The sequence below is a fragment of the Ictidomys tridecemlineatus genome, chromosome 2, assembly GCF_052094955.1.
Source record: "Ictidomys tridecemlineatus isolate mIctTri1 chromosome 2, mIctTri1.hap1, whole genome shotgun sequence".
Classification (NCBI taxonomy): Eukaryota; Metazoa; Chordata; class Mammalia; order Rodentia; family Sciuridae; genus Ictidomys; species Ictidomys tridecemlineatus.
In genome coordinates, this window is record NC_135478.1 from 1,819,247 (window position 1) to 1,885,321 (window position 66,075).

At 62.4% G+C, this 66,075-nt stretch overlaps 3 protein-coding genes and 2 long non-coding RNA genes across 23 annotated transcripts; 2 read left to right on the forward strand and 3 right to left on the reverse strand.

Annotated features, from left to right (window-relative positions):
* The first annotated feature begins 8,080 nt into the window (after positions 1–8,080).
* Positions 8,081–10,293, forward strand: LOC144371162 (uncharacterized). Its single transcript, XR_013431298.1, has 2 exons — positions 8,081–8,218; positions 8,918–10,293. It is a non-coding gene; the product is annotated as an uncharacterized LOC144371162 (long non-coding RNA).
* On the reverse strand, positions 9,565–21,678 carry LOC101964124 (uncharacterized). Of its 3 annotated transcripts, none has more exons than XM_040290691.2 (4): positions 17,022–21,678; positions 14,431–14,557; positions 12,883–13,048; positions 9,565–12,502 (listed from the first exon to the last, which is right to left on the reverse strand). In XM_040290691.2, exons 1-4 carry the CDS (start codon positions 17,163–17,165, stop codon positions 11,134–11,136), a joined length of 1,806 nt encoding a protein of 601 aa, XP_040146625.1. In that variant the 5' UTR covers positions 17,166–21,678; the 3' UTR covers positions 9,565–11,133. The 3 variants fall into 3 exon arrangements, with proteins under 3 accessions (XP_040146625.1, XP_040146627.1, XP_013216970.1); XM_040290693.2 differs by having other exon boundaries at positions 17,163–21,677; XM_013361516.4 differs by having other exon boundaries at positions 16,327–17,165.
* A 661-nt stretch (positions 21,679–22,339) lies between these two features.
* LOC144369418 (uncharacterized) lies at positions 22,340–22,772 on the reverse strand. Its single transcript, XR_013429155.1, has 2 exons — positions 22,725–22,772; positions 22,340–22,615 (listed from the first exon to the last, which is right to left on the reverse strand). It is a non-coding gene; the product is annotated as an uncharacterized LOC144369418 (long non-coding RNA).
* A 7,071-nt stretch (positions 22,773–29,843) lies between these two features.
* On the forward strand, positions 29,844–39,832 carry Tle6 (TLE family member 6, subcortical maternal complex member). Of its 12 annotated transcripts, none has more exons than XM_078028113.1 (16): positions 29,844–29,979; positions 30,357–30,444; positions 30,939–31,024; positions 31,471–31,516; positions 32,455–32,517; positions 34,183–34,224; positions 34,308–34,599; positions 34,685–34,707; positions 34,931–35,149; positions 35,226–35,263; positions 35,633–35,891; positions 35,961–36,211; positions 37,070–37,211; positions 37,737–37,887; positions 38,022–38,098; positions 38,534–39,832. In XM_078028113.1, the coding sequence occupies exons 2-16, from the start codon at positions 30,394–30,396 to the stop codon at positions 39,140–39,142; spliced, it is 2,349 nt and encodes a 782-aa protein (XP_077884239.1). In that variant the 5' UTR covers positions 29,844–29,979; positions 30,357–30,393; the 3' UTR covers positions 39,143–39,832. The 12 variants fall into 12 exon arrangements, with proteins under 12 accessions (XP_077884239.1, XP_077884256.1, XP_077884254.1 ...); XM_078028130.1 differs by having other exon boundaries at positions 34,380–34,599; XM_078028128.1 differs by having other exon boundaries at positions 32,476–32,517.
* Positions 39,833–40,138: 306 nt separating this feature from the next.
* On the reverse strand, positions 40,139–56,454 carry Tle2 (TLE family member 2, transcriptional corepressor). Of its 6 annotated transcripts, none has more exons than XM_078028182.1 (20): positions 56,304–56,453; positions 56,130–56,227; positions 55,854–55,917; positions 55,487–55,531; positions 54,093–54,155; positions 52,126–52,200; positions 51,771–51,951; positions 51,255–51,274; positions 48,510–48,617; positions 47,554–47,598; positions 47,181–47,330; positions 45,903–46,041; positions 45,132–45,256; positions 44,579–44,655; positions 43,597–43,846; positions 43,151–43,398; positions 42,918–43,065; positions 41,762–41,912; positions 41,431–41,507; positions 40,139–40,337 (listed from the first exon to the last, which is right to left on the reverse strand). In XM_078028182.1, the coding sequence occupies exons 1-20, from the start codon at positions 56,325–56,327 to the stop codon at positions 40,230–40,232; spliced, it is 2,196 nt and encodes a 731-aa protein (XP_077884308.1). In that variant the 5' UTR covers positions 56,328–56,453; the 3' UTR covers positions 40,139–40,229. The 6 variants fall into 6 exon arrangements, with proteins under 6 accessions (XP_077884308.1, XP_077884305.1, XP_077884299.1 ...); XM_078028179.1 differs by having other exon boundaries at positions 45,096–45,256; XM_078028173.1 differs by lacking the exon at positions 40,139–40,337 and adding an exon at positions 40,344–40,835 and having other exon boundaries at positions 45,096–45,256; positions 51,771–51,948; positions 56,304–56,454.
* Positions 56,455–66,075: the final 9,621 nt, after the last annotated feature.

A 66,075-nucleotide genomic window follows, 5' to 3' on the forward strand; every position in this document is an offset into this window, starting at 1 on the left:
CTGTGGCTCTCAACATCTTGGTTCCACTGTGATATATCTAACAACTCCTCCTTAAAAAGCCATGGGCTACATTTTTGCATTGTATCAACGTATGCCCTGACTGCTCTTGATTTACTGAGATGCCTCCTTCCTCTAACAATTTACTTAACACTCTTTCAGTTTGTTTTTTACTAATTTCTGATCCCGTATTTCTACTATAATACAACCCAACAAGATGACGCCAAACCAAACCGAGACAGAGTGAAATAAAAATGGAACAACAAAAAATCATTACAGCCTTTCTCCCTATGTTCCTCAGACGCAAATAGTTTTTCCTCAGATGTGAGCGGTTTTTCTTCTGTCTCACTCATCTCCAGGGACAGGCAACTTAAAACAAAAGGGAAACAAAACAAAAGAATCTTAAAATGGCTCCCCATCCTCTCGCCCTGCCCCCAGGGGCGAGCAGTTTTCCTTATCACTTACCCTCAGTCGCTCCCCGTACGGGCCACCAAATGCCGCAGTCTGGCTGGGCACAATTCGAGAGCCACTTGTCAAAAGAAAAGAACTTTAGTTTTAGAACCACACACACCACACCACACAGCTCCTCAGGGAAACTCTCAGCCCAACTGCCACCACGGCTTCCCACCAGCCTCTCCACCTCCCACACTCCTCCTGCTCTTGAGGCCCATTGGCTGGGTCGCGTGGGCGGAGCCAAAGAAGTCCCCCAATGAGCAGCTCCGTGGTCTGAAAGGGCAGGGAAACAGCCCAATGAGCATCACCACAGAGGAGCCAATCAGCTGGCAGCTAGAAGTTTGCTGGGGCTGCTATGAGCCAATCATCAGCTGGCAGCTGGAAGTTTGCTGGGGCCCCTTCGGCTGTGGCTCTCAACAGGAATGCATGTGACTCTCAGGAGCTGTAGTCATCAGTCTACCCACAGAACACCCAGGAGCATCACCAGAAATCAGTAACTGTGGCAAATATGGGGTCACTCCATGCAAACTCATGTCCAATGCTCTAAAAACCTCACTACACGGGAGAAAAAGACCCCATGCTGTCAATACCCCATACTGCCAATACCCCATGCTGTCAGTACCCCATATTGTATCAGTACCCCATGCTGTCAATACCCCATACTGTCAGTACCCCATGCTGTCAGTACCCCATGCTGTCAGTACCCCATGCTGCCAGTACCCCATACTGCCAATACCCCATGCTGTCAATACCCCATACTGCCAATACCCCATGCAGCCAATACCCCATACTGCCAATACCCCATGCAGCCAATACCCCATGCTGTCAATACCCCATGCTGTCAGTACCACATACTGTCAGTACCCCATACTGCCAATACCCCATGCTGTCAATACCCCATGCTGCCAGTACCCCATGCTGCCAATACCCCATGCTGTCAGTACCCCATGCTGTCAATACCCCATGCTGTCAGTACCCCATACTGTCAGTACCCCATGCTGTCAGTACCCCATACTGCCAGTACCCCATACTGTCAGTACCCCATACTCTCAATACCTTATACTGTCAGTACCCCATGCTGTCAATACCCCATACTGCCAATACCCCATGCTGTCAGTACCACATACTGTCAGTACCCCATACTGCCAATACCCCATGCTGTCGGTACCCCATGCTGTCAATACCCCATGCTGCCAATACCCCATGCTGTCAGTACCACATACTATCAGTACCCCATACTGTCAGTACCCATACTGTCAGTACCCCATGCTGTCAGTACCCCATACTGCCAGTACCCCATACTGTCAGTACCCCATACTCTCAATATCTTATACTGTCAGTACCCCATGCTGTCAATACCACATGCTGTCGATATCCCATGCTGTCAATACCCCATACTGTCAGTACCCCATGCTGTCAATACCACATACTGTCGATATCCCATGCTGTCAGTACCCCATGCTGTCAGTACCCCATACTCTCAGTACCCCATGCTGTCAGTACCACATACTGTCAGTACCCCATGCTGTCAATACCACACACTGTCAATATCCCATGCTATCAGTACCCCATGCTGTCAGTACCCCATGCTGTCAGTACCCCATACTCTCAGTACCCCATGCTGTCAGTACCACATACTGTCTCAGTACCCCATACTGTCAGTACCCCATACTGTCAATACCACATGCTGTCAGTACCCCATACTGCCAATACCACATACTGTCAGTACCCCATGCTGTCAATACCCCATGCTGTCAGTACCCCATGCTGTCAATACTTATACTGTCAGTACCCCATGCTGTCAGTACCCCATACTCTCAGTACCCTATGCTGTCAATAACACACACTGTCAATATCCCATGCTGTCAGTACCCCATGCTGTCAGTACCCCATGCTCTCAGTCCCCCATGCTGTCAGTACCACATACTGTCAGTACCACATACTGTCTCAGTACCCCATACTGTCAGTACCCCATACTGTCAATACCACATGCTGTCAGTACCCCATACTGCCAATACCACATACTGTCAGTACCCCATACTGTCAGTACCCCATGCTGTCAGTACCCCATGCTGTCAGTACCCCATGCTGTCAATACCACATACTGTCTCAATACCCCATGCTGTCAGTACCCCATGCTGTCAATACTTATACTGTCAATACCCCATGCTGTCAGTACCCCATGCTGTCAGTACCTCATGCTGTCAGTACCCCATGCTGTCAATACCACATACTGTCAGTACCCCATACTGTCAGTACTCCATGCTGTCAGTACCCCATACTGTCAGTACTCCATGCTGTCAGTACCCCATGCTGTCAATACCCCATGCTGTCAGTACCCCATGCTGTCAATACTTATACTGTCAATACCCCATGCTGTCAGTACCCCATGCTGTCAGTACCTCATGCTGTCAGTACCCCATGCTGTCAATACCACATACTGTCAACCTCTAATGCTTAAAATGGACCCATGGGCAATGCGCATCCCGCTCTTGCACGGACCCAAGGAGGCAGAGGGGAGTGGTTGATGCTCTTCTTCACTGGACTCTTCTCATTTGAAGTTGCTGCGCCCACAGTGATTTCAAATGCATTTTTAATGTCACAGTAGGTTTGGTTTTATAGACTCAGTTTTTCTGTTACTTAAATATTACTAGAGTAGCACTTACACTCTTGTTGATTGTATTTATCAGTTCACACCACACAAGCCCAGGGGAGCTTCACCACTGAGCCCGACCCCCAGCCTCCCACACCCTTTATGCACAGGGTCTTGCTCAGTTGTGGAAGGCCTCGCTGTGCTGAGGCTGACCTCAAACATGCGATCCTCCTGCCTCAGCCTCCTGAGTTGCTGGGATAACAGGTGAGTGCCAGCCACCACACCTGGTTCTAAACCAAGTCATTCTTTCTCTGGTTTCTCTTTTCTTTTACTTTTTAGTGGAGAACAGACTAGTACATCATGTGTCTCTGCACGGCTGTGGGGTTTCCTGATTTTGTTTCCTAGTGCTGAGTACTAAAACCCCAAACCACCGTGTGCCAGTTGGATTTGTGTTTTACCTTTAAAAGGCAAATAGTTACCATCATTGTAAAATTAAATCCTTTTAAACTGTCAGAAAGTGAAAGCTTCATGAATACTTTAACAAGTTCCATGAGAAATGATATTTAAGGGTGCGTACTCCTGAATAAAGTGCCCACTAGCTGGGCACAGGTGCCTGCCTGTGGTCCCAGCCGCTTCGGAGATGGGGGCAGGAGGACCACGGGTTTGGGGGCCAGAGCCTGTCTCGCCAGGTTTTAGAAAGGACTGCTCAGTGGCCAGTGCCCTGGGCTTGACCTCCAGCACCTCAACAGGCAGCAGACAAAGGCAGCTCTGGCTTCTCATCAGGCCAGGTCCTTCTGGGCGTTTTGCAATTCTGTATTTCCAAAAGCATTTCTTAAAGTCACCATCAAGAGCTCCACTGGATGAACCCAGGTAAATATTTCAGATTTTATCATTCTTAGAAGCAAAATTGGGTGTTGAATCTCCAGTCTCCCCAGTGCAATGGCTCCCACAAAACCATCTTATTGGTCATCTGAAGACACCACCCAGAAGGTGTCATGTATATGACAGAGCATGGCTTCATTTTCAATTTACAGCTTGAAATCTTTCCCATGATCTTAGTCAGGCCTGTTCTCAGATGTTCCGATTCTATATCCTTTTACTTGAATGAACAGATGTGGGCAGGAACAGGGGCACGTGCCTACGGTCCCAGCATCTCAGCCAGTCCCTGTCCCGAGACAAGGAGCAGTGCTGGGCTGCGGCTCGTGGTGAGGTGGCCGTGCTCAGTCCCCAGTGGAAGGGAAAGAGCAGGGAGCCCCCTCGGGGACCGTCGTCCCCCTGGGCTGGGCCTTCCTCCTTCCCCAGCTCTCACGGTGTCTCGTGGTGGCCGCTGCTGGCCGCTGCTGGCCGCCTGGTCCTCAGCTCCTGGCCCCTGGCTGTCGGCTGGGCTAGTGCGGGACCTTGGCCGCTGGGGCCTCGGGCTCTGCTGCCGCCTCGAGGCCGGCTCCCTGGGCGTCCCCCAGGAGTCTGGGGGGCCAGCTGGACGGGTCCTCAGGCCTTTCTCCTGCCATAGGTGCCCACCTCCCACTGGCCCAAGCCACTGAGGAAGGAGCCAGAGGACCAAGGGTCCAGGACATTATGTGGCAGGGACCCTTCCAGAAGCCCAGCCCTCAGTACTTTGTCCCTTTGTCACTCTGACAGGTGGAAGCAGAGTTAGGGCAGCCGTGGCCTTCTGCGGCCATCGGTGGCCGTCCGCGTCCTTGCTTGGTGCCATCGAGCGGCAGCTGGCCCCTGCCCCGGCACCGCCTCAGCGGCCGCAGACCTAGCAGCACCCTCGGCCTACGACGTGCGCCGCCCATGGTGGCCGGACCTGAGGACCTCACGGGGCCAGGGGGAGGACGTGGCGGCCCGCGTGACTTGGTGACAGGGCGCGTGGCCCGAGGACCTCCGGCCGCAGTGCTGCGCAGGCCTCAGCCTGTGGTTGAAGTCCCTGACGGAGGGACAGACAGCGACGGCAGAAGATGAAGACGGTCGCGGCTCAGATCCGGCCAGCTGTCACCAGAGATGACCTTCTCCTGGCCCCGAATGAAAGCGTCCTGCGAGGAGCGGGGACTGCCCACGCCTGGGGACGCAGCAGTGACGCCCGTGAGGCCCTGTCCTAGGCAGCTGTTGTCCCCTCCCAGCGGGGTCGGGGAACGGGCGTCCCTATGCCTTCTCAGGCGAGGACAGGGAGCCAGCGGCCCCATCAGTGGCCCTGTCCCGGTGAGACCAGGGCGAGAGGTCCCCGCCCCTCCCAGTGAGGACAGGACAGCTGCATGCCCCTCCCCTTTCAGGGAATGGACGGAGTTGGCCCCAAGGGAAGGCTCCAGGAGGGCGGAGCGGCAGGGGTGCCCCTGACCCCAGGCAAGTCCAGACTTGGACATCTGGAAGTGGCATTTCCGGTGACTCTTACGGAGTGATCAGAGGTGTATGGATCCAGCTTGGCGCAGCGCAGCCCTGTCATCCAGGAGCTCGGAGGCTCAGGCAGGAGGACGGCAGTTCAGAGCCAGCCTCAGCAAGAGGCCAAGCACCTCGGCGAGGCCCTTCTCTAAATAAGATACAAGACAGGGCCGGGGTGTGGCTCAGGGGTCCAGGCCCGAGTTGGATCCTGTTCAAAATATATACCAGCCCTGTGCTTAGGATCACGTCTACACACACACACACGCACTCGTAGTCACGGGACGGGGAGGGGCGAGGAGGGTGCGGAACTGGCCCCCGTGGCCGCGAGAATCGGCTCACACCACACTCCCATCCGCCTGGGTTTGTTCAGTGACGGCGATGGGGCTGAGGGCGGGCTGCGAGTCACACGCTCCAGGCCTTTTTCTGGTTCGTTTTGGGAGAGGGTCTCACAGTGACTTGCCGTCCTCCTGGTCACCTTCCTTGACAGGAAAACCCTGTGGGGGGCCAGGGCACTGTGTCCCCTTCCAACAGAGGGCCCCACCAGAAGGAGTGTGTCCACAGTGGACGGCGTGATACCAAGTCACAGTTTCCCCTCCGGAAGGTCCCCAGAGTGTCACGTGGGAGGTGAGGTCGTGTTCAGCCAGGCTCAGAGGCGGGCTGTGGGGAGCACGGATGACGAGGACAGCAGCCTCACCAGGGGCTGAGCCTGAGCCTGTGGGGAGACGGTGGAGACTGGGAGTCAGGGCCTGGTGGGAGGAGGGAGGTCACTGGGACCTGCCCTAGAAGGACACATCTTGTGCCTGGCCCCTTCTCTGCTTCCCCGCATAAGGTGAGCGGCTCTGCTTCACCAAAGCCCCCCGCCATGGTGTGCATCGCTGCAGGCCCCAAACAGTGGAGCTGGCTGACCACAGACTGCAGCCTCCGGAAATGAGCCCAGTGAACCTTTACTCCTCAACCGGGTTTTCCTCAGTTAGTTTGTCACAGCCATGAGAAGCTAGCAGACACCAACTCACCAGCTATCAAAGCAGATGTTCCAGAAAGAGTGGAGCTGAAATAAATGTGTCCTTATGATGGCGATCCTGCAGATCAGGGCACCTTTAAGACGTCTCCCCTGGTTCCCAGCCTGGATGGCCTCTCCCAGCATCTCGAGGACAGAAGAGGCCCGGAACACCCAGTGTCCATTTTTGAAGATCAAGACAGATGACAAATATTCACAGTAAGCTATCACATATTAATACCTGCAGAGGGATGTCACCTAACACGTGACACTCTGAGGCTCTGTGTATCTATTCATGTTGCATTAACACCTAGCAGTTGGACGATGTGTAAAGTGCGGCAGGAGATTTCGATACACACGGAGAGTCCGTGACGGTCAGGTGGGGGTGACTGGCATATTTCTTTGCCTTAGGAACATTCAAAATCGTCCCTACTCTGCTGGAGACCGTAGAAGCCACTCCTCAGGTCCAGCTGGGCTCGGACCAAGCACATTCTGTGTGTGAAGTACAGATCACCTGGCCCAGGGCTGGGCGCAGCCACCGTTCTTCCCTCACCCCCATGCGGAGCGCACCCACTTACCAGGGAGGACTGGGCCTCTGGTTTGGGGACTGGCTAACTTCACGGACTTGGTACCCTCCGGCTCCGTCCACTGACCTGCACACCCACGACTGTCCTCTAAAGGCCGAGTCATGTTCCGTGTGTGCCACGGTTCCCTGTCCACTCGTCCACTGAGGGGCATCTGGGCTGGCCCCACAGCTACCTGTTGGGAACGGAGCTGCTAGGGACATCGATGTGGCGGCATCGTATTCCTTCTTCTTTTTAAAAGAATTAAAAAATAACTCGGGAAGTAACGTGTCAACTTTTTTTTTTTCAAGAGTGAGAGAGAATGAGAGAGAGAGAGAGAGAGAGAGAGAGTTTTTTTAATATTTATTTTTTAGTTCTGGGTGGACACACCATCTGTGTTGGTGTGTGGTGCTGAGGATGGAACCCGGGCCGCACGCGTGCCAGGCGTGCGCGCCACCGCTGCGCCCCATCCCAGCCCTGGTTTTCTGCAGGAGGGTCGCGGGCTTCTGTTGCTCTTAGCCTGCAGGAGCGCCAGACGCCCAGGACTCCAGGGCTTTCCGTTGTGCCAAGGTCACGACAAAGGTGGCCGGTAGCCACAGTGAGTCGTGCACAGAACTTTCACCGACGCTGCCCAGAAGGCTGCAGACCTCTAGACACAGCAGATCCAGGAAGCCAGGGGACAGTCAAACGGGCCATGAAGACAGATGGCCACTGTCAGGGTGCTGCCTCCGCGTTGGGCCCAACCACTTGCCTTGGAGGCGAGCTCCTCAGGACTGGCCAGTGGGCCCCGTGCTGGGCCCCGTGCTGGGCCCCGTGCTGGCCCCGTGCTGGGCCCCGTGCTGGCCCCGTGCTGGGCCCCGTGCTGGGCCCCGTGCTGGGCCCCGTGCTGGGCCCCGTGCTGGCCCCGTGCTGGCCCCGTGCTGGGCCCCGTGCTGGGCCCCGTGCTGGCCCCGTGCTGGGCCCCGTGCTGGCCCCGTGCTGGGCCCCGTGCTGGGCCCCGTGCTGGGCCCCGTGCCGGGCCCCGTGCTGGGCCGCGTGCTGGGCCCCGTGCTGGGCCCCGTGCTGGGCTCCGTGCTGGGCTCCGTGCTGGGCTCCAGGCAGTCCGTGACAGTTCAGCAGAAAAGCTTGGGATGCCTTGGATCTGGTCACTTCCGCCACTTCTGCTGGTGCCCCTCGCTCAGCTCGGGGGCACTTGAAGAGCAATGGCTCTGCTGGACTCTGACAAAGGAACACTGGAAGGTGCACGTAGGAGCTGGCCGTGTGGGAGGGTGCGCGGCACTGTCCACCCAGCTGGGCAGCCTCTGTGACGGGTGCAGTCCTGCTCTCGGGCAGCCCCGGCAGGGCCTGGGCTGACTGTGGCTGTTGGTGCCAGGGCAGAGCCTGGGGCCTCCTTTGGCAAAGGGGAGGGAGCGAGGGGCGGTGAGGGGGCACGGGGGCAGGGCAGACGGGGACTGACACACCAGCACAGAGGCTCCTGGGGGACCACAGCCGGGCAGAGAGGGAGGAAAAGCTGCCTCCGTTTGTGTCCCGTGAGCTGAAGTGCATCCTGCTGTCAAGTGAGACCAACCAGAACAAATTCTAAAATGTTAAAAAAGAAAGGAAAAGAAAGAGGCTGCTCAAAAAATGCCCAGAGCCTGGGGCGAAGCTCTAGGGGGACATGCCCGGCTGTGCCAGGGCCGTGAGCGCCGGGCTGAGGGCCCCAGGGGTTCTCTGCCTCCAGACCCCAGACCTAGAAGCACCCCAGCTCCTCCTCAGCCCTGGAGCTCCCCTGGGCAGGACGTGCGTTGGTCACTGACAAGCTCTGTCCCTCCACCCGCTGCCTGGTCACGACCCCGCCTCTCCCCAGGCTGCTCTGAAAGTCCCGTCAGGAAGCGGCACCTTCCGGAGTCTTCCTCAGGTGCCTGTTTAACTCCACGACTCTGCTCTCTTGCTTTTCAGTGGTGACTGGTGTTGTCTTGCTTCTGTCATCATCTGGAGTCGACGTGTCAAAGAGGGGACGGTCCCAGCTCCTGGGAGATGAGCAGGAGGACTGCAAATGGAGCCCAGCCTGCAACACCGAGACCTCCCAGAGGATGAAAAGCTGAGCGCTTGCCCAGCGTGCGTGACGTCTGCACCCAGCCCCAGTACCGCCACACAGGAAAGGGGACCGGGTGGGAATCCAGGCTGCCAGGGCCACGGTCAGCGGCCAGTGGAGCTTGGGCTTTCCCTCCGGTTTACGCCGTGGCCAGGCAGTAGATGATCGGGCCAGGGGCATGGTATGCAGTGTCTCCCAGAGGATGCACACTCATGGGACATGGCGGGTGCAGGCCTGGGAGCGCTGCCGACTGCTGCACTACAGCCCGCCAAGGGCCTCTGCACACGCAGAATCTGCAGCGCCCGAGTTCTAAGGCACCTTCCCAAGGAAACCAGTGTGAACCACTGTGACCCCAGAGAAAGGCCATCAAGTCTTCCGCCTCGGCTCCGACTTGGCAGGTCACAGAGAGCCGTGACGGGCTCTGAAGCCACAGGCACTAATGACAACCACTACCTGCTGGGAATGTGCCGCAGTCTGGCTGGGCACAAATCACGGAACCGCCACAAAGCACTTGTATGGCCAAACAGGAAACTTTATTGCTGAACTCCACCAGCACTCCACGCACTCCCCGGGGACTCTCCCCAACGCCACCCACGTGGCTCCTCTCCGGCACACCACACCAACCGGAACTCCCTCCTCCGGAACTTCACCCACCAATGCTAAATCCCCACGAAATCCCACGAGAACTCCAAAGTAGCGGGCGCCAGGTGGACAGCAGGGGCCTATGTACAGTTGAATCAATCCAGCATCATCTTAGTGGCTCCCCTCCCGAGCATTACTTCTGGCAAAATGCCAGGGGCCATTCCGACTGGCTGCGGCTCTCAACAGGAATGAAGTGACAGATCCGCTAGACAAGCTGCCTCAGCAGCCCTATAGGGACACGGGCCCTCAGGGAGGGGTCAGGGAACCACAGAGCTGCAGCCCAAGCAGGAACCTGGGAGCGCGGAGCCCAGGAGCGCCCATGACGGGAGGTGTGTGGACAGTCTGCAGCGCGTGCCCAGAGGGTGCCGGGCTTCTGTGGGGCCATTCTAGATGGGCAGAGATAATCAGAACAATGCGCTTGACCTAGGACCACAGGTCACCGTGGTAAATGGGTGGCAATTTATAGACCCTGTCTCCCAATAAAACTACTGAAAGGGCCGGGGCTGGGGCTCAGCGGAGGCGCGCTCGCCTACATACGTGAGGCACTGGGATCGATCCTCGGCACCACGTAAAGGTAAAATATTGTGCCCACCTAAAACTAAATATTAAAAAAAAAAAAAAGCTACTGAGAATACTGGTTATCCACTTCCACATCCCAAAGCTCACACGCTGTCCCCCGTGAACCCAGACATTCACTTTCCAGCCTTACTCATGCGGATGGCAATTCAGTGGGACCACTGACACACGAACTTCACCTTTATGCCAGAGGGTCTCTCAACGCAATGCAGTGTGTCCAATATCCAGTCAAGATCAAAATACGATCACAAATCAGCTGGGAAGAGGCTCTTTGAAGAACCTTCCAGAATCACTAATTCCTGTGCATTACATGAGTCCACTAGCAGCAAAGGAAGACGCCTCTTTCCATAGTGAAGAATGAAGAGAAAGGTGGACAGTGTGTGTGTCCAGTACCTGCACCTGTGGCCTAGAAAAGCAAGTTCACATTCTGACCTCAAGCTGGAAACAGACGTAGGAATCAAAAGCTTCTCGTGTAGGGCTGTGAGGCACGGGGTTCAAGTCTCAGCACTGCATAGGAATAAATCAGTAAGTTTCCATCAAGTCATATACAGAGAAAACTGCTAATGTAAAATCACCTCAAACTGCACACGGTAGCACCCATAGGTCCAAGATCAGAATGTGCACTAGACAAGGCTACGTGGACGCCCGATTATTTGAAGCCTTGTATAACAAAATACACTTAGTACCAGTGATGGTGCCCAACAGGACGTTCATTGCTCATGTCAACAGCACCAAGAAGAGACTGAACACCAGGGGTCCCTGCTAAGGTGAGGCACTTGAAAGGCGAAGGTTGACAACAGTGGAGACTCCCTCCCAGGTTTCCCCTTCTGAACATCATGGGGTCTTCCCTGGTGTGGTCTTCCTATCCCAAGGGCTTTAGGGCGAGCGCGCCAGGTCCCACGCCTGTCCCACACCGCTGTGTTCTCAGCTCCTCTGCAGCGTGTGACCTCCCGTGGGCCTGCAGGGACGCCAGGTACCTGAAGGCTTTCCCACACTGCTTGCACTCGTAGGGTCTCTCCCCGGTGTGCGACCTCATGTGCACGCGCAGAGATGAGGCGCAGCGGTAGGCTTTCCCACACTGGGAGCACTCGTAGGGCTTCCCTGCGCCGTGTGACCGCAGGTGCTTTTGGAAATACTGCGGGTGGCTGAAGGCCTTCCCGCACTGCCGGCAGCGGTGAGGCTTCTCGCCACTGTGGGTTCTCACGTGCTCTCGGAGGGAGGAGGCGCAGCCGAAGGCTTTGCCACACTGCTGACAGCCGAAGGGCCTCTCCCCGGTGTGCGTCCTGGCGTGGATGCGCAGGGAGGAGGAGAAGCGGTAGGCCCTGCCACACTGCGCACACTGGTAGGGCCGCACGCCACTGTGGGTCCGGGCGTGTCTCCGGAAGTAGGTGGCGCAGCTGAAGGCCTTCCCACACTGCTCGCACGCGTGCGGCTTCTCGGCCGCGTGCGTCCTCAGGTGCGCTCTCAGCGACGCGGGGTACCTGAAGGCTTTCCCGCACTCTTTACAGTCGTAGGGCTTCGCCCCGCTGTGAGACCTCCCGTGTTCCCGAAGGGACGAGTAGCACGCGAACGCCTTTCCACAGCGGGTGCACTCGTAGGGCTTCTCTCCAGTGTGCGTGCGCGTGTGATCCCGAAAGGAGGAGTAGCAGCTGAAGGCCTTCCCACAGTGCGCGCAGCCGTAGGGCTTCTCCCCACTGTGCGTGCGCACGTGGTCGCGGAAGTAGGAGGCGCAGCTGAAGGCCTTCCCGCACTGGGCGCACGCGTAGGGCTTCTCCCCGGTGTGCGTCCTGGCGTGCCGCGCCAGGTAGGAGCGGTACTGAAAGGCCTTCCCGCACACGGCGCACGCGTGCCTCTTCTCCCCGCGGTGGCCGCGCGCGGGCGCCTGTGAGGATGAGGGGCAGGAGAGCACTTTCCCGCGTTTCTTACGTTTCAGAGACTTTTTGTTACTAGGTCTTCCCACGTGTTCACTCGGCGCTCCCCCGGTGTCCCCTCGTTCCTGGGGTCTCTCTGCAGTGTCAGTTTTCGCAGGGGGACCCGCCGCTTGCTCACGTTCCTCACGAGGATGAGGCTTGTGTCCAGTGGGCGGTGCTTGCTGGTTCCTGGAGGCCCTTGCACGCGTGGTACGTTCCCGGGGCTGACCTCCACTGGGGACACGCCTGCGCACAGCATGGCCCTCGGCGTCCCCATGCGGACCCTCCGTCTGCCTGGAGAGGCCGTCCACCATGCCGCCTCTGTTCAAAACAGGAAGCACACTGTTAAGCCGCCTGCAGGTCCCGGCCGGCCGCCGCAGCCCGTCAGCAGGTGTGCACGACGGCTCTGGCTACTCCGCCACCTTCCTGCTTACTGTCAGCACTGCTGCCTCAGGGTCCTGGGCCCCGGGCTTCACGTCGGCCAGAGGCCCAGGCAGCCTTCACCATGGCAGCGTCCTGCCTGGGGACCGCCTGCTGGCGGGCCAAGTTGTTCCAGATTCTCCACGTCGACATCACATTGATAAAAGTGCTCCTATGGAAACTCCACAGGCACCCAGTGTCCAGCAAGGACGACGCGTTTCATTTCGTCCCGAGTCAGCCTAACATGCAGAGAGGATGCTCACACGCCCGAGTGCACTCACCTCCCACGCCGGTCCTGCACCTGGTCATCGCCAGGGTCATCCAGCCTCCAGCTTTCTCCAAAAGCAGACCAGAAATCCCTTCTTGTAAAATCGTCGCTGGATATTCCATTTCTCAAAATGTACTGCTGAAAACGGGACCCGCTGGCTTTAGTGTGAAAGCAACAACCTGGGACAATCGGTGACACAATTATTTCTTGGGAAAGGAACTGAGATAACAGACCCCAGGTACATGTCCTTCTGTATTCTGACCCAGAAATATAGTCTGGGGTTGGTCAGTGGGGGGAGGGATACCCCGCTTTTTTAATATCTGTTTTTGATTTAGGGGGACACAGTGCCTTCATCCTACATTCACGGGGTGCTGAGTTGAGCCCAGTGCCCCATGCATGCTGCGGAGCACTCGCCCTCTGAGCCCAGCCCAGCCGGGAAACCCCATTCTGTAAGGTGAACCTGGGACTCAGGAAGCCTGGGAGGACCTTGGTACTGGGCTTTGTCAGCGCAAAGGAAAAGGGTGCGATGCAGCCTGCTCCCTGTGAGAAGCTCCACGTGGAGGAGGCGTATGTTGACAGCACCAAGGGAGGCCTTGGGCAGGATGCACAGCCCAGTCCTGCCACTTCCAGGGGTGGTGACAGGAGGGACGGGAGGGACGGGAGGAGCAGGGACCAAGGGCACGGGCGGACTTGGTCCCTGCACCTCATGCAAACTGCTCCTCAAGGGTTCCTGCTCTCCTGTGTCCATACGCAGGGACTCTGGAGGGATCGAGTCTCGGTCCCCAGCTGCCACTGGAAGCTCAGGTGGGTGTGAGGGCTGCCACCACGTAGAGAGGACATGACAAGAGCAGCAGGGAAGGGCACCACCTGGCCTGCGCAGGACGGCTCCGCTCCAGGCTGCTGCGGCAGGAGTGTGAGGCTCACTCCAGCAAAGTGGCCACATCACACGTGGCTGACCAGTGGAACCCACAGGAGTGACCCAGAGAGCTGCTTTCTACGCTCCAGAGTGACACTGGGACTGTGCCTACTTACAGAACTCAGGGACCTCAGGACTGTGACCACGAGGGTGAGGCGGTCCTCAGGAAGCGGAGGCAGCAGGATCCAAGTTCAAGGCAATTTATCAAAACTGTGTCTCAGAATTTTAAAAGGGCTGGGACGTGGCTCATTGGCACATGACCCCTCACTTCAATCCCCCGCAGCAAAAAAAAAAAAAAAAAAAAAAATACTGCTAAGAAAAACGGCGATAAGATATAAAATCTTATTTCATGGAGAAGACTTTTTGTGTGTGTGTGTGTGGGGGGGTACCAGGGACTGAACTCAGGGCACTTGACCACTGAGCCACGTCCCCAGCCCTATTTTTTTGTATTTTATTTAAACAACTCTGGGTTTTAGTGCCTCACTCTGCTGAGGCTGGCTTTCAACTCTGGATCCTCCTGCCTCGGCTCCCAAGCCGCCAGGAGAGGACTTCTGTCTCTCTTGAAGCATGCTCCAGTTTCTTAGCCCAAAGGAAAAAAGACATTTTCTCCCCTCGAGGCTCAGGAGAGGAGAGCCGCCACCCCACCTGCGGAGGCCAGGTTCCTGCAGGTCTCCAGCATCACATCCCTGTAGAGGTCCCTCTGAGTATCGTCCAGCAGGGCCCACTCCTCGGGGGAGAAGTCCACAGCCACGTCCTCAAAGGCCACTGGGTCCTGGAACGTCACACATTCCGTTTCAGAAAGGCACGGTCCCCCGTCATGCAGGGAAGGCAGAGGCGGGCAGTTGGGGACACTGGAATCGACTCAGGAATCCTGAGCCCTTGGCCCTCACACTGCTGTGTGCAGTGACAACGGGCCGCAAGTGGAATGTCAGGCACCCTGGCAGGGTGCTGTGGGGACAGGGGCAGGGGCAGCTGGGGGTGCCCTCACAGAGACTGAGACGGCAGTCAGGACAGGGAGAGATGGAAGACGTCACCAGTTAAGTGATGTGGAGACCATATGTGGCTTGCTCAAATCTCACAGCAGCCACACCCAAAACACCAAGTGCCCATCAACTGACAGGGCTGAGCAAGATATCTATCCTACCAAAAAACAAGGGTGCCCCTGTGCACCACTCCACATTGTGTGGGTCAGGACTCACTGACCCCAGCTGACAGACCCTGACTGGCCAACTGTGAGGGGTGTGGTCAGTGGCAAAACAAAAAGAATGGGGGGAGGGATACCCCATTTTTTTAATATTTATTTTTTTATTTAAGTGGACACAGTGCCTTTATTCTACATTTTCATGGGCAGGGGTCTACGCTACGGATGGGAAGCAAGCAGAGAGGGTCCACTGGGTGCTCAGGACCCCCACTCCTTCCCTCCAGGTTGTGACTTAGAAATACTCATAGGCCTACCGCCCGTCAACACGACTTCTCCCTTAGTGAGGCCATCATGGGTCTACTCAGTGTGCACAGATGATACTCTGACTGCTCCAAACCCAACCACGGGAAACAGCTCCAGGCCACCTCAGTAGCTTTCCCGAGCACATGGCTCCTTCTGCCGTGGTACCAGGGGCTGGAGGCCCCACAAGGGAGGCTTTTGAGCCACCCCAGGTGCACCTCCACCACCCGGGCAGGCTCCACTGGGGCTCAGCTGAGACACTGTCCTCAGACGCCAGTCCCCACCCAGGTGAGGCACCTGCTCCACACTAAGCCCTTCGTGGTGTCTGAATCAGAATGCAGCAGAATCACACATCCATCGTGTTCAAGAATGGGGAGGGCAGGTTCTAAGACATGTATCATCCCTCCAAGATCCCTTGAAAACAGCACCAATCATCCTTATCCTCAACACTCATCCTCACTACTTACCCTCATGATAAACTGTAAATTTAAACTGTGAATCAAACCGACACTTCTCAGTTTTCTGGGTTGTGTTTTGCAGAAGGGGCATTATACCTGATGCCCAGACACTAAGGAGAAGTGGGACAGGGTCCTGCATGACAGGGTCACTACGATTTTTACATTCCTTTCCACCCAAGTCTTCACCTTCCTCTCCTGAGTTGTGGGGTGGTCTGTGTCTTCCTACAATTTTAATGGAAAGGTAATGAATGTTTCCATATTTTGAGACATTTTTCCCCCAAAGCACACTCAGGCAAAACCCTGGAATACCATCTAACAGCAACAGGCAAAAAACAGATCAAAAAAACTTCCCACCTTCATTAAGACAAGGGAAAGACAAAAGAAGCTGCTATTTTACAAGGAATGGAAGCTGAGCTGGACCAGGAAGCACTGGTGCTGAGCTGTGACAGGTGCTGCTAGCCACAGCTGGCAGTGACCTTGAGCCGGGGTGAGTGTGTGCTCCCGGAGACAGCAGAGGGGAAAGGAATCCCACCCTGTGTTTTGGAGATGGGTTCTGGAAGCACATGAGCCGTGAAGGGTCGTGCCTTGTGGGCCCAGGAGATCAGACCCAGACCCTCCAAATTCCCACCCTCTCTCACATACTGGATAGCTGGTCCCCGCTGACCAACTGGAACAAAACGTCTGACAGGCAAGCCTTGGCTTTCTTCCAGGGCCTGCATGAGGGCGCCCTGAGCCTGCAGACAGCCCTCCTGAGAACCAGCTGGCATCAGGCGGGTGGGCCAGCACGCCGAGGACTGACTTCATCAATCTTCCCACGACTGGCTCTTCCTAGCCTTGTTTAGGCCTCCCCCAAGGAAAACTTCTGACCCAGGTCTTCAGATGCTGTGGACCTCGCGAGAGAAACACTCTCCTGTTCCAGTGCGCCCTCTGCCCCTACTGCCTCTTGCAGGAGACCCCTCCCCATGTGGCCACAGTCCCTTGTCCCCTACGTCCAGTCCCCCCATAATCCTTTTCGATACAAGTCTGTGCGGGCTAAGTTTGGATGTTTTATTTCACACGGGTGGTGCCCAAGTCTGAGCCAGCACAAAACTGTAACCTGACCGCCTGTCCCCGCCGGCCTCCCCCTCACAGCTCCCGTTCGCCTCTCCCTCCCTGCTGGATTCCGAGACAGCGGCAGGGAAGGTCACCCCAGGTCCGATCCGCTCCCTAAAGCCCCAGGCTGACCCCTCAAGTTCCTCGGCTGTCCCTCCCCAAACTGACCCGGGGCCCCTGCCCGCCGCGCCACCCCCCGAACTAGCCACCAGCTCCAGCTCCTCCCGCCCCGACCGTCTTCATACACGGGCGCTGGGACACTGTCGCCCACGGCCCAGGCGCCAGTGCTCCGCGCCGCTCTCCGGGTGTGGCCTCGCGGAGCCGTGGACTCCGGGGCGCAGGGATTCGCAAGGCCGCCCCTGGGCTCGGGCGCCGCCCGCTCTCACCATCCTCCGCCCTCCCGGGCCCGCGCTCGCTCCCAGTGGCTGGCGGACAGCGCGTGCACCTTCACCTGGGACGGCTCAGCCGCGAAGCCCCGCCCCGGCCTCTGATTGGTTCCTGCTGCCCACGCCAGAGCGCTCAATTGGACGGTTCCCCCCCCCGGAGCTCTTGATTGGCCAGTACGCAGGGCGCGCTCCCAAACTCGCGATTGTTTCTGGGCTCCGCCCCGTCTGCTCTGATTGGACGTTCTCCGGGTTCCGCCGACCGCCGCTCCAAGGACGGGCGCGCGGGAATTCGCCTGTGCCCCGCTTCTTGTCCCCGCGTCTGTGTCTGGGTTTGCGCTCGGCTCTGCTCTGCGTCCTCCTGGACGTGGGCACCAGGTGTGCACGGGACTGCAGACTCAGTTTCCTCCGGGGGACGCCCAACCCGGACAGGACTGGATGGCACAGGGGACCTGGGTGCCCGCGGGGTCAGAGTCAGACAATGACATCAGCACGTGGGCTGAAGTCGGCTCCGAGTGCACGTCGGGCCGGGGCACTGGACCCTCCACACGACTTCCCGGCGCACGTAACTGGTGCTGGACACCAGGACGGGGACCTCAGGAGCCCTGCTGCACCGGGGAGGGGCCGCAAACCTCAGCGGCCAACAGGCAGCAACTCAGATCAGCACAGCAAAGAGCCGAGGGCTGCACCCCAGGTTCCAGACCCTTGAAGAACCTTTTAGATTTGCTTCTGAGGGTGTTCCTAGAGGACCTGAGAATGTAAAGGCTGCGATATCCCTGGGACAGTAGTTGGTTTGGTTTTGCTTTTCCATTTTGCAGTTCCTTTAGGTAAAACCTAGTTTCTTGCCTGACAACAAAAAACAGCCAGTTATTACGGACCTCCATCTGGGGAAACCCCATCTCCTTTTTTTTTTTTTTTTTTTTTAAATTTCTTAGTTGTAGGTGGACACAATACCATTATTTTACTCACTTACTCATTTTTTTAAAAATTTTTACACAATACCTTTATTTTGTTTGTTTTTATGTGGTGCTGAGGATCAAACCCAGGGCGTCGCTATGCTACACAAGTGCTCTACCACTGAGCTACAGCCCCAAATTCCATCTCTTCTTGATACCCAAGTTTGCTTCCATATTTTTGCAGTATTTGGTGGACCCTGAGGCATTGGCTAATCTGGTGATTAACCTCCCTTAGAATCCTAGGAACCTGCACAAAAGCGGAAGCCCTGATGCCAGGGGTACCCTACAAGGCTTGTCTCAAAGCTTCTGATACACCTGTCTGTCAGTTCAAACTCGGAAACTTGTAAGCAACCCTCTCTGGGCTTGAGAACTGCAGTTCAGAGTAACATGGCTCCAGGTGACTCTGTGTGACTGCTCAAGGGAAGGAGAGGACCAAGGAAATTCCCCAAGTTGCCTGAAAAGACAGTGCAGAGATGCTATCCTCATGCTAAATCTAGTGGCACTGGGCTGTGTGGAGGTGACTGGTCATTAGTGGCAACTGCCTAGCTGCAGTCCCCAGGGAGCGACGTTAACAGCTTCGCAGACCCTGACCTGGTTCAAAGGTCAGTTTCCTGTTAATTTTCATGCCCAGTTGAAGAGTTCACTTTCTCAACCAGCTGAACCTGTCATCCCAGCCACTTGGGAGGCTGAAGCAGGAGGATCCCAAGTTTGAGGCCATCCTCAGCAACTTAGCAAGACCCTGTCTCAAAAACTAAAAAGGTCTGGGGGTGTGGCTCAGTTGTTAAGTAGCTCTGGGATCCATCCTTGGTGCAAAATAAAATAAAAAATAGAGTGCCCCTGAGTTCAGTCCCCAGTGCCACTAAAAAGAAAGGGTTCGCTTTCCTAGGTAGCCCTTTAGTACACGCATAGACCTTGGTCCCCGATGGCCTCCCTACTCCATTTCGAGATGCTCCTTAGAAGTTGCTTTTTTCAAACTTTCTTCTGGATTCCACACATTGGGATTGTCTGTCCTGTCAGGGAGCCTTACTGAAGGGGTATGTTGCTTGACTACCTAACCCAACCTTTTGGTAGACACCCTCTTGCCACTGCCTGTGAGCCCCTCTGAATTCTTTTTAATTGATTTTTTTAAAAAGTAGTAAAATCCTGGGGCGGGGTTGTAGCTCAGTGGTACAGCACTTGCCTGTCATGTGTGAGGCACTGGGTTCAAATCCCAGCATCACATGTAAATAAATAAATAAAGGTCTATTGACAACTTAAAAAAAAAATTTGTTTAAAAAAGTAGTAAAATTCTAAATGAGTTTGGTTTGAACCTGAACATCTTAAGGAGATCCAGATATAACCAGGCAGGAGGACTTCAAGGGCACTCAGGAACTTACAGCTGACCCCAGCCAGCCTGTTCCTCTGGACTTGCCACGGGGGGGAGATGGTGGAACCACCAGAAAGCAGATCCGGATTCCCTGGACTCACGCTCTGCAGCTGCTCAGGGCCTCCCACGCCTGTGGCCGCAGTGTCTGCGTGTGCTGCAGTTACGTCTGGCACATCCCCCAAAAACCTATGTCTTAAAGGTGGGTCCCTAACTCCGTGCCATAGAGAGAAAAGATTTAGCCAGATGCAGTGGTGCATGCCTGTAAACCCAGTGAATTGGGAGGCTGAGGCAGGAGGATTGCAAGATAGAGGCCAGCAATTTAGCAAGACCCTGTCTCAAAAATAAAAAGGGCTGGGGATGTGGCTCAGGGTTTAAGGACCCCTGGGTTCAATCCCTGGTTCCAACAAAAAGATTGAGGTTCATGTTCCAAAGCTGCCTGACCTCTGCCAGGAAACGGCTTCCCTCTTCTCCCACCCAGCGACCCCATGAGGGACCTTGGCCCCGCCCCAGCCTTGGAAAGGTAGCACGGAACCGGAACCGCAGAGCTGGGTCAGGGGGAAGCTGAGGGTGGACCCTGGCTAGCCTCAGGCCCAGCCCGCGGGTGTCGAGTGGGGGTCTGGGTGAGAGCCGGGTCCTGGGGCAGGTGGGCGACCCCGGACCGCACTAGGAAGGCTCGGACTGTTTCTGAGCGCAGACACCTCAAGGGGACCGAGGTGGACACTGAGCCTCACACGGAGAACCATCTTTGCAAACCCGGCCACGAGGTTCATTGATCAGAGCTTCCTATTGAAAGCTGCAGACTTGGCTTGTTCTCTTTTCCCACCTTCTCCTTTCATGACTGCATTCCCGTGCCTGCCACTAACAGTCCGCCCTGCACTGTCCCCCACGTCAGCGCCAGGCTCTGTGGTCTCTCCCAGACCTCCGCCCACCCAGGGCACCCCCTCAGACGTGCGCTCTGATGTCATCTCGCGGCCATCATCTCCTCCATTTCCCAAACAATTAGGCGCTGGCAGACTTGGGATCTCCTATCAATTTGTCGTTAATAACTTCACAAATGATCATTCATCTGTTAACCAGCTGCCGGTTCCACTTAGGTAGAGGTGCCCGACAGGGGACAGTCTGCCGGAGGGCAGCACGGCCTGGCTCAGCTCTTACAGGTGGTGGGCTTTGGCCTCCCAACTGTCAAGGGCCACAAGAGGCTCCTGGCAGAGCGCGTGCCTGGCATGCAAGGGGCCTTGGGGGCCACCCGCACTGGAAGAAACACAGCCCTGCTGGCCTGGGCACCAGTTCTGCCAGAGGAGGGGCAACTCGCCCTCTGCCCTGCGTGGAGGACTAGGTCTGCCTCCGCCTGCAAGCCCTGGGCGACACCCAGCTCCTCCGTCTTGCCTGGCGCTGGGCTCTCCCGTCTCTGCCTCCCCAGTGGCTGGGACTGGGGATCCTCTGAATGACCCGCGCCTTCCATCCTGAAGCCAGAGTAGCGTGTCGCCCCATGGACTGAGCTCCACCCACCTGTTCCTTTGTGATGTTGCCCCTGTGCCCTGTTTGGCACAGAATGCTCCTAGGAAACGCCCTTTGTGTGTCCCCTTCTCCTCCTCTGCCCTTGGGGTGGCCTACCCAGGTGTCAGTCAGACAGTGGACATCAGGAAGCTGGACTCAGCCCCCGAAAACTGACTCTGGCCTCATTAGAATGGCTTCTCCTCAATAAAAGGGTTCAGCACGTGCTCTCGCCCTCTCTTTCCACGGACCCTTAAGGTCAGAGGAGACATCGCAGGACCCAAAGAAAAAGGTCCCTTTGTCTCTGTGTGGTCATTTCACGCAGCCCAGTCCCCTGGAGGGACCCTGAGTGTTCTAGTGGCGAGGAACGTGACACGGGACGACGGGCAGGTGCACTGTGCCCTAAGCCCAGCACCCTACAGGGGCCCCGTGCTGCCGGTTGGGCCTCACTGCCCCTCTCCGACCGCCTCTCAGCTGTGTGACGTCCACTGTAGAGGCCAGCCCCTCTCCACCTGTGCACCTCCTGTGATGGACAGCCGGTTCCACGGTGTGGCTGTGGCCAGTGCTGCGGGGAGCGAGCTGCGGGCCATGGCTACTCCAGACCAGTCCCAAGGTCCAGCCAGCGCACGTCGGACCGGAGGAAGCGGAACGCCCTCCTCCGCCCCAGGCAAACCCACGCCCCGCGGGACCCGCGCGCGGGACTCTGCCCGTGCGCGAGGCCCCACCCACTCCCGCCTCGGCACCGCCCCGGAAGTGCGCTCCAAGGCGAGCCCGCCCCCTGCCCTTTGAACTTCGCTTCGCCCTTTGCCCTTCCCGCCCTGGGCGCGTGCCAGCAGCCAAGGCCACGCCAGGCCGAGAGCGGCGAGGAAGAGAGGTCATCCTCGGGAGAGGACCGCTGGGACAGAGACAGCCGCCCCAAACAGCAGGCCCGCGGACCGACAGGCCGCTTCCGGCTATGCAGGAAGCGGAAGAGAAGACGAGTCCGGGAGTTGGGATTGAAGGACGGGCCGCGTCCTCCAATCGACGACCAAAGACACGCTGTTCCCCGCCCCCGGGAAGAGTGGAAACCTGCGGTTGGTCCCGCCCCTCAAGGGGCGTGGCCCAGAGCGGATTGTGCTGTGGGCGTGGTCAACCCTGGGCCCGCCCCGGGGCGTGGCTCTGGGCCGGGAAGAGGCCCCGCGGCGAAGCTGGGGCTGCGCTACATCCCTCTGCGCCCGGAAGCGCTATGATGAGCGCGCCCCGTGCTGCCGCAGCCCACGGTGGGGAAGTTTCCTCCTGGGGTCCTCCAGAAGTTACTCTCCGCGTGGCGGCTCTTACACTGCAGGCGCCGCGGTTCCGTCACGGACGCTAGATGGCGACCTCGCTCGCATTTTCACATTTGCAAATATTTCATTGTTTCCTGGGATAAACTCTGCAAAGACTCAGGAAGTGGAAGGCATTGCCCTCCAACCAGGTCTCCCACGGCAAGCAGGGTCGGTGACAACCTTGGATGGCCTTCCAAAGCCGTTCTGTGTCCATAAGCAAAAGTGCATTTTTTTCCAGTAAGCATCCATGACGCATCTATGTCCCCAACTTCCCTGTGTTGAAGGGATACAGCCACAAACGGATCACATGAATCCTCGCACCCTTCTTAGGTTTCACTAGGGAGGAACAATATGAGAAAATGGCAGTATATAATAAATGTCCCAATATGGTGGCGTGGGCTATGGGGCCAAGAGACGGGAAGGAGAGAGGAGGGGTTTTGAGTACCTGTCCTTCTGCTGCTCCCTCCAGTCCTGCCAGCTGTCTGACTCCCAGCCACCCAGGGAAGGCCCCACCCCGCCCCCCAGCCTTTTTCAGGTCCAAGGCAGGAGCTGCCCAAGGGCGGCTGAGGCGAGGCCTTGAGAAGCTAGGTGTGTGGAACGTGGAAGTACGCGAGGTGGGACACACAATCAATTGCACTATCACCGTTTTTTAAATTAACTCTTGGAAAGTCACTGTAAAGGAAAGAAAGTAAAAGAAAAAAACATTTATGAATGCACACAAGGACAGCCAGGCCTCCCAATGCAAGGACTCAACCAATCTCTGAGCATGTTGAAGAGTTTAGTCTGCGGAGTAGGGGTGCAGCTCAGTGGTGCACAGCATGTGCAAGGCCCTGGGTTCCATCTGCAGCCACACCCAGGCACACACAAAGAAAGAGAAATTTCTTTGTAGTCTGTATGGAGCAGGTAAGACTGTTCCCTCAACAATTACAGTGTAACCACTATGTTCCGTGCAGGCATGAACCTTGTGCTTCCTGCTGTAAGTCATCTAGAGATCATTCACAGCCTCTCTGAGGATGTGCCCAGGTTCTGTGCATTTTATATCAGGGACTTGAGCTTCTGTGGAGTCTACTCTCTCAGGAGGACAATGAGAAGCGTATCCAGAATACATAAATAATCATTTTGATAGAGGAGAACCACCACAGGAGGCCCCTCTTTACTCCGACACCCCGGTTTGCTGTTGCTCCCCTACGTGTTAGGGCAGAGGGGCACAGAATGCACTTGAGCCAAGAAGGGCTGATATGTATGATCTATGGGAAGATGTTTATTCACTAAAGAAACGAGGATAAAGCTAACGGGGCAAAAAGATAGCACCCGGAAACCAGGTGCGGGGTGCACTCGGGAGCGCTTCCTCCCACTTCTGCGTCTGAAATTATATCCAAAAAGTCAGCCCAGCCTGCGGGGCGGGGCGGGGTGGAGGACACCGGGGTCCAGCTCCTAGCAGGCCCGGGCAGGAGGGTGCAAGTTCAAGGTCAGCCTGGGCATTAGCCAGGCCCGGTCTCAGACTCAAGCCAGAAGGGCTGGAGGTGCCGCTCGGTGGGAGGGCTCCTTGGGTTCAACCCCCAGAACCGGGGCGGGGGCAACCCCCCAAACAGTCTCCCTGTTTGGAGAGTGAGTCGGTGCCAGGCGACCGCGGGAGGTGGAGCTGCGGCCTCCACTCTCCCTTCCTGAAGTCCTGGGGGCTTCCTGCCCGGAAGGTGAGTCCTGTTGGGGATCTTAGGATGCTTGGCTCGAGGCTGACACATTACGGTGGGGACGGGGCAGAGCCAAGGGCTCACATCAGGTGCCAGGAACAGAATGGCCCCCCAAGCCCCTTCCAGGGCCCCCAGTGACAGGAGGCTTCCCCGGCCTCGCCTCTTAAAGGACCCCCACCCCGAACAGCGCCCCGGGACCCCGCCTTCACCCCGGGCCTGTGGGGGACGCTCTCGCCAGCTGTGGCCAGGAGAGTGGAAGACCGTGGGGACCTGTGGGGACCTGTGGGGACCTGAGCGTCCATAAGAACGCGGGATCCCGAGGCAGGGAAAGGGCCTGGCTTGCGGCGGAGGCCCGGGCCGCTGGCTCACTTTGCAGCCGGCTAGTGAAGAGGGGTTGAGGCCAGAGCATCCCGGGGAGCTCCTGGGGGGGTCTCCAGGGCCTGAGGGGCCAGCGAGGCTCCGGAAGCTTCTGCAGACCTTGGCGTTTTACTCCGAGCAAGTAAGAGCCACAGAAGGGCTTTGAGCAGATCAGGGATGGAACCGACTTTTTTTTTTTTTTCTTTCAGTGCTGGGTCAGACCCAAGTCCCCACACATGCTGGCAAGTGCTCTGTCACCGAGGGGCACCTCCAGCCCGGACGACTTCTTCCTCCTCCTCCTTCTTCTTGGGATGGAACCCAGGGGTGCTCTACCGCTGAGCCAATCCCCAGCCCTTTTTATTCGTCTTGAGACGGGGTCTCACTGCGTTGCTTAAGGCCTTGCTAAGTTGCCCAGGCTGGCCTCGAACTTAGAATCCTCCTGCCTCAGCCTCCTGGACTGCTGGGATCCAGGTGTGCACTCTGCCTGGCCCCATGAACTGTTTTACATGCCTTTGTCCAAAGTCTTCGAAACCCTGTGGGCACCACACATTCCATTCCGCCGCTCAGTTTGGGCACTTAATTTTCAACTCAAATGCTTGCTCTGTATGTAGATTTCATAACATCTGCCTTTAAAAAATTCAGTTTCTGAGCACAAATTGTTCCCAACACATCTACACAGGTCCCTAAACATTTATGGTAACCAGCTCATGCCTGGTCACCAAGCACCGTCCTGGTTCTAGCCCTGAACGTCCTTCCAGAAAACCAGGATGGTGGGTCAATCTAATTGAATGTCTGTTTTTAATTTAAATTTTAATTAACTAAATTAAACATCCATTTCTTTGGTCCTCCTAGCCACACACGTGGACCGCAGAGTTCAGAAAGAACGACATTTGCTGAGTCAGATGATACAAATGACCATCGTCCATCTGAATAAATTCACAGACAACTGTATTAAGAAAGGAAGGGGAGGAGCAGGGGCTGTGGCTCAGCGGCCCTGGGTTCCATCCTCAGCACCAATGAAAATGAATAAGGAAATAAAATAAAGGTCTCGTGTCCAACGGCAACTTTACAAAAAAAAGAGAGGAAGGGGTGGCGAGCTCTCCCCTGGTCTCAGAGCCAAAAGCTGATACCTCCGCAGGGAATCCATAACGTCCACCCTGACGAAGCCCCAACCCAAGCCCGACTGCAGTACTGGACAGTGGTCCCAGGACATCAGCATCAGGGTCACCGTCCTCAGGCCGGCCACACACCTGCGCTAGAGGTCCGCCCGCTCAGTCAGCAAACGCCAGGGGCCCCAGCACAGAAAGAGGTGGCGGGGGACAGAGATGGACAAAAAGAACACTTTGGGATGACATAATTGTTCCAAAGTTGGATTCTGGAGATGGTGTACAGCTGAATTCTTTTATTGAAATTCACTGCAGCCAAGGCTTAACATGGGTGACCTCATCTCGGGTGGATTAATTCAGCAAAGTTGCAATAAGTGTCCTGCCTGCAGAGGGAGCCAGAGACCACAGGTTGTGCTCAGAGTGCGGGTGGGGGTCAGCGGTGACCCTCCGCTTCCAGCCTTCCAGAGGAAATGACCTGGAGGCCAGGGCGGCCTAATATGGTCCTTCCAAGCCCGGGAGCTCCTGGTGCAAAGCCAGCCCCCTTCATTTAGATGCTGGCCAACCCCGTTTGCCTTGGACAACCTCGCAGGTCCTGTAGGGCCATCTGACACCAAGTGGCTGGTGGCCAGGGCCTTTACCCCAGGACTGGGAGAGCTGGCCACGGCATCCCTTCCCAGTCACAGCCCTCCCAGGGGCAGGGCTCCTACCTGGAAATGTGCAAACGGACCCCGCCCCTGGCCATGTGACCAGGTGCCTTGGCCTGCCCATCAGAAGACCCTCCCCCTTTTCCCTAACTCAAAGGCAAACACAGACACAGATGGGTCCCCCCCTTCCCTGACCACCTCAGCACTGGAGGGCCAGCCCAATGCAGACAAGTGTCCAGAGGGAATGCAGGGACCTCGGAGGCAAAACCACCTTCACCCCCCAGTTGAGGCATGCAGAGAAGTACGCACCAAACACGTGTGCAGAGTGGACAGCCATGCACCCAGCATCCCCCGGACAGCCAGCGCCAACCAGGAAAGCAGTCCACGAGAAAACACCACGGGGTATCCGCTACGATTAGGAACACGGGAGGAATAAATACATTGACAAAATAATGTTTGCCTGGCCAGTGGCACATGCCCATAATCCCGGTGACCCAAGAGTCTGAGGCTGGAGGATTGCAAGATGGAGGCCAGCTTCAGCAATTTAGGGAGGTCTAAACGACTTAGTGAGACCCTGCCTCAAAATCAAAGGTAACACCAGCTGTGGATGTGGCTTAGTGATGAAGCACCTTGGGTTCAATCACAAGTACCAATCAATAAAATAAGGGAAGCCGGGCGTGGTGGCTAACCCTGCAACTCCAGCTACTCCAGAGGCTGAGGCAGGAGAATCGCGAGTTCCAGGTCCGCCTGTGTGAAATAAAAAATAAAAAGGGCTGGAGAGGTAGCTCCGTGATGGAGCCCTTGGCTCACACCCACAGGCCCCCGTCCCATCTCCAGCACTGAAAAATAAATAAGCGAAGAAATACCTGGAGGGAGAAAAATGGAAGAAAAAAAGAAAGGAATCCAGCAGACAGTGAGGAGGCAGGAGAGTCCACGCTGAGAAGAGATCTTCCTTTTATTTTCTGGTGCTGGGAATCGGACCCAGGGTGCCACCCCTGAGCCACACCCCCAGCCCTGTTTTATTCATATATTTATTTATTTAAATTTAGAGAGAGGCTCTTGCTAAGTTGCTGAGGCTGGCTTTGAACTGGCGATCCTCCTGCCTCGGCCTCCTGAGCTGCAGCGATCATAGGCATGCGCCACGGCACCCCACTGTTGAGAAGTGATTTTTAAACTGAGGCCTGATGGTGGGAGGAATTTGAGGAAGGGGAGAGAGAGACTCACAGGTGGATGATGGTCCACCAGTGACAAAGGTTGCAGCACAGCTGTCTTGTCGTCCTGACCTCAGAAATGGTGTGAGATGATCAATGTCGCCTGGGTCAAGCTGCCAAGTTCCATCGTGGCTGGTGCATTGGGGTTTCTCCTGAAGGGAGAGCCAGGTCTGAGAGCCAAACCCACTGATAGAAGGAGCACAGCTTCTCCACGCTTGGTCCCAGGGAGAGCCCATCCAACGCCACTAGGTGGGCACTCCCAGGTGGGCACCTGGGTCTGGTATTACACGGTATGGGTTATGGTGCGGATGGCTGGAATTGAGGCCTCAGTGAGTGTGGCTGTGTGCCCCCAAAGCCCACGTGTTGGAAACTGGTCCCCAGAGATGTGTTGGTGGTGTTGGAGATGGGGCCTTGTGGCAGTGGCCAGGGCCAGGCGAGGTGGGAAGGGCCAGGCGAGGTGGGAGGGGCCAGGCGAGGTGGGAGGGGCCAGGCGAGGTGGGAGGGGCCAGGCGAGGTGGGAGGGGCCAGGCCAGGTGGGAGGGGCCAGGCCAGGTGGGAGGGGCCAGGCCAGGTGGGAGGGGCCAGGCCAGGTGGGAGGGGCCAGGCCAGGTGGGAGGGGCCAGGCCAGGCCAGGGTGGCGTGGGTGGCTCCTTAAGACTGTCCTTTTCAGTGAGGAATGCCTGTGTTTCCTCCAGGACTGCTCACCCGGTGTCCCGCAGACCTGGCCAGCTGGCCGGCGGAACAGGTCGCTGAGTAACCACGCTCTCTTTCTGGTCCTGGGCTTGAACCTGAGGGGGCTTCACCACTGAGCCCCCTCCCAGCCCTTTTATCTTTTATTTTTTGAGACAGGGTCTCACTGTTGCTGCCCCTCACTAGACCCTGGGGGAGGCGGGATGCCCCCTGGAGCCTGTGGAGGGACCCCAGGAGGCCTTTCTGGTGCCCCCCCCCCCGCCCAGCTGGTATGGCAGCCGGACACCAACGCAGCACGGACAGCCCGGCCAGCACCCCAGCAGCTGCCGCCCCGCTCTTCCCACCAAGCCCTGCTCTGGGGCAGGGGAGGGGACTGACCCCCCTGCTGCGCCAGGGTTCTGAAGGGGTCACTCAGTGGCTATTGGGCATTGGATTGCAGCTGGAGCACCTGGGATCCGGGATCTCACATCGTATTTATCCACGGAGGTGCTGGGGATGCAGCCCAGGGCTGAGCAAGGCTCTAGCCCTGAGCCACACCCCCAGCCCTTGTAATTTTTGATTTTGAGACAGGACCTCACTAAGACTGAGACTGTCCTCCGACTTGCCATCCTCATGGCTCAGCCTCCAGAGTCACTGAGATGACAGGCATGCACCACCGAGCCTGGCACATTTTAATTTTAATTCGCTTAAATTGAACTAGCCACTGCTTAGGGGACAACACAGGAAACAACACAGTCTTAGATAAACAGATGTGCCCAAGACGGGATGTCCAGAGCCAGGGACCCCAGGGAAGAGCAAGGCAGAGAGGGAGCCACCAGCAGGCTGGATCCTGAACAAAACGGGCCTGTTGTAGGACAGTGGGCGGAGCCTCCCGTGGCCACACCTCCTCCTCCCAAGCCTGGCAGACCCAGTCGTCCTGTGCTTACACCAGAGCCTGGAGGGTGGGGGGCTGCGCCCCCAGCTCCACAGCACAGACAGCAGAGCTGCTGACACAGCCTCTCACCCCAGAACTCTGCACAGAGCACTTCATGTTTGGAATTGGAGCCATAACACGACTCTTGGATCCTCCTACTACAGGATCCCATCCATAGACAGACACACACACACACACCCCCAGGAGGCCTTTGCACCCTGCCCCCAGCCTCCCTCCTTTCTCTCTGAAGTCGTGGCAGGCCTCTCTCTGGCCTCCCTACTTCTCTAGCAAGCTCCCTGCTCAGGAGGTTCACACACTACCCACGCTTCCCCACCGGGTCTTGAACTTGGCTGTGGTGCACCAGCCTCAGGCCCTGGGCTGTTCCAGCCCTGGGCACTGGATCCTTGCCCACGGGGAGGGCAGCAGGGAATCTCCTGATAAAATGCAGCCTGGCTCACAGGAGCTGGGGCTGGGGGAGGCTTGGTTCTCTCTGGGAAGGGGACGTGAGGCCATTTATCACACGTTATTCAGTACTGACAGAAACTTCACTGGCTGGATCTAAGGACTGGGGGAAAGTGCTAAAGGTCCTACCCTCCCGGTCCCCAACTGATGTCACTCTTGGACAAAGCTAAGAATATCAGACCAGTCACACTGCTGTGTTGTCACCCAGCCCGTGTCCAAGCGCCACGCTCGGATCCTCACACCCTGTGTCCCCCTAAAGGCCGGTGCTCCGGGACCCCTCACTTCCTGCAGCGCCCCGCTCGCCGCCCTTCTGGCCAGCGGGACCGCGAGGGTTAAGCCGAGCCGGCGGTTCGCTGAGTGACAGCCGGGTCCACGGCCAGAGAGGAGCGGCCAATCGGTGACGGAGCGCGCAGCCCACGTGGGCAAGCGGCCTCGTGATTGGCCAGCGCCTCGGGGCGCCGCGGGATGAGCCCGAGCCCACGTGCAGCTGCGGCCGCTCCCCGCGGAGGGGCGGGGCGGGGGCGCGAGGTCAAAAGGCGCGGCGCGGGAGGCGGCGCTTCCTGGGCCTGAACTTGGCTGACCCCTGCAGCTTCCGCTCTGCCCGCCGCCCTCCGCACCCCCGGGAGGTGCGTGGGCAGCCGCTTCCGGAGGAGGATGGGGTTCCCGCGCCGAGAGGGCTGGAGGGGCGCTGGGGGACGCCACTGCCGCTGAAGCGGTGGGAGCCTGGACGTCCCTGTCCCTAGCTGATAAGTCCGCCTGAGGCACCTGGCGGACTCCTACTCAGCCTTCAAAACCCTTTCCAGGACCTTCTCTTGCGCTTTAGAAAGTTGTTTCCAAGCCTTGGCTCAGTTCGGCCACCTCCCTGGGCTCCCCCATCCCTGACAGTCCGCCTTGTCTCCCGCACTGGGGGGGGGTCACCCTTAATCAGGGGAGCCCGAGGCACTGGACGTGGGGAAGGCGGGGGCTGGGTGGCTCTGACCTGGCTTCTCCCTGCTCCTTCTAGAATCTCTGGCTAAATTCCTGGGAGCCACAGCTTGAAGATGACCTCTGCGGGCCAGCCCGAGCCCAAGGGCGCCCTCGGAGGAGCTGGGGTGAGAAGGGCTGGTGGCAGGGGCCCAGGCTCTGGTCCTTTTTCCTTTGGGATCCCCTGTGCTGGGGCCAGGCTTGGCAGCTGCAGGCAATGACCTCCCGCTCCCTACCCTGGAGGCTGCAGCCAGCTTTCAATCACAGGCGGTGAAACGGGAGCTGGCGGAGCCTCCAGCCGGCCACTTCCAGAGCCCGCTGGGCGGCGGGGTGGGGTGGGGTGGGGTTCAAGTCCTAGCACTGCAGAAAGGGAAAAGTCTGGTTCATAAATGAGGCGCAGTAAGAGGTTCATGATGCTGGCGAACGATCACCAAGATAGAACCACAGCTACACGGTGACAAAAACCACGGAACGTGGTCTTTTACCAGTGGCACCTTATGGGGGGTGGAGATGGAATCTGTCCTTGCAAACTGAGGAACCTTAGGTTTTAGGGGACTTCAGGGGGCCTTGGGTGTCTGGGAGGGGCTGCTGCCTTTATTCACCCCTCCTGGGGTTTTTCCAGCCTGGCCCAGGAATTTCTGACCCTGAGAGCCCGCCCACCCTAAGTGGTGCCCAGACCCTAGGCCAGCTCAAGGACCAGCTCCCCAGGTGAGGGTCACTCGGAGGGAGTCGTCCACGGTCTGCCCCCAACCCCTGCCCTGTGGCCCTGTTGAGTGGTCCTTGGCCTCAGCCTCAGGGCCCGCCGCGGGCTTCGTTAGAAATGTGCATTTCTCTGATTTTTTTTTTTTTTTGATACCAGGGATTGAGCCCAGGCTGGCTCTGCCCCTGAGCCACCTGCCCAGCCCTCTTCTTATTTTGAGATAGGGTCTCACTAGGTTGAGGCTGGCCTTGTGTTTATGACCCTCGGCCCAGTCGCTGGGTTTGGGGCAGGACTGCGTGGACCTCTCCTGGGAGGCAGGGTGGGCCGTGGCTGGCAGCAGAGTTCCTTGGACAGGGCTTCTCACTGCAGCTTGGGGTTGGCTGGGGGGAGAGGCCGGTCCTGCCCCGGGGCCGAGGAGGGGTCTGGGTGTGTCCAGCAGTGCCCCTCCCCCCAGGCTGCAGCTTCGAGTGAGCACCCAGCTGGAGAGCATCTTCCACCTGGTGAGCAGAGCTGTCCCACCCACCTGCCTCCCCCTGGACCGGCCACACCCAGCTCAGCTGCCTGCCTTGGGGACACTGGGGGGGGGCTTGCTCACCTGGGCCCCCGGCTGTCAGTGGGAGCTTCTAAAGTGACACCGTGCTGGACCTGCGGGATACCTGGCTGTTAGTGTCCAGCTCCCGCCCCAGTGGGTGGGTCAGGATGCAGTACCAGGAGCCCTCCCCTGCTTCCGGAGGAATGTTCTGCATCCCCAGCCCCCGCCAGCCACTAAGCCCTTAAATGCAGCTCGTGCACCTGGGGAGCAGAACATTTCAGTTTGACTTAGCCTCTGTGGCCACACTGGACCAGTGGCTGTCCCCGTGGACAAGGGGCCGTAGAGGAGGTGACACACCGTGGGGCAGTCCAGCTGCCCAGGGAATCTGCAGAGGGTCCTTCTGAGGCCAGGCGGTCAGGAAGGGCTCCTGGGGCTGGGGGTAGCTCGGTGGAGTGCTGCCAGGCACCTGGGCTCCGCGGCAGCACCCATGCTCGGGAGGGAAAATGGCCAAGAGGAGAGTTCAGCCAGGTGCAGGGGCCACACCCTCCACCCAGCTGCTGTGGAGGCTGAGGCAGGAGGATGGCAGGTTCAATCCTGAGTATCCCCACACCCCACAAAAGCGCTTATTCTGGAGTGTAGAGGGAAGGGTGTCCTACAGAGGCCCTGGGGCTCCCATACCTGGCTGAGCAGGCAGAGCGAAGAGGGTGGGCGGATGGAACAGGCCTGGGCTGTGGGGAGGAGGTGACCTTCAGGTGGCTGGGAATGAAATCCAGAATTCCTCCGGTAGCCATCAGTGTGGTAGATGTTGTGCCATTTAAGGGTAAGAACCAGAGAGGTAGAGCAGGTTGCCCAGGTCACACAGCATTCAAACCCAAGTGTCGCCTGCTCCCACGCGCCCTCTCCCAGTGTGGTTCCTGCTCTTTGCAGCTCACTGAAGTCCAGCAGGATCTTCAAGAACACCACAGGCAGGTGAGTGGGACTCGGGAATCCGGGTGTCACTGCCCCGCTTTGAAAGGGCGGGAGTGGGAGGCAGAGCAGGGAGGGCTGGACAGGGCCTGTGGACCTCGGGGAGGGCCTGGGCTTGGCCCTGGGGCCGTGTGAGCTGTGGAGGGCTGGGGGCAGGGGAGGTGCCCCCTGACTTGGGTCACATGGTCCCCTTGAGACGAGGGGGTTCCCACATCTGGAGACCCCAGGTCCCACCCCACCTGAGCTGCTTCCAGCACATGGGCTGGCCGGTCCTTCGTGGCCTGCTCCCGGGTCCCCGTGCAGCCCTGGCCACCTGGGCAGGCCAGACCCCAGGTTGGGTCTCCCGTGTGTCTGGGGGCTGCCCGAGGCGCCTGCCCCCCACCCCGCCAGCTGGGAGTGCCTGGCCAGCCAGTGCAGGGCCTCTTCAGCCTGCCCGGCCACCTGGCCCCTTCCTCCCGGGGGCCAGCAGGACTCTGCTGGTGCCAGATGTGCCTGGCAGTGGGCCAGGGCTGGGCATGTGGGGGGCACAGGAAGCCGCAGAACGTGGTTATTCACAGACGTCATCCATCCCCGCTCCCAGATATGACCAGGCACCAGGAGGGGCATCGCTGCTGGCCAGGGGAGGCCGGGCAGGGCGCGGGGCGGGGGCAGCAGCTGGGGGTGCAGGACGGGCCTGGGCTGGGCTCCAGGGTGACAGGGAGGCAGGCTGGCTGGGAAGGTGCTCCAGGCAGAGCGCAGCCCGGGAGCCTGGCAGGTGGGCGCAGCACGTGGGAGTGGGGGGTGGGAGCTGGGCCCTGCTGGCGGGCACCCTCTGGCTGCTGCGGGAGGCCAGGCTGGGGCCAGGGGGCCAGGGCAGAGGCTGGATGTCCAGGGGTTTAGTGGGATGTGGGTGCCTGGGGGAGGCCTGCAGCGGCTGCGGAGGTCCAGGGTGGAGGTGACCCCGGAGAGCCCAGCTGATGCCGCCCCTCCCGGGACTCCTGCCTGGCCTCCTGTGGAGTGGGGCTGGGCAGCCCCGGGAGGCCGCAGCGGGAGGGCCTTAAAGAGCCTGTGATGGCGTTAACTAGCGGGTGAGCTGCAGAGGGCTCCCCAGGGCTCTGCGGAGGCCCAGCCAGGGAGTCCATCTCCGCTGCCCGGGGCAGCTGCCAGGCGAGGGCTTGTGGAGGGTGCCAGCCTCCCGGCCTCAGCTGTCCCCTTACCCACATGTGAGTGGCAGGAGGACCTGCACGTGGGGCCAGGGGTGGCCCAGCCCCTGGGGACTGGCCTTCCCTCAGGACAGGCCACCCCAGAGCCACTGAGCAGGTCCGCCAGGTCCGCGGGGAGTGGGCCACACCATTCTCGGGCACTCGGGTCCTGGCCAAGTGGCCCAGGACTGTGCGCACGGCCCAGGGGTTGGCCTCTCGCGGCCTCACTGCATGGCGGTGGGGCCTGTCACCTTGGAGTCGGGGACAAGGGGCCATGCACCCGGGATGACGTCAGGCTCTTCTGTCCTGGGGGTCTCACCCCCAGGCCTGACCCCGCCTGGCCTTGAGGACAGCTGGGTCACAGGTGTCCAAAGCCTGCTTGACGCCAGGCCCCGCTCCTGGTCCCCCAACCTGCCTCTCGAGGGTCACACTCGGGTCCCGCGGGGGTGCTGGCTGGCGGGTCAGGGTCCTGTCGTCCCTCCCGCAGGTGGAAGCCTTCCTCCAGGCGGTGGACGGCCAGCCCGTGGAGGTGGGTCTCGGGTCCTGCAGGAGGGAGGGACGGCTTGGGCTCAGGGGTGGCCCTGTCTCACGCCCCCATACGTGTGGCCCCAGGTGGGCCGACTCTCCCCTGGGAAACGCGCCGGCCAGGGCCACCAGGAGGCCCTGAGCCCCAGCTCCCCCCAGCTCCCGGAGGGCGGGAGCCCACAGGAGTCGGACTTCGAAGACGTGGTCACCGGAAGGCAGTCCGACTGGCTGCGGCCGCCCCAGTCCAGCTGGGACGAGGAGGGTGAGATGCCACCATTCTGGGACCCGGAGCCCCCGTTCTGGCAGGACGTCCTCACCTCGCAGCTTTGGCGGATCTTTGCCGATGTCCAGGAGAAGGCGGCTCAGCCCTGCCGCCGAGGTGAGTGTCCCGGGGGCGGCTGGCCGGTGTCCAGGGCCGGCAGAGCCCGCAGCCATCTCTCCGTCTCCCCCTTTCGTTGTCATAGTGACCGAGCAGGCTCGGGGCCTGGTGAGTAAACGCACGTGGTGGGGACAGCGGCCTGGCTCTGGTCAGTCCACCTCCTCTCCCACCTGCCAGGGACCCCGGAGGGACCAGAGGGTGGTGTCGGAGCCACTGGGTGTCTGCAGCCGTGCACCTCTGGGACAGGCCCCCACCCTGGCCGTGGACGGGCCCCGCGAGGAGCCTGGGCATCCCTGGGGCTCGGCTCAGCTCTCCCATGTCCCACGGGCAGGACAGCAAGGGCCTAGAGCCACCTGACACGGAGACGGCAGCCATCACTGACCCGGTGGGCAGCGGGCAGGAGGCGCTGGCTGGGGTGCAGGGCGCCTGCCCGTCCAGGTGTGCCAGGTGCGCCGTGCCCTCCCTCTGGCTAGCTCCTGCCCGGGCCAAGTCCCCTCTCAGCCCCCTGGAAGACTGCGGGGAAGAGGCAGCACTGGCCGAGCTGGCCCAGGTGAGCACCAGGCCGGCTGCCCCTGTCCACCCAGGCTGTGGGAGGGCAGGGGACAGTGAGCTCTGGTCCCCCGCAGGAGCCTGCTGCGGGAGCCTACCCCCTTCTGAAGCTCATGTAAGTGCCGCGCTGCGGGAACAGGTGGGCGCCCGTCCCTCCGACGTCCCCAGTGGGAGGGGGCGGGGGCCGGGGGCCACGGGGCTGAGCTCTCCACCCTGGGGGGGTAAAATGTGTGCGGCGTCTGCACAGACGTCACTGCCTGTTCCCAGTGTGGCCGGGCAGTCCTGGGCAGGGCGGGCTGTCCTGCCTGGGTGCAGGTGGCCCAGTCCTGGGTGGCCCGCAGGCAGGGGCACGCGACTTGGGGCCTGAGGAGGAACAGGAGCCCGACGTCGGGCCGGGTTGGGGCACAGAGCCAGGGAGTGAGACCGGTTGCCACCTGGGGCGGAGCTGCCGCGGGCAGGCAGGTCACCCGAGGCTCCTCCCAAGATCCTGGGACCCCTCGGACTCTGGAGACTCCTGGAGGCGGCCGGACGCCCCGCCCCGCCAGAGCAGGCGCTTGGCGCTCCCGCACACGCTGCAGAGGATGCGCCTGCTGCGCCACGGGGAGCCCGTGCTGGCCCTGGCGGTCAGCAGCTTCACGAGGCACGCGTTCACCTGCAGCAGGGGCGGCATCAAGGTGTGGAGCCTGGCCGGCCAGGTGGCCCAGGACAGGTTCCCCGACAGCCACCTGCCCGTGCACAAGCAGGTGAGGGCCGCCCGGGGCGCTGGGTGCCGGCCGCTGCCTGCCCGGGCTGACGGCTCTGACTGTCCCCAGGCCCCGGACGCCTACCTGTGCACCTGCCTGCTGTCCTCCAACAGCAGGACGCTGCTCACCGGAGGCCACAACCTGGGCAGCGTCTGTGTGTGGGACCTGGCCGCGCCCTCCCTGCGCGTGAAGGGGGAGCTGCCCTGTCGAGAGGCCGCCTGCCAGGCCCTGGCCGCCAAAGCGGATGAGAGCTTGGTCTTCGCGGGCTTCACCGATGGCTCTGTCAGGATCTGGGACCCGCGGGCCCCGCACGTGGTCAGGTGTGGCCCCAGGGTGGGAAGGGGCCTGCGCCCGGCCTCCCACGGAGCACCTCCAGCAAGCCCCCCATCTCCGCCAAGCCCCAGCCCCGGCCCAGCCCCGGCCCAGCCCCGTCTCTTCCTCCTTGAGCTCGGATCTGAGCCGGCCTCTGCTGGCCTGCAGCCCCAGGGCCCTGCTTTTCCCTTTCCCCACTGGGGCCAGGTGGGACAGTCCAGACTCAGAGGGTCCTTTTTTGTGCTGGGGACTGAACCCAGAGGAGCTCTACCACTGAGCCACACCCCAGCTTCTCATTTTTTGAGACATTATCTCGCTATGTTACTTAGGGCCTCACCAAGTTGCTGAGGCTGGCCTCCTATAGCAATCCTCCTACCTCAGCCTCCCGTGTTGCTAGGATCCCAGGTGTGCGCCCGGCCCTGGCTGCAGAGAGTCCTAAAGGGTGAAACCGAACAGTGAGCTGACAGTCCTGTGTCACCGGGGTCGTGCCGAGAAACGCTTCCTCAGCAGCGTGGTGGTGGCTTGTGCCAGCCTGGGTGGACCAGGTGCTGCACCAGCCTGTGGCGCGGCCTCTGTGGAGCCTCACAGCTGCCCGCACGGCGGGCCCACCTGCCTGCGGCCTCTGGGCCAGCACTCACGGCGGCTCCGTGAGGGGTGCCTGCAGCCCATCAGAACCAGGGTGCACAGACAGCGCAGGGACCACAGCGTCCTGTGTCCCTTCTTCAGCTGCAGTGTGAAGGGCACTCGGGGGTGGCACTGCCCGTCCGTGCCCAGAGCGAATCAGACGAGTGACTGAGAAAGGCTGGAGCATCTCCTGGGACAGGAGCCCGAGCCCCGGCCTGACCCCGGCCTGACCCTTCCCACAGGGACATTTTGGGCCAGCTGAACGGAGCCAAGAGCATCGTGGTCAAAGACAACGACGTCTGGACGGGGGGCCTGGACGGCCAGCTGTGCCAGTGGGACCTGAGGACCCTGCGGGACCCCAGGGTGTTCCTGTTCAAGTCCCAGGTGTGCACTCGGGGCGGCTCCTGGCAGCGTCCCTGTCCTGGGCGGGGGAGGGGTGGCCGCTGGCGGCGGGGGAGGGGTGCTGTGGTGTCGTTGCAGCTGGACCCAGCTCCTTTAGTTTACTCACTTATACGTGGTGCTGAGACTCGAACCCAGGGCCTCACACGGGCGAGGCAAGCGCCCTGCCACTCGGCCCCCGCCCCCGCCGGGGGAGGGTACTTGTCCAAGTGATCCCAAGTGCCACGCCAGGACTCAGGTGGTCAGCAGTGTTGTCCAGGTGGGGACAATCGGGAGGCTGAGGCAGGAGGACAGCAAGTTCAAGGCCAGCCTGGGCAACTCGGTCTCACCAAGGGCCAGGGGCGCAGCTCTGCGGAGTGCCCACCTGTCAGTGCCCAGGCTGGGCCTGTCCTGCCTCGGAGCCCTAGAGCAGGGCCCTGGGTCTGGGGACCCCGCCGAGGGCCCCGCCTGGGCAGCTGTGGGGGGCCGGGGCCAGGCTGGACTGACAGGGCTGCCTCCCGCCACCCCCAGATCATGAGCCTGTCCCTCAGGCCCCAGGAGGACTGGCTGCTGCTGGGCCTGGCCAACGGCCAGCACTGGCTGCAGCACTGCACCCGCCACCAGTCGCGCAGGGTGGGCGGCAAGGACAGCGCTGTCCTCGGACTCAAGTTCTCCCCCTACGGTGAGCAGCCAGCCAGCGAGGCGGGGGCCGCCCCCGGCCTCCCGTGACACGCCCCAGCCCTGCGTGGCACAGCCTCCCGGGCCCGCCTGCCCCGTTGCTGTCCCACCGTGACCCGCGCCCCTGCTTCCTCCCAGGCCAGTGGTGGGTGAGCGTGGGGATGGACGACCTGGTCAGCGTCCACAGCATGCCCACGGGGGCCCTGGTGTTCCAGGTACGCGGTGGCGGGGGGGTCCACTGGGCACCTGGGGGATCCAAGAGGGACCGAGCTGACCTACCAGGCAGGGCCTGGGGCAGTGGGCCCGGCACTCAGCTGGCCGCCCCCCAGGTGCCCGAGCCCTCCTGTGTCCTGTGCTGTGACGTGTCTGCTGACAACCGGCTGGTCGTGGTGGGGTCTGGGACCCAGGCCTCGGTGTACCTCGTCACCTACTGAGGGCCTCGCCGTCCCCTGGCACGGGCTCCTGTTCCCGTTTCTGTTCCCGTTTCTGTTCCCGTTTCTGTTCCCTGTGGTGGTGGTGGTGGTGGTGGTGGTGGGTGGGGCCGGGCCTGGGGCTCGCAGACCCAGGTCCTCACTGCACAGAATAAAGCAGCTGGAAAGACGTTCACGTCCTGTCCCTGGGGAGCGAGGGCTCCCACCCTGTGCCCACAGCGTCACCGAGACCTGGGGGATCTGTGCAGCCCCTGTCCAGGCACCGTTGGAGCAGGGACTCTGGTCCCTCCTGCACTGAGCCAGCCCGGCCTCGCAGCCCGGCCTCGCAGCCCGGCCTCGCAGCCCGGCCTCGCAGCCCGGCCTCCCAGCCCGGCCTCCCAGCCCGGCCTCCCAGCCCGGCCTCGCAGCCCCAAAACGGTTTCCAGCTGCCTCTGGCAGGTCCCAGGACATGTCCCAGGAGACGGAGGCTCTCAGACAGGGCCATCTGCCCCAGGGGGTACTAATGTCTCCCGGGGAGTGTGGCTGTTGGGACTCGGAGGTGGCCGGGGCACCACCCTGAGTGCCCTGGTGGCACAAGTGCACGGGGCCCTCCCCGGGCTGGGAGGGGCCTGTCTGGGGTCTGCTCCCTCAGCCCGTGACGTCCCTGAGCCCCGCGAGGTCTCCAGCAGCCCCCAGAGTGCTCCAGTGCCATCTGCTCTGTCACTCCTGCTGTCACCTGCTGGGCGCCCAGGATCCCGGGGCTCTGGGAGGCGTAGGCCCCCCCAGCAGTCCCTGTGTGGCTGTGTCACTGGGGCTCGGCCCCCATGTGGCACTGTGGGGGGGCCCTGAGGAGGGGTGCACACGGGGAAACGGGTCACCAGAGGTCGGGGTGCGGGTTGGAGTGGCTCCCTCTGGACCTCTGGATTGTTCTCTGGCTCCCGATCCCCCACGAAATGCCACCCTCAGGTGTGTGGCCGCCATGGCCGCCTGCACGCTCCACCTGGACTCCCGTCTCCAAAACGGCCACAGAAACCTCCCTTCTTTGTAAATGACCCACCCCCAGCTCTTCTGTTGTAGGGAGAGAAATGAGCTTGCTCTACACGGGCCTGTGTGGGACACTCAAGGCCTGGTCCCAAGCTGGCCACTGGCTGGGGCACTGGCCACTCCTGGGATCCCAGCAGCTTGGGAGGCCGAGACGGAAGGATTGCAAGTTTGAGGCCCGCCCGGACAACTTAGCTAGGCACCGTCTCAAAATTAAAGGGCTCAGGGTAGAGTGGGCGATGCCCCAAGTTTCATCTTCAGCCCCAGGAAAAAAGGTGGGGCGTCACGGGCCTCTCAGGTCATGGGGGCGTGCCCTTGAAGGGAACATCAGGACCCCAGGCTCCTCCTCTTGGCTTTGCGGTCAGCGTGAGCCGAGAGGCTTCCTGCAACATGTTCCCGCCACCATGATGTGCTGCCCCCAGCCCAAGGCCACGGGGCCAGCTGACCACAGGCTGAAATGTCCAGAACCATGAGCCAGAATAAACCTTTCCTCTTTGAGCTGACTGTCTCTGGTTCTTGGTCGTGGTAAGTGGGGGCTGGTGACACGGGACAGGTGTGCCATGTTGCTGTGGGCAGGGGCCTGGGGCGGTGACGTGAACCTCCGGCCACAGCTCTGAAGGCGCAGGCAGCTCCTCCCTCTGCCTGACATCCCCTGGGACAGGGACGGGGAGCAGAGCCCCGACAGCTCATTCCTCAGCCTCCCAGCTCCAGCCTCCCCGGTCCTCCTGCCCTGGCCTCCGCCCACCTGCACGACAGAGCCCTGGGGCCAGCGGTGGGCTCCCGGGGGAGGAAAGCGGACAGGACGAGGGATGGAAACCTTTATTTCCCCAAGCCCAACCCCCACGTCCCCAGCGGGAAGAAGGTGGCCTGCCGCCAGCGGAGGGCCCCCAGGTCCTCAGTAGACCACCTCGTACACGGTGGCCTTCTTGTCCCCCGAGCCGGTCACGATGTACTTGTTGTTCCTGGAGATGTCACAGCTCAGCACAGAGGACGACTCCTTGGACTGGAGACGGGAGAAGGGAGAGTGAGGTGGCCCCGGGCACCGAGGTCACCCAGGTCACCCAGGTCCCCTGGCGCCAGCAGGCCGGGACATCCTGGCTGGGAAGGGGACAGCAGGCTTTCTAGAGAGGTGTGGCCCCGGCAGAGGATGGCTCAGCTCAGCGGACGGGCCCACAGGGGCCGTGCGGCCACCCTGGTCTTCACCCCAATACCGCCACGGGGCTTTGGCGCGGCCTGAGGGAGCCCCGTGTCTGAGGGTGTCTCCAGCCTGGCGGTGCCCTGATGCAGCCCCAGGGGAGACGCTGCATGCTTTGGGGCTGAGCCCTGCTGGACAGGCCAGGGCACAGCCTCCGTGCTCTCCTCAGGAGAGGAGAGACTGCAGCGCTGCCTCTCCTGGGAGGCTCAGAGAGGGTGTGCAGGAGCATGCAGTCACACAGCTCAGCAGAGGACCCAGGCTCCCAGAACAATGACCAAGTCCAAGGGTCAGCAAACTGCCAGGGGCCTGCGAGGAAATACTCTTTAGGCTTTGCCTGAAGTCCAAGTAAGTCTCCGGCCCAATCTCCTATCATTTTTTTATGATCCTTTAAAAATGTAAAAGTCACTCCCCAGCCATCGGGATGAGCCCAAGAGACAAGGGTCGGGGTGGTGGGGACTCTGGGGCAGCCTCAGGGTGGACACAGGGAGGCCCGCACACACGCGGGAGATCTCCACCACGCAAAGGAGGGCTCCCACGCCTCTGCCTGCGCATGGACATGAGGACACTGCAGGACGCCCGACAGACCGACGGACATGCTGAGGGTCACCCCCAGGAGGTTCCTGGCGTCCAGGAGCCTCAGCGGGGGACCAGAGCCGTGGGAGTGGGGTGGGGACAGTGCCAGCCGGTGCCCGCCCCTGCCGGCCGCTGGGCTGGAGTCAGGCTGAGGTCTGGGCACCGCTGAAACGCCAGGGCCGCGTGCCCCGCCCACCGCCCCGCCCACCGCCCCGCCCACCGCCCCGCCCACCGCCCCGCCCACCGCCCCGCCCACCGCCCCGCCCACCGCCCCGCCCACCGCCCCGCCCACCGCCCCGCCCACCGCCCCGCCCACCGCCCCGCGTGCCTGGAAGATGCTGGCTCCGTAGGGCGTCCTCCAGGCGTTGAGCAGGTTGTCCTTCCCGGTGCTCACGAACCAGCGCCCTGCGGAGGAGGGCAGAGAGCTGAGCCGAGGCCCCAGAGGGCGGAGCCCCAGGGCTGGAGCGGGGCGTCGGCCTGTGCCCCTCGACTGGGGTTGGCGGAGGTCGGGGTGCCGGACTGAACCCCGGGGCTCCTCACCACCTACATCTCCAGCCACCCCCACTTTTTAAACATTGAGGCCGGATCTCCCTAGATGGCCCGAGCTGGCCCGAGCTGGCGACCCTCCTGCCTGGCCTGGGGACCCTGTGGGCGCGCACCGCAGGAGGCGAACTTGAGCGACAGCACGCAGCTCTCGTGCAGGTGCAGCTGGTACTTCTCGGGCTTGCGCACGTGCAGGACCTCCACGCCGCTGCTCTCCATGCCCACGGCCAGCCAGTCCTGGTTGGGGCAGTGGCCCAGGGAGAAGATCTGGGGGAGGAGGGAAGAGAGGGACCCCGCCCTCAGAGGCCGGAGAGCCCCAGGTCCCTGTTGGCCCTGCGGAGAGGAGAGGCAGGGGCCCCGCAGGCCAGGCGGCGGAGGGGAACAGAATCACCCAGAGGCGCGAACACATCCATGGTCTACACCCGGCTCACGACAGGTCCGGGGGCGCCCGTTGGGGGAGGCAGGGGAGGAGGCCAGCCCAGGAGCCTCCCCTGGAGCAGAGGAAACGGAAGGCTCAAGGTCAGACCAAGCCTGGAAGCCAGGACTCCTGAGATCCAGCGTGGCCTCTGCCCCCGGCCCCAAGGCGGGCTCCTTGTTTTGACCTGAAAGGACACGTTCCCGCTGCTCTGCACAGAGCCTGTCCTGGGCACCAGGAGCCACCGGGCCAGCTCCACCCCAGCCTTCCACGGCCTTCCAGCAGGAGGGACACGGGAGTTACAAGAGAAGACCGAGGGTTTCAGATGCCCGCCTGGCCACACGGTGCCTGAAGACACATTCCTGACTCTCGGCTCAGTCCTGAGACACCTTGTCCTCCTGCTCCCCCTCTATGCCATCCTTCAGCCTTGACTCCCACAGCACCCTGCACAGGGACCTCTCCAAGCCCAGCTTCTGTCCCACATCAGCCTCCACCTGTCCCCTCAGGTCAGTGGAGAGGGGAGCTGTCAGGAGCCCTCTGGGGAGTCCAGAAGTTGAAAGCTGGGAAGAGAAACCAGCTATACAGAGAGAGATGAGAAGATGGGAATGGATGGACAAGAACACATGGGAAGATGATCTGAGGATCTCAGTGGCCCCATAGCTTAATATGAATCAGGCCTTTTGTGTTACCCTGTGTTTGAGAATTAAAGGTGATGGCCTGTGGATTGGTCTGGAGGACAAGAATGTAGGACTCAGATAATCCCAGCCTGAGCCTGGAATTGGGCCACCCACTGAGGACAGGAAAGGAGGCAAGATTCCTGCAACTCTCACCCCTGCCCCAGACCTCAGCCAGCCCACCTGAGAGCTGAAGTCGTGCTGCTGCAGCTGTCGCCCCTCGCGCAAGTCCCAGCAGCGCACCGTGTTGTCCAGGCCACCAGTCCACAGCCGAGTGCCGTAGTCGGAGATGTCGATGCAGCTGGCACCATCGGTGTGGCCCTGGAACTGCCTGGAGGGAGCAGGGCCCAGGCGTCTGTCCGGGAGCCTGGGTGTCTCCAGCCCACCCACCTGGCACAGGGAGGGAAGGCACCCACCTGACCATGGTCTGGTTCTGCAGATCCCACACCACGATGTTGCCGTCGCTGCAGCAGGAGAAGCAGACCTTGGCGTCGGGGCTGACCGCCAGGGCGTAGCAGGCCGGGGCGGAGGAGGTCAGCTCGGCCTTGATGCGGGGGGTGGGCGCTGCCAGGTCCCAAATGGACAAAGTGCTGGCTTCGCCACCCACGATTAGACTCCGGCCATCAGGCAGCAGCTTGCAGGAACGAATGTAGTTGTCCCGGTTCTGGGGCCAGCCAGGAGGGGAGCGAGAGCTGGTCACCAGACCCGGCCACACCTCCGACTCCCTAGCCCAGGGTTAGCCCCGCCCATTGGCCCGCAAGCCCGCCCCTCGGCGCTGCAAGCCCCTCCCTGTTTGGCTTTGAGGTGGCCTCGGGCCCCGCCCCACAGCTCAGGCCCCGCCCCTTGGCCGCGCCGCCCTCACCAGGCAGTCGAGCTGGGCCACCGGCGTCTTGGCGCCCGGCTGGCCCACGTCCCACACCTTCACGCAGCCCTTGCCGCCCGTGTACACGTGCTGCGTGGAGCCGCTGATGGTGACTGCGCACACCACCTCGCCGTGCGCCAGCGTGTGCAGCTGCCGCGCGTGCCGCGGGATGCCCGTGCCCACCAGTGCGTCCGAGGGGAAGGGCACGGGCTGCATCTGCCCATCCGCAGACACGTGGAAGGAGTAGGCCCTGCGTGGGAGGTGGCCGTGACCACCAGGGACAGGCCCTCTGCTCCTCACTGCCCAGGGAGTCACCTTCTGCCTGGTACCCTCTGATGCATGCGAGAAAGGGGAGGACCGGGTCCTAGTGATGGGGGGATGGCCAGGACAGTAAGGACCTGGCCGGCCTGCACAGCGAGCCAGCGTTGCTAAGCCAGGATCCATGGAAAGGCCCAGCTACCTGGGGCCAGTTAGGCTCAGATGAACCCAACTTGGTCCCTCGGGGGTGCCCCACCACTGAGCCACCACCCCAGCCCTTGTATCTTTTGAGACAGGGTCTTGCTAGTTGGCGGAGTCTGGCCTCTCACTTGCCATCCTCCTGCCGCAGCCTCCACACTGGCTAGGATGACAGGCGTGGCCTGATTTCAGGGGCTCGGAGACCACGTGACTGGCTGGGACAACAGAGGCCCAGAGCACTCCTTCTCTGAGGCGCGGCGGGTGCTGAGGATCGGTGTCCCTGGCTCCACCACCCCGTGCCAGGCGCTCCCTCTGCCCCAGCCATGACAACCACAGATGTCCCCTGGTGTGGCCAAGGGTCCCCTGGGGCAGAACCCCCCTGTAGACCATCACTCCTGTGCTCCAGGAGCCCTGCTGGGAGCTGGTCATCTTAAAGAGACCCCCACAAGGGCACAGGAGACCCCGAGCTCTGCCAGCACGTGAGGCACCCCGAGACCCCGCCCGGGGACCCCGGCCCGGTACTCACGGCTTTCCCCCAGGGATGCTGGGCAGGGAGGACGAGATGGACGACCCTCGGAGATGGGGGTGGGACTCGAATGCCATCTGTCAGAGGCCAGAGAAGGTCCCCCAGGGCCAGCGTCTCTGCCCGCTCCGCCCTCGGCCATGCCCGCCGGCCATGCCCTGTTTATCCACGGACCCTGCATCTGGTTTCAGCCCCGACCCGAGGGCAGAAGTGCCTGCTCCTCTGACACGGGGACCTTGGGTGTTTACTTGAGGGGCCCCCAGTCCGTCCAGGGACCCTGAAGCCAGGGCCGGAGGGTCCTCCAGCCACCCACCCGCGGCTGCGCAGACCTGCAGGCCCCCGAGGCCTGTTCTTGGGAACCCTGCGGGGCCAGGGCAGCCTCTGAGGAGTCGGCCCCCAGCCGCTGCTCCCCACACCTCGGGTCTCAGACCCTGGGCCACCCACACCTGCCCAGCCCGGGCCCAGCCCTCTGCCACGCCTGCCTCTCCTTGGGGAGCTGTGCTGCCGCCCACAGACTCACCATGGGGGAGCGTCCGTACACCACGGAGCTGCTGACCTGGGGGGACAGGTGGAGGCTGACGTAGGAGCTGGGCACGGAGAGGTCCCCGTTGAGGGCGCTGTGGGAGCCCAGGCTGAAGGACGTGGTGAAGGGGCTGGACAGGGCCAGGGGGCTCCTCAGGGCTGGGCGAGAAGGACAGGTCTTCAACAGCCGCCCGTGCCTCCTCCACGGCCCTTGGGGTTTCCAAGCCCCGGATGACCGCTGGCCGTACCCGGGGACAGGTGCCCACCCCGGCTGTGGCTCTGTGTGTGGTGGGCCGTGCCTGTCCTGGTGCTGGTGGGTTCCTGCTCGTCCTCCGAAACCGAGATGCAGGGCCCTCTCACCCCCCCACCCCACCCCCAATCCTTGTCCCTCCTGAGCCCCTCCTCCTGCCCTGGCCCTGGCCATTCAGGGCTGGGATCTGGGTTCCGAGTCATCTCCCGTCCCACTGGGAGGCCCAGAACCAGCCTGGCACTGCCACTCCTTGCATCACTGGTAACAGACCGGCTCAGAGAGGGTGGTCACTTGTCCAAGGTCACAGAGCTGGTAACTGCCACCAGGACCTGGACCGCAGCCTGATTCAAACACTCGTCTTTTGCGCACTAGGCTGGGCCCAGGGCCCCTCGGCTGGCCGGGCCTGGGTTTCCCACGTGCCCAGCGGAGGGGGAAGGTGGCCCAGGGTGCAGGAGGGCCATGTGGGCGCTCTGGGGCCGGAACCCAGGCCCCCGACTCTCCCGTTCCTGGAAACCCCCAGGAGGCCCCGCCTGGCAGGCACGCGGTGGCACTCACCGATGCTGTCTGTGGCCGGCACGGGCTTGGCGGCCAGTGGGCCGAGGTGACTGGCGGCGCTGGGCCCTGGGGTGGGTGCGTCCTGGGGCGGGGAGGAGTCGCAGGACTTGGAGGCAGGGGTGCCCGCCGGCAGGTCATTCTGCAGAGAGGAGCAGGCTGAGTGGCCACTGACGCCGTGGCCCAGGGATCCCGTCAGGAACGGGACAGGAGGGCCCGGGGCCACCAGGGCCGAGGACTGTCTGCACATGTCCCCAAGGCCCAGCACGGCTGGGCGGTGGGCGCCCGGGGTCTGCCACAGCCCACGTGCCTGTCCACGAGGCCACCTGCACCTCCGTTCTGGGAGCTGGGCGTGAGGGACGCGTGAGCGGAGCTAGTGAGGGACATGGGAGGATGGGGTGGCGGGCAGAGCCACAGCAGGGCACCCGGAGCCGCGGGCGGCCCCAGAGGACGGTTGGGCAGCACCCAGAGGCTGGCGCTTGCCGCGGCCTCCTCCTGGCTCGCGAGGGCGTCTCCTGCAGCCAGGCCCCGAGGGCTCCGGGGTCCCCTCGGCCTTGGAGGCTGTGGTTAGCGAAGTGTCCGGCGGCCAGGCCCCCGCGCCTGGGACAGGGTGGGGCCCAGGGACCCGCTGGGGCTGGGAGGACTGTGGGGCGTCCCTGCAGAGCTGAGCTCTGCGCATCCCCAGAGGTGTCCCTGCAGGGAGGGAGAGGGCACTCGACATGGACAGGCCCCAACCTCTGGCGGTAGCCATGGCAACCTGCTGGGGGGGAGGCCTAGAAACCGACATCTCCCTGCGCAAGTGCAGGGCAGGGGTCTGGGAGGACGCGGGGCGGGGGTGGGCCTTGGACGGCCCGCGCAGCCGTGGGACAGCCCTGTGGGACAGCTCTCCTCGGGGGACACCTCGGGTTGGGGCTGGTGGGCTCGAAAGGCCTCGGAGGACCCTGGCGCTCTGGGCAGCCCAGCTCGCCGCCCGTGCTTCGCGGGCCTTTCCCTGCACCTGCCTCTGTGGGAGGCTCTGTCTATTGAGGGACACCTGGTTTCCAGGTCAGGGGCAGAGTTGTTCTAGATATTTACCCTCCAAGCTTAGTTACAAAGCTGCTTTTTGAACATTTACTGAGGCTCAACAAAGTGAATCTTTGCGGGAAAGATTGGGGGGTAAAAGAATCATGAGGAAGCGGTTGGTATCAGCCCAGCTCATTTCGCATTGTACCATGTCTGTTTCCAGGCCCCCCCCCCCCCCCGGACAAATAAAGTGAGTTTCAAGCCCCCCCCCTTCCTTACCAAGACAAGCTCCTTGGGTCTAGGGAGTGGTGAGCCAAGACTAGAGGCCAAGGAGGCTGGACTGTCCACGAGATCCCGACGGGCAGGGACACAGATGGGTGCCTTTCCACAGGGGGTGGTAGCTGGACTGGGGGGCTCTGAGGGCTGGTCCTGGGTTGGGGAGAAGCTGGGGTGAAGTGGGAGCCCCCCTACTGCTCTGGGTCCACATGCGCCTCGCGAAGCCACCTGTGCCTCGGGGTCACCGAGGCGGGTTGCCAGACAGAAGGGGCCAGGGAGGCCGCGTCCCTTCCTGAGCCACGGGAGCCCGGGCTGGTGGCCACGTGGCCGCCACCTGGAGCTCTGTCCCCATCCCACAGAGGGAACCAGGACCCACCTCGTCCACCACCAGGTTGTAGTCACTCCTGTCCTCGTCGCTCTCCTGGGGGAGGGGAGTCATTCTGGTCACGCCCCTGCCTCCGCGCCCCTGAGCTCTCCCAAGATGGCGCACCAGCTGCGATGGCCCTGTCTAGGCCTCCCGGCCCACGTGCCAGGGCAGAGGGAAGTGGCAGCGCCCTGGCGTCCCAGCCTCTCGGCCTCAGGCCGTGCTCCTTCCCGGCTCTCTCCAGGCAGGCCGTGTGGCCAGCGGTGTCACCCTCCTGGCCCGGCCCTGCCCGCCCCAGGCTGCCCACATGTCCCTGTCCTGCACACTGGGGCGGCCGCTCAGACCCCCGGGGCTGCCGCTGGGCGACTTGTGGACACCAGGAGGACCCCAGGTGCAGCCTGTGGCCTGGAGGCCAGATCTGCTGGCAGCTGGGCTCTCTGACCTCCCGGGCCCAGGGCCACCTCGGGCCAGGCGTCACCCTGTGACTGAGTCACTCCCATGGCTGCCTCCTCCTTTAAATCAAGGAGCCGTACAGGGACGGGGACGTGGGGAGGGGACCTGGGGGAGCAGACCGCGCCACGCAGAGGGAGGAGGCCGGCGGCCCTGGCGGGGAGCTGGAGGCCACGGGTCTGGGCAAGCTCACAGCAGGGTCCCAGGTCCCGGGGGGGGGCGGCGGAGGCCACTAGGACACCCGAGGTCCGAAGGGGAGAGTGGTTTCCCAGAGGCGAGGAGGGGACTCTAGGGAGCAGGCGCAGGTGCCAGGGGCAGGGACGTGGCTGCACGGTCCAGAGGCTACAGAGGTAGAGCCGCTGGTCAGGGCTGGCAGCACGGGGCTGTCCTGAGTGGCCCCGTCCGGTGACCATCAGGGAGCTGCGGAAGGCTGTGGGCAGAGCTGGGCACCCGGGGGCCTGGCCAGGCACCATCTGGGCAGTGCTGCCCACCCCAGCCCTCTGCCTGCCCCCACTCACATAAGGTCCCGACAGGTCCTTGTCCTCGGTTCTCTGCTTCCCGCTGCCACCAGGGCCGCTGGGTCGCTCCTCCTCCACCAGACTCTCGGGGGGCGAGGGGGACGCCGTCTGTGGGGGGAGAGAGGGTCAGGGCCTCTCCCGCGTCTCCTGCTACGGCCGGGGGCCGGCTGTGCTGCTCCAGCTTCCGTCGGAAAGTCGGGCCTCCAGGGCTGAGCTCGGGGGTGGGCACGGCGTGGGGACGGGGACCCAGGACCCAGCCCCCAGCAGCTGTCACGTCCCGGGGCCTCCACATGCACAAGAGCACAGGTGGGGTGGCCTCCAACATCTGCAGCGCGGCCCGTGCCCCGCGAGGGCCTGGCACGGCTGCCCCGTGAGGCTGGGCACGGCTACACTCTGTCGAAGGTGGCAGCCTGCGTGGGCCTGGACGTGGCTCTGCGGTGGATCCCCGGCCGTGCCACGCAGACAGACCCAGCAGACACCACAGGACAGAAGGGTGGACACAGGGGTCACTGAAGCGGAAGATGCAAGACAATGTGGTGGGCAGAGGGCCCGCGTGGGCCCGGGCCGGAGGCGCCTCGCCAGCCGCGTGACGGTGGCCAAGCCACGGAACCTCCTGAGCCTGTTTCCTCCTCGTAGATGGCCTCCCAGGCCTGCTGGGGGTGCAGGGACGTCACAGAGGAGCGGGGACAGCACTGCTGTGAGCCCTCTCAGCATCCAGCGCACGCTCAACGACGGCAGCGCGGACATCACCGGCTTGTCCTCTGGGGTGGTCCTGGGCCCCGCGGGGGCTGAGCAGCAGCCCTGGCCTCTACCCCCTCCAGGCCAGGAGCTCCCCCAGTGGTGACGCCACACATGTCCCCAGACATGGCCTCAGCCTTCGCCCCCAGGACCACCCTGTCCCTGGCTCCCCGAGGTGGCTGTGAGCACCAGGCAGACAGGTCCACCGCGGCCGGCACCGGCTCCAGGGTCAGCTCCGAGGTCCTCACGGCAGGCTGGACAGTGCCCACCAGTTTCCTGTGCAGCGCGACCTCAGCGCATCCACGTGAGGAAACAAGGCGTTGGCCACGGAGGGCATCGGTCAAGAGGCGCTCACGCTGGACCAGGGTGGCCGAGTCCCTGCCTGGTGTCCCTACAAGGCCACACGGGGCCCGGGGCTGGGCTCGGGGCAGAGCTCTTGCCCTGCACAGGTGAGGCCCTGGGTCCGACGCTCAGCACCACGTGAAGGTAGGTAAAGCTCTGTGTCCACCCACAACCAAAACCAACAAGGCCGCCTGTGGGCCCGGGGTGGCCACGGCCGTCATCCCAGCTACCAGGAGGCTGGGGCAGGACAAGCTCAAGGCTGGCCTGGGCAGCTCAGCGAGACCCTGTCTCAAAATAAAACAGAGGGAGGCCCTGGGCCCCCAGCTCCTCAGAGCTCCCAGCGTCCGGCCAGGAACGCTTCCCAGGGACATGCCCTGGGGACCCACGATGGCCCTGTGAAGACGTCCCCTGTGGCAGCGGGTGGAGGGCCTCCTGAGAGCTCTCCAGGTCCACAGGTGCATGAGCGAGGGGTCAGCTGCTCCCGTGGACATTGTGCCAAGGACAAACCAGGAGCAGAACTGCACGGGGCTCTCCAGCCCCCGTCCCGGGGCTCCGGTGTTTCCAGGCTCCCTGCTGTGTCCAGCACACCTCGGGCTGCCGGGTGCCACGGGCCAGGCCTCCCCACGCCTGCCCACGCCTGCTCACAGCCTGCCCACAGCCTGCCCACGCCTGCCCACACCTGCCCATGGCCATCCCACACCTGCCCACGGCTGCCCACACCCTGCCCATGGCCAGCCCACGGCCTGCCCACGCCTGCCACGGCAGCCCACACCCTGCCCACGGCTGCCCACACCCTGCCCACAGCTGCCCATAGCCTGTCCACAGCTGCCCACAGCCTGCCCATGCCCTCCCCATGCCTTCCCATGCCTGCCCACAGCCTGCCCACGTCTGCCCACGCCCTGCCTATGGCCAGCACACGGCCTGCCCACACCTGCCCACGCCTGCCCACGGCCTGCCCACGGCCAGCCCATGGCCTGCCCATGCTTGCCCACAGCTGCCCACGCCTGCCCACAGCTGCCCACAGCTGCCCACGGCTGCCCAGGTCATTGGGGAGCAGAGCCCCGGGACCCAGGAGGCCTCACAGAGGGAAGAAACCAAAGGTGAAGCTCCTTGAAGACAGGGTGGGAGACCACCGTCGGGATTCGTCGAGTTAAATAAAACATACGGTGGACGTCAACGTCACCTGTTGACGCCGCCTGTTTAACTCTAACGCGCCCACTGGGAGTCTAGAGTGGGCGCAAGACAGCGGGGCGGTCACGCACACCTGGGCACCGCGACACGTTCCCTGGATCCGACACTCGCCACTTGCACGAGACCCTCCAGGGGACAGAGTGGAGCAGGGAGTCCCCACCCCTCGCAGCCCCAGGCCTCTGAGCCTCAGCGGCCCTTTCCTCTGGTCTGGGGATGACCCCCGGCCACACCCCAGCCCCTTGTCTTTGGCTTTGAGACAGAAGCTTGCTAAGGTGCCCGGCCAGCCCTCCATCAGGAGGGGACGGAACAGGACCACGGGTGAGCACTCATCCCTCAGTGACCCTCAGGGGGGCAGAAGCTGGACAGACAGAGGCTGGGGGAGGTGTGCAGTGGGGAGGGGTCTCCTGAGGCCCACAGGCTCGGAGCCCCCCACCTGGGCTTGTGCACACGGCCCGCACCTGTGCCCTGACTTACCCGGCTCGGGGCTCTGTCCACTGGCAGGAGGCAGGGGGCAGAGAGATAAAGAGAGGGAGGAGAGAGAGAGGAGAGAGAGAGATGGGGGAGAGAGAGGGAGGGGGGGGAGGGAGAGGGAGAGGGAGGGGGGAGAGAGGAAGGGGGGACAGAGAGAGGGAGGGAGGGGGGAGAGAGAGGGAGAGAGAGAGGGAGAAGGGGGGAGAGGGAGAGAGAGAAGGAGGGAGGGGGGAGAGAGAGGGAGGGGGACAGAGAGAGAGGGAGAGAGAGGGGAGAGAGAGAGGAAAGGGGGGGGAGAGGAGGGGGAGAGGGAGGGGGGCATGTCACTGAGGGCTGCTGGACACAGCGCCTTCTCCCAGCCGCACGCCCACGGGAGCGGCTGCCCCTTCCCGCCCCTTCACAAAGATGCCCCGAGGAGGGCAGAGGTTGCCCAGGACGTGGCTGGGGACAAGGCCGAACCTCAGCCCTGGCCCCTCTCCCCCCGCCCACCCCAGGGGCCAGCCTGGGCTGCCCACTCACCTCTGGGCCCCTCGGCCTCTGCGCCTGCTCGATCCTCCTTGGCGGCTGCTGCCAGCTGAGCCTGTGCGGCCAGCGCTCCGGACAGGGCGAGCAGCCCGGTGGCACTGCTGCCCACCAGCCCAGCCGGGCGAGGGGTGAGGGGCACAGGGGGGGCGTGGTGGGACGGCGGCTGGAGCTGCTGCTAGGGGGGACGAAGGATGGGCCAGGGCGGGCACCCAGCAGCACCCCGGGGCCCGGGGGACAGCGGGGGCAGGGCTTGAGCAGAGGGGGCACACTCCTGCCCCTCCCTCCCGGGGGCAGGTGGCAGGGGCCTGGGGTCCGCGTCCCCAGGGCAACCCGGGCGGGCAGCACTCACCCCGATGAGGCTGTTCAGCTCCCCCACCGTCACCTGCTTGGCCCGCTCCACGGCCTGGAGAACCTGCTGCTGGTGCTGGACACGGACGGGACAGAGGCACCTGAGCCAGCCCTGCCCCCGCCACTCTGGTCCCCTTCCGCTCGTCCCTCCCTCTCTTCTTAAAATGATGAATAAACACAGAAAAGGACCCCAGGGTCACCCGCTCCCATCCGCACCTCCATTCCCCCCTCAGGGCACCTGCCCTGGAGGCTGGACCCCTGGACCCTTCTCGGGGTGGGTCCTGGACTGCAGGGTGCTGAGCAGTGTCCCAGGCCGGCAGCACCCACTGTGTCGCCATGCACGTCCCCAGTAGAGGACACTGCTAGGTCAGCTCCAGGTGCCACCCACCGGGCCCAAGGACACACACCTCCAGGGAGCACCTGCGGAGCCCGACCCCAGCCGCCTGCCCGAGCAGCTAGGCCCCCCACTGGACCGCCTCTGTGGCCCTCTGCTCTCCTGCCTCCGGCCTCTTTAACTCAATGTTCCTTTCCCTCCAGTGCTGGGGACAGAGCCCAGGGCCTCTGCCTGCTGGGCAAGCGTGCCTCCCGGAGCTGCGTTCATGGAGGCTCACCCCGCACGCCCGAGGCCCTGGGCTGCGTCCCCGGCACCACAGAAAAAGAAGACATTAACGTCATGAACCGAGTGGCCACACGCGGCTGGAGGCCTCTCCACGGGATGCGCAGTGTGGCCCCTGGCCAGACACAGCTGTCCACTGTGCTCCTGAGGATGGCAGGAGGGCCAGTGAGCGGGTTGCTGGGACCACCTCCGAGGGCACACCGTGTGGGTGTGTCCAGGGCCGCCTCTTCTCTAAGGGGCCAGAGAGTCGACATTTTCTGGCTGGGCAGGCTCTGGGCCTCAGTTACACCTCCTCAGCTGGCCACTGCAGTGGGGAAGCTGCTGTGGACAGCGTGGACGCTGACAGGTGTGGTGGGTGACAATAAAGCTTTATTCACACAAGCAGACAGAGGGCCGGGTGTGCAGGCGGGTTGCAGCCTGCCAACTCGGGGCCTGGGGCAGAGTGCTGGGCAGACACCTGTGCCTGTCGCCGCTCCTTCCCAAAGTCCTTTCACCCAAACCTCTTAACGTTCCTTCCCTTCTCCCTCAGGCCCGTCCCCACCACTTCCTGTCCTGAGCTCCCAGAAGCCTCAGGCTCAGAGGGCTTGGGGTCCTACCTGAGTTGAGCATCCCCCTCTGTTTGATCCCCACGGCGACAAGGGCCCTCCCAGTGTACCCACTCTGAGGTAGAAACTCTCCTCATCACAAAATCCTTCAGCCAGGACTAGGAAGAGCCTGTGCAAAGGCCCTGGGCCCAGGGGCTGGCGCCCTCACAAGCTGGCTTTGGTGTTAGTCCCAGTGAAGTGCTCGCCCCACCCTACACTCTGTGCTCCTTCCATCTTCTTAAAATCACTATGTTAAAATACACCAGGAAACCCACCAGTCACCACGCTGAAGTGCCCAGCCAGGAGCAGGCTGCGCAGCTCGCCCTGCCCCGCCCCTGCAGCCCCAGGAGGCTCCGCCCACTCCACCCCAGCTCCCATCCGGCCCTGCTCCCCAAGCCGCCTCCTGGCCTGGGATCTGCCAACTCCAGGGACCTGCCGTGGGGGGCCCTGCAGCAAGTCCCTTGGTGGGGCTCTCACCCGCCCCCACCCACTGGGCCTGCACCCACGCTTGGTGACCACATCCACGAGCAAACAAGCACAGAGAGGCACCTGTCTTGCCTAAGGCCACACAGCCAGGATTGGGACTGAGGTGGCCTGAGGGGTCAGCTCCACACCTGTCACCTCCATCCTCACCCCCAGCCAACAGCTTCCTCCATTCCTGCAGCCCTTGCCCACAGTGGCCGCCTCGACCAGTGCACACAGCAGGACCCTCGGAGGTGGCTCGCTGCCCACCGGGTGCCTCCCCATCCCCCTCCCAGGCCCACTCACCTCCTGGGTCAGGAAGGGGATGATCTGGGCACAGATGCCGCTGAGCCGCTTCACAATCTCTGCCTGGCAGGAAATGACAAGACCGGCTCGGCCAGCTCCCGACTGACCAGCACTTGCCAACCCGGGGCAGGAGTCGCAGGCCAGCTGCACTGGGACACCGAGGCCGGCCAGGCAGGGCCAAGGGGACTCCGCCTGCGGGTCCTGGCTGAGGCCCAGGGTGCCCTGGAGTCCAGCGACAGTCCACCCCCGAGACACCCACCGACCGCAGGGGCCATCCGGCCGCACGTCAGCCAGGCGCACAGAGGCGTGGGGCTGACCACGGGAGCCCGGCCGGGCTCTAGCCTGGTGGGCCTGCGCTGCCCCTGGGCACAGCCCCGTTCTGGGTGTCATGGGCATCGTGCTGCGAGCCCCAGTCTCCGCACCCCACACGCAGAGTCAGGGCCCTGCTGCCGTCAGGGTGTGGGCAGGGGCCCGGCCGAGCTGAGGGCAGAGGTGGGAGGGGACGGTGGGCTTCGCCTCTGCCTGAGTCACAGGTGCACTGTCTCTGACAGGTGCCGTCCCACACCTGGAGGGCACAGCACCATTCCTTCTCCCCGTGAGGGGCCTACTGCGTGCACCCGTGGATGGCACCAGGCTCCCCCACCACAGAACTGGGGTCCAGACATGCCCAGGAAGGCATGCCAGGGCGGGCACCCCAGCACCCCACACTCCCCACCAGGAAGCCCTGGCACGGCTCTGCCCTGGGCTCTGACATTCTGAGGGACAGAATCTAAGCATCTGTCTGCTCAGAGCCCCAGAACCCTCCCACCCCCCTAGAAGCCACTGGTCAGTCTCAGGGCCTCCTGAGTAACCCTGGGCCACTTCAGAACCTTGACTGCCCCCTCAGAACCCTGGGTCACATTCAGAAGCTCAGGAAAGATCTCAGAAGCCCACAGAATTGGGGTCAATCTCGGATCCTGGGGCCTGCCCTGGAACGGTGGGCTCAGCCAAGTCAGGGCCTGAGAACAAGCTCAGAACCTTCTGGCAATACCACTGGGATGGACTCAGGGCTTCCAGAATTCCCAGTGTCTCAGGGTCCACCTCCAAACCTCAGACTTGGGCAGGAAGGGACCTCCAAGACCATCAGCCAGGGCCACCCTCGGCTCCAGGGGACACCCAGCCCCTGCCCCCTGCCCGCCTCTCTGCTGGCTGGCTCCAGCTGAGCTCCTGTCCCCAGAAACTGAAAATCACTTTGCTTCCGTGAGTCGGTTCCCAAACCAGCCCTCCGGAGCCTCTGCAAAATTTCATGATGAGCCTCGCTCCTGGGTCTGCCTTGGCCCAAACTGCACCCTGGGGTCCCGTGGCTTCCCGACCCCACCCTCCCTCCCTCCCGAACACCCCAGCCCCGCAGTTACCTGCTTATGCATCTCGATGTTGAGCCCGTAGGACATTTCATAGTACTGCAAAGGAAAAGCCCACGGGGGACACCTAGGAGCCGGGGGACGCTGGGGTCTCAAGAGCACCCAGTCTAGGGGTCAGTGTGACATGGAGCCCAGCCCCATGGGGGCGTCAGAAGGAGAGACCACGGGGGAATCAGGGGGTCTGCCTGGAGGAGTCCCTTTGGCCTCCTAGGAGAGGAGGGGCAGGTGGGGATACCCAGAGACCCTGGCCCACAGGGCTGCAGATGTGGACGGGAAGCCCAGATCTCAGGCGGGTAGGACGGGGCTCAGGGTCAACACCAGCGCCCGGCCCTTCTCCCCCGTCCAAGGACCAGCCCCTCACCATAACATAATGCCGCTGCATCTCGGTCTTCTCACTGGCCAGCTTCTCGCATTCCAGCTTGAGGCTGGGGAGGAGAGGACAAGAGGGTCCCCGCGCCCCACAGTGGGCCAGTTTCCAAAGTGAGGAGGTGGGTCCCCCTCACTTCCTCCCACCCTCCCGCGACCCGGGGGAGCAGGCTCTCGCCCCTCGGCGCCCCCGCGCTGGCGACCCGCGGCCCTGGGCGCCACCTGCCCGCCCTGGGCGCCACCTGCCCTGGACTGCGGTGCCGGCGCTCACCTGTGGTACTGCGCCTGCAGGAACTGGAACTCCTCCTTGATGCGGTCGCAGATCTCCAGGATGGAGAACTTGAAGGGCTGGCCGGGCTGCAGCGGGGTCTGGGGGGACGCGCGGGGCTGAGTTCCCGGGCCCGGGGCGGCCGGCGACCCCCCTGCGCCCGGGGCCCCCGCTCACCGGGTGCCTCCCCTGGGGGTACATCCTGCCGTCCCGAGGCCCGGCGCCGCCCGAGCCGGACAATGTGGGCAGGGGGCGGCGGCGCGGGGCGCGCGGCCGGGCGGGGCGGGCGCGCAGCGGGACCCGCGGCCCCTGCCGACCCCGCGCGGGCGGCGGGCGGCGGGAAGGTCGGCGGCCGGCTCGGTGGCGGCGCGGGCGGCGGGCCCCGCGCGGAGCCGCCTCCCTCCGGCGGGGCTCGGCCAGGAGCCGCGGGCAGAGCCGCCTTAAGGTGGCGCCGCTGCCCCCGCGCGCCCCGCCCGGCGCCCGCGCCCCCCTCGCGCGGCGACCCAGACCCCCGTCCCTGCGCCCTTGGTCCGCGGGGAAACTGAGGCTGGCGGCCAGGCCCTGGGCTCCCACCCTGGACAAGGAAACGACCAACACCTGCCGCCCCCGCCCCGTGGGGAGGGCGCCGGTCTGGGGTCAGCAATGGCTTTTCCCAGGCAGTGACATTGGGCTCAGATTGAAGGGTCAGGAGGAGGGTCTGGCCAAGGGGAGGCAGGAACACCTGCCAGGGAAGGACAGGGCCAGGCTCCACTGCCCGGCAGGTCAGCCCCTGGCCGGTCTGGGCCTCCCTGCTCCTCTGGAAGGTAGGGGCTCAGTCTGCGGCAGAGACTCCCCGTCCTGGGCCATCCAGGGAGCCCTCACTCGGCTCACCTAGCAGTGGGGAGTCCTTGCTCCCATCTTGTCTATGAGACCCTGAGCCCACTAAGTCAGTCAGCAAACACACCAAGAGCCTACTGTGCTGGGCCGTCCTGGTCCACAGCGCCTCCGGGGACAGGGGGCTAGGCAGCGGCACTGTGTAGGGGAGCCCCCTGTTGCTGTTGGACCTCTAGGCAGGTAAGCAGCGGAAGGGCACCAGATCCCCTGCACACAGGCCTCCTCTTTCAGCAGACAGGTAGACACTGTGCCAAGTGCCCTTCCAGGCACAGGGACCCAGGGTGGAGAAGGGCAGATCCCAGCCCTGTAGGAGTAAGCTCAGGAGACCAGCTGCTGGCCACACAGAATCCAGCCTGGGAATCCTAAAACTGTGGGTGTGTAAAAGGGAAGAATGGGGGGCGGTATGTCCGGGCCAGGGCTCATTGAAAGGCTACTATCCAAGACTGTACCCCAAGGATAAAGTCGGCCACGGAAGGGCCAGGAAGAGAGGTCCTGGGTCTACAAAATGAGGGTGTGCTGGAGTGTTCGGTGGCTCCCTACTGCCATCAAAATCGGATTTTGCACGATGGCACACACCTGTCATCCCAGCCACTCAGGAGGCTGAGGCAGGAGGATGGCAAGTTTGAAACCAGCCTGAGCAACTTGGTGAGTCCTGTCTCAAAATAAGTGAAAAGAGGCTGGGATTGTGGCTCAGTGGTAGAGCACCGTGGGTTCCATCCCCAGTGCCAAGAAGTAAGAGCAATCCACAGTCCAGGTCTGGGGGTGCAGCTCAGCGGGAGAGCACTGGCTGGGCAGGCACGAGGCCCGGGTTTGATCCCCAGCACCACGAAGATAAAGAAATAATCAGATCCAAACTCCACCCCCTTCCCACAGTGGGCTCAAAAGAAAAAAGGGGCTAAGACCCTCAGCCCTTTCTCCCTCCATGACCCCAGCTCCTGGTCTGCCCCATACTCCAGGCACCGCCAGCCCCGGGGTCTGTGCACTTGGCTGTTCCTCAGCCTGGTCACTCTCTGCTGGCTTCTCGTGGACATTTTCAGTGCTGGGGATGCAACCCCCGCCTGCAGGCCAGGCAGGCTCCCTCCCAGCTGCGCCCGGCCCTGGCCTCCCTGCTCAGAAAGGCCTCTCCTGTCCTTCCTGCAGCTTCGGGCCCCACCACCTGTTCCCTGAGCCCGCTCCTCGCTGCCTCCCTCCCCAGGCTGTGTGGGGACTGGACACTCCTGGCCCTCAGGGGCCTGGCAAGTCCAGAGGCGTGGACAGGCGGTGGGGAAGGAGTGACCTGTGGGCTGCAGCACCAAGAGTACCTGCTTCCAGGCTCCTGGTTCCAAACGCTTTCCGGGACATGTCCTGCCTCCCCTGGGACACCCACAGTGCCCTCCCGGGACCCTGAGTCCAGAGGGTGTGCGCAGCCCTCTTCACCTGCCCCGCGGCCCCTTGGCTTCTCGGGGCCTCCCTCCCTCAGCCTCTGCCTAATGCCTCTAGCTCGGGGTGCACCCCCTTTCCTTCGGCTGTGCTCAGGGGACCCAGGCCTCGCGAGGGGCCCTGCTCATTCACTTTGAGGAGGCCTCACTGAGTTGCCCAGGCTGGCCTCAGAGCGCCACCTGCCCCAGCCTCCCGAGTGGCCGAGATGACCAGCGTCCCGAGTGGCCAGGCTCGGCTTTCCCTGAGGCCCCTCTGGGTTCTGCTGGGAGCAGGGTGGCCTCTCAGCCCTCACCTGTCCCCGATGCCTCCAGACCTGTGGCCCTCTTTCCTCTCCAGGCCCAGGCCTCTTTCCTTCCTTAGCCTGGTCACCTGGAGGTCACCTTGGCCTGTGCCTCATGGACCCCATTTTCCCCTTGAGGCTCTAGATCTGGCCCCACCCCAGATCCGTCCTGGGAGACCCTGGCCTGTGGGCCCAGCCACCGACTGGACATCTCCCCTGGGTGTCCCTGGGCCGGTTCCTGACCCTGTCAGCCCCACAGCCCACCCCCATACTCTGAGGCAGAGGTCCATCACCTGCCCTGTGACCCTCCTCCCCACCCCAGCCAGTCCCACCCTCCCCGCCGTCTGGCTCCTCTCCAGTCCCACCAGCCACCTCCTCCCACCAGCACCTCCCTCTGGGCTCTCAATCAGCCTGGCCCCCTCACTCCCACAACTCCCTATTGCTCCAGGGGACAATTCCCCAGGGCCTCTGGCCACTTAGCCCCGCCCCCCTCCACCAGTGCACACGCCACCTTGGCCCAATTGCCTGTCGTGTCCCCACTCAGGGCCTTTTCTGGGGCAGTTACCTCTTCCTGGAATTCCCCCTCCTTCCTCTGCTGCCTAGAGATGTGCGTCCTTCCTAGGCCCCTCAAACGCCTCTCCTCCAGGCAGCACCTCCCAAACCACCCCCAGCCTCCTGGCTCCCCTCCTGGTGTTGGTGTACAAGTGGACATTTATTCTGGAACCACCTCCTCACACTGCAGGACGCTGGCACCCTAGGGAGGACCCTGACCCAGGTCTTGCCAGGCAGGAGCTTCCGGGATGGGTGGAGGGAAGGGAACAGAACTGAACACCTACATGGTTCCAGGCCCAGAGTCAGAGCTAGGAGGAAAGAGCCAGGACTGAAGGGACCAGAGAGGGCGCAGCTTCCTGGAGCAGGGCTTTCTGCCCACCAGCGCACACTCCACAGCGGGGTAAGTACAGGCTTGTGGACTGCCTGGGAAGCACAAGACCACACGCACCCCATCTCTTGGTGTGCATGAGCTGCCAGGAAGGAGGAGCAGTTGCTGTGAGCTACAGCGTCCCCACCCTTGAGAGCCGTGGTTGGGACGTGGGGAGGCTGGGCTGAGCCAAGCCTGTGAGATGCGTGGGGATTCGGGTGACTGCTAAGTCCCTGAAATGCACATTCGGCCAGACTAGGAAGCAAGGAAAAGACTCGCAAGGCAGGGAGTTAACAGCCTGCACAGTTTCTAGCACAATCTTCTTTCCCCAGGCAACCCTATCCAGAGACTCAAGCACCACCTCCTGGGTCTCAGTTTCCCCATCTGCAAAATGAGTGCTGGGAGCTGTGAAATGGAGAAGGGGGTTTGGCTTCCAATCTCTGTCCTCCCGCTATACAGAAAGACCCAGCCCCTGTTTCCTGGCTGAGTTTCTATGATGTGGATGTGGGGGTTTTTTTTAAAGGAAAAAGCTGAGAAGCAGCGCTGGGACCCTGGATTGCTCAGACCACCTTAAATCAGCCTCACCGCCCCAGCTACTGTGGAAATTCCTTTCTCCACGGTGGTTGGCTGAGCGCGCCAGCCAATCCATCCGCGGCGCTCCCACATGGGTCCGTGACGTCACAATGGGCGCTGGCCAATGGGCACCTGGATGCCAGCCACCAATGGCAGGAGGCTGGGAGATCGACAGGGCCAATGGGAAGGCGGCTAGGCGCTCCCCGCGGGGTCTGGCGAGTGTAGTTCCCCCTCCCTAGGCGGAGCAGAGACCCTCGTGGACCACCGAGCCCTGCTGGGGTGCAGGGGGTGTCTGGCTTGACTGTCCCCCAAAACGGGGTAGCGAGTTATTCTCTAAGCCTGGCCGGTCTCCCCCTAAAAACAAAGCTCCCTCGCCCAACTTGCTCCTCCGAGGCAGAGGCGGTGCCGTTCGCCCCACTTCACAGTTAGGTAAACCGAGGCCGGGAGCGGCGAAGTCTCGCGAGACGCCCCAGGGACGAGTGCAGACGAGCCTGGAGGTCCCGGGCCTCAGCTCGGCTTGATCCCCAGGAGGGCAGCGGCGGGGCTGGCCCGCAGCTGGAGGCAGGGCGCGGGGGCCGGCGCGGCCTCAGTTTCCCCGGAGCAGGCCGCGGGGCCGAGAGCCGGGCTTCTCGGAGGACTACGAGCCCCAGCAGCTCGCGCGCGGCGCCGGCCCGGGCTGTCAATCAAAGTAACGTGGGTCCCTCCGCTCCCGCGCCCCCGCCCGCGCCGCCTCCTGCCAGCTCCCGCTCCCTCCCCGCCGGCTCCGGGCCCGGCGCGGCATAATTACAGCCCATTGATCCGACCCGGGCCGGGAAAGCGGCTCCCTCGGGAAGGCCAGCCTTTGGCTTCCGACACCGCCAACCTCTGCCTCCCGCGCCCCCCAGCCGAGCTGCCGGGCCACCAGCCAGGCCGGCCCCTCCCGCTGGCCCGGCTCTCGGTGACCTCTGAGCTTCAGTTCCCGCCACGCTGGGCCCGAGCCCCCGGGAAAATCGCACACACGTTTCTCTGCGCTTAGGACCGGAGGAAGAGTTCCGCCCCCCTCCGGGCCTCATCCAGAGGCTGGAGTCACCAGGGCCAGGCCAAAATGGGGACCGCGGGAGGGGTCCCCAAGACTGGGAAGAGGGGGAGTCAACTCTGCCCTCCGAAGTCAGGGCTGGGGGAGGGGGGACCAGCATGGGGGTGGGAGTGGGGAAGACTTCCCAGGGGTCCGGTGGGGGGTTCAGCTGGGGTTCTGCAGAGTGCTTAGAGTGGTCATTTGGGCCTTTACTCCATCCCCACCTCAAGCTGGCAGGAGAAATCCCAGGGCCTTGGCCCTTTCTGGAGACCAGGAAGACTGGAGCTCTGGCCCCCGGCCTGGCTTGTGGGACTCTGAGGGTCCCCAGCTGTGAAACGGGGAAGCAGACACCAGGATGGCAAAGCCCTCTGCCTCCTGTCCCCTGGGCCCTGCCTCCAGCCGCAGGAGGTTCCAGAGTGGCCCAGACTCAGGATCACAGCCTCTCTGGGCGGCTGGAGGGACAGAAGGGACCCTGTGTGGACCCAGGGGCTCCGCACCAAGCAAGTTCCCACTGCCTGGCTCCTCATCTGGAAAGCAAGTGGGCGAAGGTCTCACATAAGGCCCACACAGCCCTTAAAGTGACCCCAGCAAATGACAGTAAGGAGCAGGCCTCCCATTGGGTCCTAAAGGGCCCTTCTCCCCCTCGTCCCTACCCCACTCCTGGGCTACGCCCCTGCGGTCCTCCCACTCCATGATCATCCATAAAGGGAGCAGACTGGCCTGGCTCAGTGGGAGGGTGTGCCCACAGGTGGCAGGCCCTGACTCTCAGCACCGCCTGCACACACATGAATGAAACAGAGGCCCATCAGCCTCTAAGCAAACCACCAGGAGCCAGCCTGGCCTCAGTCCTGCTGAAGGACCTTCCAGTCTCCCTGCAGCCCTCAGAGGAGGATCCAAATCCCCCACCCCCTGGGCTCTGACCCCCTCAGCTTCGAGTTCTCTAGGCCTTGGGGCCTCCCCCTTGCCATCCCCTCTGCCAGGACCAGGCTGGCCCAGCTCCCGCTTTCAGGGTGGTATCCGATCCTGGAGGGGCAGCACCCTCCTCCTTGGTCAGCTCCTCCCACCACACCCTCTTCAGAGGCCTGTCCCTCTTGCTACCTATTTGCTTATATGTTTATGGCCCACCCAGGCCTCCATACAGGGCTGGCTGCACTGGGTTTATTGGGAGAATAAATGGGTGAGCACAGAGAGGGCCATGACCTCTGCAGGGTCACCCAGCACGTTGGGTAGGATGGAGGCCGGGCCCCTGGCCTGTGGGCCACCTACAGCTGAGGTCTGCGGGTCGGCCTCCTGGGATACCCATGCAGGCCCAAGGTCAGGCACTGCCGCTGTGTGGTGGATTCTGACAGTGGGATTCTCCACTGGTGGTCAGGGTGCAGGCTCAGTGGGGGAAGGCCTAGTCCCTGCCAGTGAGTGGGAGTGGGGGCCGCAGGCTGCCCCCCAATAGATGACCCCACAGCCACTGGCCCCCTGTTCCAAGTGGGGCCCTGCCTCCCTTCCCAGCCCCGGGGCACTCTGCTGGACCCCAGCTGCCCCATCCCCCAGGCACGGCACAGAAGAGGGCTGAACACAGCCACCGCCTGGCCCTGGCCCATCCAAGTGCTCCACCTCCTGCCTCCTCCTCCTCCAGCCTCCTCCTCCTCCTCCAGCCTCCTCCTCCTGCTTCGGGTTTGCCTGCGGCCTTCGCTCCCCTCTGGCCTCAGCCTGCTCACTCTGGGGATGGAGGACAACCCATGTGTCCCAGGGGAGCCCTGGACAGTGGCAGCTACGGCCCCACCTTCCCCCAGGAGGACAGGCCAGCTGTGGGGCTTATGGGAGGCAGGAGGACTGCAAGTTCCACGCCAGCCTGGGCACCAAATGAGACTCAGACTGAAAGGTCACGAGGGCTGGGGTAGGTCTGTGCCCGCCTGTGCCCACCCTGGTCCGCCCTGTGCGGCAGGCAGAGCAGCCTCAGAGAGAGCAGAAGAGGCCCGTCCTGCCCGCACCCTGCCCCACGCTTCCTCACTGCCCGGAAGGTGGGCTTCTGTCCCCACACAGCTCCCCGGGACAGGCTGCTGCCGCCAGGTGACCTCAGAGAGGCCTCCATCTCCCAGGCCCTGGCCGCCCCTGCCCCTCAGGCTGCTATGCAGATCTGCTCTGAAGCCAGCTTGTGTGCAGTGTCCCTGGGGGTCCCCGGGGGGAGCTGTGTGCAGTGCATACAGCAGGTGCCCAGCAGACACCGGGCTCAGGAATGAAAGGAAGCCATTCTACCAGAGGAAGCCAGGCCCGAGTCACCAGGGACCAGCCTGGGGCCACCCCTTCCCCACCTCCCAGGCCTGGCCTAGAGCCAGGTCCTCTGCCCACCATTCGCCGCCCACATTCACCACTGGGCCCAGCTCAGCTGGTGGCACAGGCCCACCAGGTCCTGCAGACAGACTGCCCTTCTGGGTGGGGGTCTGTGGGATGAGCAGGAGGAGGAGGGAGAAGGGGAGGGCGGAGGAGGTGGGAGGGTCAGGGCAGGCGTCCAGGCCTGGCCAGCAGCCAGCAGCGCCAGGGCCTGGGGGTGGGAGCTGTTCCTAGGGGGAGGCGGCTGAGACTTGGGGGCACGGGGCAGGGACAAGCTGGGAGGGGGAGGGACACAGAGGAGGGGAGGGGAGAGACACAGAGAGAGCCTCACGGACCAAGGAAGAGGGAAAGGAGCGGGGAGACCCTTCCCAGAGCCAGACCAGGCAGCGCCGGGAGCCACCTCGGGAGGGCTGGCCTCCCGGACCCGCGTGGGCAGCCCTGCCCTGGCTGCCCTGCCCCGCCACACACCTGCAGGGCCCAGGCTGCAGCTGAGTCCCCCGGGTCAGACACAGCAGCTCTGCTCTCTGCCACCTTGGCCCCAAGTCACCAGGCAGCTGCTGTGTTGGGCACTGCAGGCCCTGGTGACTTGGCAGTGACCCGGTGGGAACATACAGTCCCTGCACTCAGGGGGAAAACTGGGAGTCAAAGGGCCAGGATCGGAGGTGGCCGGGCGAGGGGGGCTGCTGGGAGGAGGTCATTCAGGCCCAGGGGAGGCCTTCAGGGACCCTGGGCAGCAGAGAGGTGGAGCAGAGCAGCAGGAATGGAGCCAGAGACCGCCCAGGAGGGAGGGGCGGGGCCAAGAGGGGGGCTCCGACCTGCCTGGGATCTGCATCCCACACCTTCAATTCCCCGCTCCTGCCCACCCCAGGCTGGACCAGAAACTTCTTTTTCTTAAAACCAGTGGTCAAGTAGGTGGACCTCCTGCCTTTGGATCCGGCTTCCTTGGCTTTGTGACTTAAAGCAAGTCACTGGGAGTCTCTGAGCCTTCCTTTCTTCACCTGTAAAATAGTTTCTCAGACATTTTCTTTCGCGGATTGCAGAAATCAAGGGCGGAGGGCAGGCACCTGGCCCAGCTGGAGCGCCCAGAACTCGCCACGCCAGCGCCCCTCCCTCCTGAGGTCCACAGGTTCCTTCACCCGCTGGGCTGGTGGCTCAGCTAGGACCTGGTGTGGCCAAGAGCTCCGCGCCCACCTTTGGGCTGGCAGCTCACGGTGGCTCTTGTGACCTTGGCATGCTTCCCATGGCCCAGTGGGAGGGAGGGAGGTCCTGGCCAAGGCCCTCACCCTCTGCTCTGCAGTGTGGACTGCCGGCCCCCTGCAAGCGCCAGGCTGGGGTCTTCGGGGGGAAGGAGGCCACCCAGCGCGTAGGGGCGTCAGGCAGCAGCTGTGCCAGGCTGGAATGCTCAAGGTGTACATGCTACTTCTGTCTTGTGTTTCTGGGTGTTTTCCTCCCTGCCTGGACAGTAGTGGGGGTCCATGGGCCTCCAACCCAGAGCTGTAGGCTGGCCTAGTCCTGCGGGGTGAGGTCCCTGATGCCAGGACTCCGGAGCTGCAGGCTGGCCTTGGAACACTGAGGACTCAGAACCAGTGGGCGGCAGGGTGTGGTGGCACACACCTGTAATCCCAGCTACTGGGGAGGCTGAGGCAGGAGGATAGCAAATTTAAGGCCAGCCTCAGCAACCTAGAGAGGCCCAGAGTAACTTAGTGAGACCAGACCCTGTTCCATAATAAAAAATAATAAGGGCTGGGGATGTGGATCCATAGTTAACCCCCCTGGGCTCAAACCCTGGCACCAAACAAATAAAAATAAGGAGCAGATGGGCAATAAGGCAAAGAGAGGGAGGCCTTCCTGGTCCTCCTCTCACCCTCAGGCCCAGGTCCCAGCCTCAGAGCCTGGGAGGGGGAAGGGGAGGAGTGCGGGCCGAGGGGCGGGGCTTCTGGAGAAGGTGCTGGCAGTCTCCGGGCTCCCTTCACTGCAGTTCTGGGCAGGCAGGCTGGGTGCCCTCCCCCTCTCCCTCCCTCCTCCTCCCTCAGGTTCCTACTCCCCCTCTCCCCACATCCCTGCTCCCGCCCATCCCTCCTCCCTCCTCCTCCCACATCCCTCCTCCTCCCTCCTCCCTTCCCTGTCCCCCACCCTCCCTCCCCCATCCCTCCTTCCCCATCCCCCACCCTCCCTCCCACATCCCCCTCTCCCCTCATCCCTCCTCCCTCCCCCATCCCTCCTCCCTTCCCCATCCTCCCTCCCACATCCCTCCTCCCTTCCCCATCCCCCATCCTCCCTCCCACATCCCTCCTCCCTTCCCCACCCTCCCTCCCACATCCCTCCTCCCTTCCCCACCCTCCCTCCCACATCCCTCCTCCCTTCCCCATCCCCCATCCTCCCTCCCACATCCCTCTGGCCTCCCCCACCTCCCCACCCTGCTGCTTTCCCAGCTCCCCATTCTCCTCCCTCCCTCCCCCTTCCCTCCTCCCCATCCCTCCCCCTGCGTCCTCCGCCTCATTAGGCT

Excerpts from the sequence above, each read along its gene's own strand:
- LOC101964124 (XM_013361516.4), bottom strand. The coding sequence starts at position 16,488 with ATGAAGTCAGTCCTCGGCGTGCTGGCCCACCCGCCTGATGCCAGCTGG. Across the intron at positions 14,558-16,326 it reads CAGCGGGGACCAGCTATCCA|GACCCAGTGGCCTTTGAGGA; the intron begins GTATGTGAGAGA and ends GTGACGTTCCAG. Across the intron at positions 12,503-12,882 it reads GTGCAGGACCGGCGTGGGAG|AGGCGGCATGGTGGACGGCC; the intron begins GTGAGTGCACTC and ends TGTTTTGAACAG.
- Tle6 (XM_078028113.1), top strand. The coding sequence starts at position 30,394 with ATGACCTCTGCGGGCCAGCCCGAGCCCAAGGGCGCCCTCGGAGGAGCT. Across the intron at positions 34,225-34,307 it reads TGGACGGCCAGCCCGTGGAG|GTGGGCCGACTCTCCCCTGG; the intron begins GTGGGTCTCGGG and ends GTGTGGCCCCAG. Across the intron at positions 35,264-35,632 it reads TACCCCCTTCTGAAGCTCAT|ATCCTGGGACCCCTCGGACT; the intron begins GTAAGTGCCGCG and ends GCTCCTCCCAAG.
- Tle2 (XM_078028169.1), bottom strand. The coding sequence starts at position 56,327 with ATGTACCCCCAGGGGAGGCACCCG. Across the intron at positions 46,042-47,180 it reads GACCCAAGGAGCTTGTCTTG|AATGACCTGCCGGCGGGCAC; the intron begins GTAAGGAAGGGG and ends TCCTCTCTGCAG. Across the intron at positions 45,257-45,902 it reads GCCGGCCACAGACAGCATCG|CCCTGAGGAGCCCCCTGGCC; the intron begins GTGAGTGCCACC and ends CTTCTCGCCCAG.